We start from the raw sequence: 71872 nt of genomic DNA, 5'->3' as shown, positions 1-71872 counted from the left end.
AGAATTATTTTGAATATTCACCTGTACCATCCATTCAGATCTGGCACAGATGCTGCAGCTAACCATGTTGTTTATGCAGAAGCACTCAGGATGGAAAGGACTTTCACATACAGATTTAGGAACAAATGTGACAAAGCCAAGTCACACATCGGGAGGTTGCTTAACAGCTCTAAACGGGAGGGCTTTCTTGTTCATGGAAAGTGCTGAAAAAAACAAAGTCTTGCTGCAAAGATTTGATGGCCAGAATCAACATGACGAAATGGTCCAGCAGCTCCTGTGCCCGGACCACTAATCCTTACAGCTATTTGCTTACCACTTCTCAAAGAGAAAACATTAAGACTACTAACCTGCTCACTCCTTTGAATGGGTTTAGTCCAGCCACCACCCTGCAGACTTTAGGAGCACTTGCCTAGTGTCTTACTTCAAACCACCAGAGAGGAGAAACAGAGAAAGGCCTAAACACATGAAGACAACAGCTCTGGCTCCACACCCCAAGCCCTCAGGTGTTTTAGGTTTCTCTAGAACCACAGCAGTCTGACAGGTGCAGGTACTGCCTACCCCATACAGGTCCTCACCCCTGCCCACAGCTCCTCAGGGTTCACTTTGCACAGGGCTGATGAAAGGTTGATTTGCTCTTTCTGAGCCTTGCAATAAATCTTGTGCAACTGATTTATAACCGAATGCCGATGCTTCAGTGCCAGTTGGCAGTCAGAGCCTCAGGGGCACCTCTGATGTGTCACAGCAGCAGGAGCAGCAGCAAACCCCCTTTCTAACGTGCTTAGCAACAGTTCATCTCCCTCTGACATTTCAAATGGTTTTTCAGCTTGAGCCTGCAGCCACCCAGGGACCCGGCTACTTCTGCAGCCCCTTCCTCCCCAGGGGATCAGCCAAGCACAAAGCTGGAGGCACAGCCCACCCTACACAATGGGGTGGGTGGTTGCTGGGTGTCCTGAGCTTGTCTGCTCCCCATGAGGGCAATGAAGGTGGTTATGACATCTTTTTACACTACCTTAGTGTTGCTCTTGCCTCATAACATGCTTTTTGCTGTCAGATTTTTGCATTATTCCCTTTTTCTGACATACCCTGAATTCTCCTTTTGCAGAGCTTTCTTCTTCCGTTTTTGCCATAGACCTTGGATTTACCTTGTTACCTTGCTTGCTCTCCTTTCCTGCAAGTTTCTGCACAGTCCAGGGTTCAAGTCATACTTGCAACAAGTTTCTTATCTGAAATACTACTTTCCTTGAGTGGCTGTTGGTCCCATGGTTGTCCCTTTTTGCAACTCCTCAGATGGCTGTTGCTTCAGGTTTTGAGAATGGGCATCAGGCCTCAGGAATCTAGCATCCAACCCCAAAATACCATGACGTGGCATACAGGTACTCTCATAGTAGGACATAATGCACCACCTTCCTGGTTTTCAAACATAGTGAGTGCTGTTATTTTGGTACCACTTTGCAGCCCATTTGTTAATGGCTGTGCATGGCCAGCAGTGCATGGCCACCAGCCTGTAATAAACATTGCTCAGGGCTCACAAGCTCAGGGAGGGGAGCAAAGAGTGGCAAGAAAACTGCAATTTACACACAGTTGCGTACTGTTCCTTAAGTCGTTATCCCGCTGCAAACTCCCTTGGCACTCAGAAAGTGCCTGTGTTTAATCCCTGATCTCATTCAATATGCAAAACACGTCACCTTGAGAGTCTCATAATTTAATCTCCTCTGGATAATTGCTACCGACTAGACTAATGGCTGACAAAGGTCATTGGTTATTCAAGGCAGGATTTCCCCAGGTCTACAGATAACTTTCTACTTGACCTTTACCTTGTCAGCTGCAGCATGTGATTGTTTTTGCCACTGGTAATCACTGCCAGGTGGGTTTGTACATACGTGTGCATCTGTGTAAGCACACACACACACATACCCCTTTCACATACATAAATATGAACTGGAAATGGCCATCTTACTCAAACCACAGATCACCTCCAAAATAATGTTAAGCAAAATTTATACCCCTTCATGGCACTTTGTATATATTTGTATATATTAAATTATCCTGAGACTTTCTGAGTAGTGAAGGGGGTTCATCAACTTTATTCTTGTTCTTTCTCAAGACAATTGATTTTATGTGACCATGATATTTTCTCATGTTTGTCCATCCCTTAATATTGAACCTATCCCTAAGCAGTAAATTAACAGACAAGCAAATTACTATAGATTTAATGAAAGCAGGGAGCCAGTGGGTAAGGAAAGAATTAAATGGAGACAGAGAAGAAAGACAAGATTTTTTCCATGGTGACAGAGAAATACATAAGAAACAAACTCTCCCCAGTTCCATTTCTCACAAGGCTACACTTTCATTACATAGAATATTTAATTATTACACTTTTCTGCTTGTAATTCAGTTGTTATATTTTAGAACCAGGAATCTTACTGACTTAAGCTTGTAAATCTTTTGCGAGACAAGATAATGTTCATAAAATCCTAAATTGCTACAGTCCCATATGTAAGGGCCTTTACTCAGCCCTGAAAATGGGCCAGAGCCAATGAATAGGAGATAAACCAGCTGGTCCTTATGGTATCTCACTGATAGAAAATGCTCAAAACAGGGCAAACTGACTTCACTGATCATTTTTCAACCTTTACAGACTGAGAGACTGCAAAAATTCAGTTCAGAGGGGAAACTTAAGCTCAGGACATCCGTGCTGCTCTGATACTTAAATCCCAACGTCTTCATTTTTTATAATATGGGTGCAATAACATGTAAAGTTCTCCATCAAAGTTTCAGCAACATATAGAAATAGTCTCAGTTTCCAACTATTCATTGCCCATACTGGCAGGAGAAGTTGAGGACTTCTATCGCAAGACCTTGGAGAGACAATAAGAAACTACAGCTTCATAGGCTGGTAAGAAAAATGAATCTTGGCATCATTTTTCAAATGACTGTGTTTTTCCCTGCCCTCAGCAGGAGCTTGCCAAAGGCAGGCTGCAGAGATATGACACCCTCACCTTCCCAGATCCCTAGCCCCCTGTGCTTTCCTCCAGGGCTCACTCCTCCGGCATCCCCTCCTGGTGAGGGGAGCTCCCTGTGCCCCTGTGGCTTCTTCCTCCACTTCCAGAGCACATGGCTGCTGGGACATGCTTTACTCATGGGACCTGATTGACAGACCCAAGCTCTCACACCTGGTCACTCACTTCTCCATGGCCAGGGAAAGATGCTCACAGCATTTCAGCAGCTACAGCGAGGAAGGAGCAAAACCAAAGGGATAACCATGCAGCCGAATGTGTTACAGGAGCAAAATACCGAATAAATCACTCTTTGATCTCGCCAAGGAAATTAGATTAATAATTAAATCACTTTTCTTTGCATGTGGGAGAGGATCCATCCATGCTTATCCATTCTGTGGTGTGTGGGAAAGCAACACTGGTATTTTTGCTCACTGGTCTCTGCTGCTTTGCGACCCCCCAGGCTATGCCCTGTGCATTCCCCGCGCGCCTGAAGCAGTTGAGTGGCTCTGGGGCACGTACCCCTGCATCACCCATGGATCTGTCTTTCTAAGGAGGGAGCACCTGGGCCAGATGAAACAGGAAAAGTGCTTCTGATGTGTAAGAGAATAATTTATAAACAGCATTTCAGTCAGACCTTTTTAATCGTGGAAATGTGTGTAATTAGAAATCTTCTGCCGTGATCAATACATGCATACTGTTAAGGCATAATACAATAGCTTCTTAGTGCTCTGAGTAAATACTGCCTGGTATTTCAAGAGCTGAAGTGGAGAGAAACTCCTTGGCTGCCTCTGGTGAAAGTCTCTTAAGTGTTTTTTATAAAGAGAAGCCAGACTGCATCTGCACCCGTAGGTGTGCAAATGTATGCAGCTCTTAAGGCCATGCTTGTCTTTCCTTTAAACCCTCTGAGATCCGCATTACTACTGCTACTACTGCAAAAAAGCACTGCCATAGTCAAGCCACATACAGAGTAGGAAAAGTCAGATCCATCACATAACTTTAAGCCTGGAATATACTGTTTGTGTTGTTGCTTCAGGTGTACTCCGTAGCTCTACATTGAGCTAGAGCATTGCCATTAGTTTACTAGCTGTTAAAATGAGGACACACAGGGAGAAAATGTTTTCACCTTAATTATGATCCTGATGTTTATTGCAGAACCATTTAGCAACTGTGAAAACCAACTTGCCAAACAATTACTGTTCACAGGCCTGAGGCACTGAGGAGACAGAAGAGCAAAGAATTAGGCCCGGGGGGGTTCTGGAGAAGACAAAACACATCATTTCTGGGTGGTGAAAAGGCCCAGTATTTTTGCTGTCATACTGGCCCATTGCTACATTTTTTCTTGGCCGTGAGAGTTGCTCCATCACACTATCCATGACCTTTAGCCCTATGTAAGGCTCAGTCTGGATGCCCAGTTTTAGACTAAAAAGCTGATTAATAACACCAAGGCTGGGGCTTGACGAACACCTCATTTGCCAGCAGTGCTGTGCCCAGCAGGTCTTACTGTTGGGCTCTTGGTCCCACCGCAACAGCAAGCACACAGCTTAACCCTTGCCTGCAGAAGAGCAGCAATGACAGTAGGACAGGGTTTCTTTCTTTGAAATAGTTATAAAGCCTCCCTAACAGAGGTGGGGAGGGGGCAAAGAGGGTCCATGTGCTGCTATGAGCACAGCTGCTCCTGCATCTCTCCCCAAGGGATGGTGGGAAGCTGTGTCTGTCTGTTCCTGAGGACCACAGAGCTGCACAGCTGGGAACAATGCTGGAGACAATCATGCTTTGCCCTGTGAGAAGGGAGAGGTGCAGCACAGGCAGATTTGTGTCCCTGTGTATGAGTGTGTACAAAGCAACAGTCAGGGAGATACAGATTATGTAAGCTGCCTGTTGAAATAGCTGGAAATAAGAGAAGTTTGTATATCACCTTCTTGTGGCTTGGTGCATGTCTGCTGGACAGCAGTTTAAGAGATGAGAGAACTAAAATAATGACACAAACTGCAGAGTCCTTCAGGAGGTGTGGGGTTTTATTTGGTACCCAACACTGTGCAGCTGGAGGACAACAGGAAAAGAGTTGGTGTGTATACATTCGGTGGCATGTGTGCTGTTGTCAGCTGAAGTAGAGGCATTTGGCATTACAGAATTTTCCACATGTGATGTTTCATTTCAAAAGATAAGCAGTTAAGCAGTGCTTCTGGTACCCATACTCTCTTGGATAAAAACAGGTTATATTTCAATATCATAAAAACCTGAGAGGTGGGGGTAAATTGGAGTTTTGGTCGACATTTTAAGGGAGAAACAAACAATATTAAAGGGTAAAATATGTGGATCATTTCCCTATTTGCTCAGTGTCTGTAAGAAAGCTGACTTGAATATACCCTAGATGTTACTTAAAATCTTTTACTACTGCCTCAGCCTCACTCATGGCCTGATTCAATCTATCGATCCATTATGAACTGTTCCCCTGACATCCACCTATCTCTGCTGGGACCAGGGGAAGAAAGGAAGGTGGGACTTCAGAGAAGGTGTGTAAAGGTAAAATCAAAGGCAAGGTTACCAGGAATGAGATCTTTTGTTTGAAAGTAGATATTGTTGGCGGGGATTGACATCGCAACAACCCTTGGTCTTTCTTCCCTCTGCTTAGATTTTGACCCAAATCCCTTTTGAGTTCTTGATCAGCGCTTTGATAAAATGTGTGGACTTGATAAAAGACTTCTGTTGGTTTTATCCTATTGAACGAATGCTCTAAGATAAGATAAAAGATGCTGTTGCTGAAAAATGGGAATGATTCCTTCTCAACAGTCAACACTGGTAGGTACGAGGTCTTAATTATCGGAGGTACATTAAGAAGCATTTGTGCTTACACAGGCACTATCAAGGGTCTGAGGAGCTTCTATTTAGAGAAAAAGGGTGACTCAAGCAAAAGCATGTGGCAGAAAAGACAAAACTGTTCAGAAATTTGTTTCTCAAGATGAAAAACGGAATTAAATACATCTTCAAATGTTCATTTCAGAACAGGGGAAGGAATTATTTTCTCAGTTTCTTATGATTTCCACAAGAAAATGAGAAGAAATGGTTGTATCTCTATCACTTTTTGAATACTTAAAAACATTTCTCTTCCTGACATTAATGGACAAATAATTCAGCAATAGAGATCAAACAAAAACTCACATTTAAGCCAACTTTCCAGTTAGGCTTGAGCAATTTGATTTTAATTTTTCCAAGAGAATCAGGAAGGACTGAGATCTCTTGGGTATAGCAAAACATGGCTCTTCTCAGAAAGGGCAAGATGAAGGTTCCCATCCACAGCTGTGGGCGGCATAACATGGGGATGAGGGTGGGTCTTTTGAGGGACACAACTCAGAACAATGGCTCAGGTGACTCTAAATTCTGCTGTGTTACTACCTCCAGATGCCCAGTGAGCCTTCAACACAAGCAACGCAAACACAGCCAAAGCAGTTTGTGCTGAGCCTTGCAGGCTGAGGAAGGGTCTGGCAGCAGACCTGTTCTGCCTTCTTTACATGATCAAAGTTTATAGAAAGGAAAATCAAACAGATTCTCCCTCCTTCTCCCATGCTTGGTGATATCTTATCCCCAGCCAAATCAATAGCAAAGCTCCTGCTTCTTTCAGGGCAGGCAAGATTTCACCCATAGAAGTTGTCAGAACTTTAATCAAAGGGAATACCCTGGTGACTCCCAACACATTGCTGTTCACTGATCAGAAGTACAGAAAATCTTGAAAAAGCCCATCCCTTGGGACATTTAATGAAAGTAATCCACCTATTCCACTCTTCTGCCCTGAAAGCCAAAGAAGGCTTTTTTCCCTTCTCATGTCAATACCTGCTAGCTGCAATGTTTCTGTTCTCTGTTAGCAAAAAATCCATTCTGAACTTACAAATTTCCTCTATTTATAGTCCCTAGAAGTCCTTTACTAACTGTGCATTTTGTAAGTAATGCGTCATATGAAGCCTAATTTGCTCAGTATGATGTTTCTTTTCCTTAGTCATATTGAATTAGAAGCAATTATGGCTTTGGTTTAATGTAATACAAAACTATGGTCACGTAATTATCTACCCAATGAGCTGCACTAACACTATTTGAGCTATATCTGCAGTGAGATCCAAGGTTTAGATCTGTCTGTGGCTTCCCAAAATGTAAGTAAGAAAAAGGTGCTATAGTGTCATGAATAAGCAAATTTAAAGGTCACCCAGAGGAGGGAAGCCTACATTTTAGCTTAATTTCCTCTGATGGAGTGATAGCCCATATTCTAGTGCTGGCAAGTTTCTAAAGGCCTAGAAACCTGGCTGAGTACATGGAATTTTAGACAGCCATGCAAACATCTTCTGAAAGCAGAGGGCTCTAAGCACATACTAGTTTTTCTTTATGTCAGAAGTATCACATGAGCAATCTCTCATATTGAGCTCTCTTAAATCTGGGCCAAATTTCCAAAGTGCAAAGACTCACAAACAAATGAAGACAGCTCAATGTTATTGTTTTGAGCCTTTTCTGCAAGTTTTGGTAAGATTTATTTAGGATTTTTTGCTTATTCATTCTGCCATACTCAGATAAGACAGCACATTGCTGCAGGGGAAGGAAGGCGAACAAAAAGAAGATCTCAGCTGACTCCCTAGACAGAAGGGAATTAGTATCACAAATGCTTGTTCTCCTTTTGCACTGATACTAATTTGATACTTGGGTGAACAATGTGGACTGGAGTTTTGCAGGGCTGAAATAACTCACTTCCTCAGTAAGATGTGCCAAACAGCCCAACTACAGAAGTGCAAACAATTCATTTAACAGGGGTTTTCATCATATTGCCACACTGCCTGGCCTCCAAACATGACAAGATGCTACAGTATCATTTAAACTGGGAAAGCATGCCTCTGGTTTATCATCCATGAGATTCACAAAGGTCCCATTATAGCTGCACATTGTATGTGTAGTAATAAAAACCCCCAGCAAATACATAAAATAACACAGTTTAACTTGAAGACCCATTTTGGTCTATCAAATAAACCCGGTGTTTAAAGATAAAATGAAGTACATGCCCATATGAAAAATCATTACAAGCCATAAGGAACAATTTGGGTTCAAAAATCAAATTTTTTAAGACTAAAACCTTGCCAGTGCTGATAGCTGTGTGCATGCAAGAGCAGTGGCATGCCGAAAAGATGTGACAAAGAGAGATTACCCATTCCAGTTCTACTTCCCCACAGCCCCCTGAACAGAAGCAATGTTTATGGTGTGTTAAATTTAACCTAAATCATGTTGTTCCCCAGCTGCAGGAACACGTGTAGTTCCCCAGGACCATGAGTGGAGGAAGGGTCAGAGGAGGCAGGGGCCAAGCAGCACTGCTGCCATGCTGCTGGGGCTGCCCACTGGCCCCACATCTAGAAGCACAGCCCGACTCATGCCTTCCACACAAGTCAAATAAAGGGGGTAGGGGAAGGGAAAAATAGACATGTTTTCATGTTTTCAGGGGAGGAATTTTGTCAAAGGGCAGTTCAGGAGCAGGGTAGCTGAGTGGAGCTCACTGCTTGCTCCTGCTGGAGTGGATGGTTCTGCCTCCTCCTCCCTGCTCTTTTTCACGTAGTATTTCCCCTTTTGCTTCACCTCTAGCTGCAGCCTGGTGCACTTGTGTTCTGTAAGCCACTGCTACCCAGTCAGCCAAAAGAAAGAAAAATATTGGTGGGGTTTTTTTTTCCTCCAGGATTAGTTTTCTGTGGGATAGTGAGATAAATCTGCTCACTGAAGCTTAGATGAAGTCACCCCTGTAGTGAACTACTCCTGGCCAAAGGTCTGGAATAGATCCATTTTCATCCAGCTCCATCCCTTACTATTTAACTGCTGCTGCCTGGGTGACTAGCTTCATTTTCACAACTACTGTGTCACTGAAAGAGATTTGTGCAGTAGATTTGTGACCCTCCTTTATTTCTCTTTCCATTTAAATTACATATTGCTAACTAGGGATGCTACTGCTTTTAAACATGAAGACTAAAGCCATAAGAAAAGCCAGGCTTGCAGGACAGGTATCATTTTACCCCATCAGCTGCCACATCTGGAAATAAAAGGATCCTCAGGTCAGTAATTTGGACTCTTCCTCAGCTGTATCAGCTGGAAAAACAAACCTTGCTCATGGCTAAGGCACCTCAGCTGCACATTGTCCAAGCACTCCTTTGATTTTACAGGCTGCAAAGTATCTAACAATTCCCACAGGGTGAGCTGGCAGGATCACTTCTTATCTTGCAAGAAACAAAGGAGGGAAGGACCTTCTTTTCTAAAGACAGTTAATCAGTATTAATTGCTGGGACTTTATGCAAAGATGCATGGTCAGGGAAGGAGGAGAACAAAGCATGGGCAGCACTCTCGCATCCTGCCTCAAACAGACAGAAACAACTAGAGTTTCCGGCTCCATTTCTCTCCAGGCCAACTGCTACAAAACTGAGTGTTTCAGTGTTACTTTGTGCCAGGGAGGGGATCTGTCAGTGGGCAGCAGCTCCATCTCTTGCTGTATTTGGGCTTTAGGCACCAACCCCAGTGTGCTTTAATGCTCTACACATCTGCAGGATCACCCTTCAGGCAGAAGGGATGAGCCCCAAATGCTGGAACAGCATTTAATTTCCACTGAAGCCTTCACAATAAGATTTTAAATCCTCCCAGCAGGCAGGACACCAGCCTTGGGCAATCCTTTAACAACACTGGCATTTCTGAAGCAGTTTAAACCTTATCCTCTCAGAGCACCTCACAAACAGTGTTTAGTTTAACAGTATACCAAAGACAAAAAAACCCATACTCCCTTTTTGCTGTGGCAGCAAGCAAGAACAAAAGGGTAAGTGCTTTGCTTATGGCTGTGCAGTGACTCCATCACCAGCTGAGAATAAATCATCACCTCCTCTTCAGCTTTATAACCGAATCTCTTGCCTCGACACAGCAAATGTAGGTAACCATCTCCCTCACTTCAGTGAGAGCAAAGCTGCAACTGTGTCAGTTCTTTTCTTCCTTTCCAAGCCAGCAGTGTTTGCTTGCTTGCTGCATTGTTTGGAGTTCTGAGTGAGCCTGTTCTACATCATCTCTGGACATGAAAAAGAGGGTTATTTTAGTGCTCTGTTATCTAAGGTAACTATGCTGTCCATGCAGACTGACAGCATCCCCATCTACTTCTGTTAGTGGTATAGATCTCTGCAATATAACCTCTGTAAAATACACACAATAGCCTAATAAAACACAGGCATACGTGTAAGTAGACACAAAAGACTGTATTTTCAAAGTGCAGGAATCTTTATTTATATCAGTAAAAGCCCCAGACACTGCATTTACAGGACAATGTACATGCATAATTCATACCACTGTATGTAAATGGATGCTTGCATATGTATATACCTGCTTGCATATGCCTTTGCCAATACACTAGAGTAATTGCTTGTCTATAATCACACATGCATCTTCAGATATGAGATTAGAGCATGTCCCCTGGAGTCTCTCTATATATTTCTGTTTCTTCTCCCTGCTGTCTTCGTAATGCCTTATAAGAAGTTCTCATAAATCTCCACCTTTCTGCTGCTTTCTTTCCTCCCATTGCCCTTTTTATAATCAATCTCACCAATCTTTATTATTCTTTCTGGCATTTCTAACACCGTTTTCTGCAGAGTGACCTCAGACTTGGCTATTTTTAAATAAGTGTAGATGTGATTATCACTTAGGTCATGAGCAAATTCTGATCACCTTGTGCTATTCCACAGGGACAAGCCACCCCCACACACTTGGTGCCCACAGCTCCTAGAGAGCCTCCCTTTGCTCAGAGTCCTTGAATTTGACCCTCTTACATGGGTAAGGCTGCAGCTAGAGGCATGAAGATGAACAGGGGCACTGTAGGTCTGTAGGTCAGAGTAACAGCGGCCTTAGGACTTTTGTGATGCCTTCCCTCCATTCATCTCTGGCCAGAAATACAGATATGTTCTTTCACATTCTTTCTGTATACCCTTTAACATTAATTTGTGCTTGCTTTTAAACACTAAAATTCAAAATACGCATGTTTTTCTCAATACTGAAAAAGCTTTTGGTTTGGATAATAATCCATATTCCCATAGAAATGCAGCCAACTACAAGATAGGACTCTGTTTAGCATTTTCACAGCTTGGATTTGAACTTCATTTAAGAGGACAATTTCAAACCTCAAATTGCTGTAAACAACACAAGCTGTGGATCTGGCTGATAAGAGTGCTACACACTGATAGTACCCCAGACTGTAAGAGGGAGTGGGTATGTTACTCACTGCTTCAGAGTATTCACAAGAAGTGAAGGACTCCATATGATGGCTATCACCCCTTTACACTATGTCTGCATATTGCAGACCCAGGGTAAATGTTGCCAGAGAGGCTGTGGATACAATCCTCCTTTGGCAATAGATGATTGAAGGAAGAAATCACCACCTCTCCCCTGCCCCCGGGTTTTGATGTGTCCCTAACTGGAGACAACCTTGTCCTGTGTTCATGAAGCTGTGTAAAACACTGATCCACAGTTGTTCAATCATTACCTCCCTTGCACCATTGAGTCACCTGGAACTGCACACTTTATTCATATCATGTTTTTGTCACATTAGTCAGAGCAGAGTGTTTATTCTGGGTTTGTCTCTCAGTCAGCTTCTGGAGGCGATGTGCCATCCAGCACAAAGCCTGACCGCCAACCCTTTGAGAAAGATGAACTGGCAGCACTGGTGGACAATGCTTCAGTGCTCTGCACCAAGGGACTGCCTGGATTTTGGCCCAGCACGAGGTGTCCTAAGACTAGATTAGCCACCTGATGAAGTCTTGACATAAGCAAGCAGAAGGGTGCCAGGCAGAGAGGACACAGGCTGGGTGATTCCCTCTCTATGTGTGTGCATGTACATGTGAATAAGGGCAGGAAAGTCACTGCAACACCAGAGAGGAAGGCAGAATGATGTTCAGCCTTTAGGTGACTCCTCATCCACCAGCTCTTGGAAGCGGTTGAGTGCTCGTAGCTCCCCTTGACATGGAGTTTAAAGGAAGTTTTTACACAGCATGCTGCGTCCGCAGTGGTGCATGGCTGTGATGCAGGCTGAGGGAATGAAAGCTGAGGAAAACAATGAAATCCTTTGCTCTCCAGTACAGATGCTGAGGAATGTGTCCCATAAACTAAATCCAGATGGACTGAATGATGAGTAAGCACTATCTTTACCTCTTATCTTTCCAGCTTTGTGTTTCACCATCGTGCTAATTGCCCCCTATCTTTGCAACTCCTCTAATGATTACTTGCTCCAAAGGGTTTAGGTGTGATTCAGAAACAGAAAGGTGACTCCTCACATCAGATTGGTCTCTCTAACACACACACACATGCCTTAAAATTCTGGCTACCATATTGCTAACACAGCGTGACATCCTAGATCTGCCCCAGGAATGGGTGCACCCCAAAGCTGCTGCAGCCACTGACATGCCACAGTATGCAGGTGCATGCCCACTACTCTTGCAGGCCAAAATCTGCCTCTGACAACAGTGATTGTGACTTAAATTTAAATTGTTTTTCTCCAGAACTATAGCTGTGTGGATTTGTATTTATATAAAAAAGTGTGACACTTTGAAATGCTATGAAAGTGTAATGCTTTTATGTAGAAATGTTAGACATCTGCACTACATGTATTAAAAAGCAGTATCATGTCAACGCCAAGCAGGTTGCGTGGAAAACCATTAAGTGCCACCATTTCATGTACGGTTTAGTCAAGAGAGGGAAATTGGAAATGTCAGGAGGGACGAGTGATTCGGGCTGCTGGTGCCCAGCAGAGCCCCAGCCGCAGCTGCAATGTAGGTGGGGGGAGGACAGGAGTGTTTGCCACTGATTTATATGTACTAATTTAGTCCCTATGATGACTGTAAAATGAGAAAAAAAGGAGGTATTTGGATTTGGACATCACATTGGCTCCCATAGCACAGCAGGTAGAAATGTTTCAGTGTACCTAATATTTGTGAAATGTTTCGAAGACGTGAACAAGATGCGAAATAGGTTTATTAGCACTGCTCCCTCAGGATGCAATAACTTTTCTGCCTACAGGCTTTGTCACACATACATGGCACTGCTGAGTGGCTGATAGCTGCTATGATAGCACTGTTGTCCTGCACACCCTGCATACCTCTCCAAAGAGATGCTCTCTCTCATGCTTACCTGAGTAGCACGGAACCCCTGCTACAGAAACCTGCATCCACCCAGAGAAGCCCAGCCAGCCCCAGAGGGTGCTCCTGTCTGTGTCTGGATTCAGGGCTTCATTGCTGGAAGTCCCCAAAGACCATGAGACCGGGGAATGTGGCCGGACTGTGCCGTGAGTGGAGGAACACACCACTGTTCCATCAGCAGCAGCTCCATGTCAGCCAGGGCATCCATGCATGAATGCCACAGTGCTGCCAGGAAATTCATGCCTCAGTGGTATATGGGGGTGGTCATGTAGCCGTAACTCTGCTTGGGGATATCAGCATCTATGGTAGCACTAGCAAAATATATATGGACATAACCATGTTTTGGACAATGATATTTTCCAGCTTCTTTATTTGAAAAATGTAACTTAGCTGTATCTTCTCTCTCACACACACATGCACACATGTGCATATACCCTCACATGCACATACAAAGGCAATCTTTCCAGAACAGGGGAGAAAATAGGCCAGGCTATATGAATAATGAAAATGATTGCATTCCCCAGGGCCATACTCTTTTACAGCTGTGATCATGGTGATCCCCTTACGAAAGTGTCACCTCCTGAATTCAGAAATGTCGACACTCTTTCTTTGTAACTGAACTGCAGGTTTGTGTTTAAATCAAATGTTACTCAATTGTAAAAATAGTCGTGTCATTAGGTTGGACTTTCATCCCTGAATCAGGGGGATCCCCATGTCCCCCTGCTGGGAAGATTGCTGACTCTGAATGTTACTGTCTCCTCTTGCTGTCCTGTGATGCAGGAACCTGCTCTGCCAACAAGAGGGGACCAAAGAGGCCAAGAGGCAGACATGCCACACAGCCTCTTTATGGATGGAAAAAAACACGCAGCTGAAGAAATATTTTATAAACCTCCTTCTTCTTTTTCTTATTTCCAGTGGGGAGAATGGGCTGGTGCAGCCACAGTGCTGCTCTGGGTTTAATATAGAGAGAGATCAAAGGCAGATGCTCTGAGCCACAGTGCCTGGGTGTCATGTGGGTCTCTGGGATACTGCCAGGAGGCGGGCAGCCCACAGGAAAGCTCCCGTGGGAGAACAGGGGTGTGCCTTCCTTCCCCACTCCTCCCAGGCACTGTATCAAATGGACCGTCCTTTTCCACTGGTTGCAGTGAGAAGTGGTGGCAGAAAGGGATGTCACACAGGAATTTCATGTTTTGTCTGTGGTAGAGACTTAACCTTGCTTGTTTGCTTGATAAACAGTAAGACTTCATTTATTTCATGCAGTAGGCAGCTCCTAGCCAAGCAGTTGCCTCTACTGGGTGAGACACTGTTCCTTTGAGCTTGGACATCTTTTGTCCTGGGTACTGTGATGGCTTCAAAAGCAGCATACAAATACAGGAGCAGCATCACATAGCATCCTATGCTAACAAATGTGAGTATCTCTCACTTTAGTATTGAACTGTATCCAACCTTGAGAGATCTGACTCCTCCTCCTTAAGAGTTTATGCTGCCAATAATGCTCTTAAGAGGGGAGTGATTCTGGGTCCTGTGCCTCAGCAGTGACACAGTTATGAGTGAGCTAAAATCATATGCTAAATCAATTTAAGTAGATCGATGCTAACTTGTGTGAGCACATGGTTAGGACGTCTCTATATACTGACGTGCTTCCCATAGGGACCTTTGCCAGCACAGGAATATTTTAAATCCTTGGCAGCTTCACTCCCAGAGCTGATTTAGGTTTGAATGCTTTTTTCGAAAGTCATACAGTACATTTGGATAAAACAACCACCCCTCCCCAAGATGAAGGAATTACCCCAGTAAATACATCGACCTGGCAGGGGGGCTTGTTGTCTGAGATGCTTCTGTTGACACAGGGGCGTTGATGTGGGTTCACAGCTCCTCACATCCCTGGCTGCTGCAGCCATCACCCTCAAAGTCTGGAGAGCAGATGTAGTGCTTGCAGGGCCAGACACAACTGAACGTGAATGCTGGGGATGAGACTGATCCTTTATCAGTTTACAGAGACAAAACACGTGCTAAGAGAGCAGGGGGGGCAGTGGCACCTCCCTTAGCCTTCCCTACTTGCTGCAGTAAATACAGATCTGGCCACTGTACTGGCAGTGTGGGAGTAGGTCAAAGCCTCTGCCAGGGACACAGTTTGCAGGTGTAGAGGAGTGTTTGGTTAGCACAGCTGCCATTACAAACGTACCGTGATGGGTGTGATTATGTCTGCAAAAAGAAGCTTGTATTAAAACAGGTATTATAGCAAAATTCTAACTAACAAAGGAGTTACATAATTATGAAGCCCACATTAAACCAGATGAGAATGACTTATTTCAGTTCAGCTTAAACCAGTGCCTACCTGAGTGTGGCCAAATCAAACACGCCTGGCTCAGAGGAGTTGCCACAACATTTTGCACTAGCTTAATTAGTGGATTCAGGTCAAACAGACAGTTAAATTGATGCAAGATGCCAGGTGGGCATGAGAACATTATAATCATATACATGTAAGAAATAGAAGTAAATCTTTTAGCTAGTTAACATGGGGCATGTGATAGGCTATATTACAAAGAATAACAATTATTTAGAGCAGAAGAGAAACATTCCATTGCAAATGGTATTTTAATTTAAAAAATGATGTAGTTCTGAAGAGGAGCTTGTATGATTAAAAACTTGCTTATTTTTTCTCCAATAATATTTGTTAGTCTAATGAAAGTGTACTTTCTCCCTACAACCCACAGTTTGGTTAAATCCTTAAGACATAGCAACTACTACACAGCACACGAGTATAACAGAGTATGTGCAATAATAGTATAAGAGTTAATATTTACCTGGACAAGCTAATTAAATTAAACTGACCTGTAGACAGATATTTCTGATGTAGAAAGAGAGGACCGAAAGGTATCTACAGAAAGATATGACAATTCTCCTCATACAACTCGAAGTGTTGCCTGAAACTAGCTGTAGAAATATTCCTGTCTCCTTCTCCCCCTATAGCTGCCCATCCATGCGTTGTTATCCCATCAGCTCTGCCACCTGATGGCCTCTTCCTACCCTCCTCCAGAACCAGGCAAGCTTTTAAAGAAGGTCCAAACATCCTGAAAAAGGCAGGAAACCCATAGGATTTTCTCAGAGGAAAAAATTCTTCTAGCATTTAATTTTGAAAGGTCATCCTGAAATTCTTTATTTCAGAACATATTTTAAAGTGGTGAAATCCTGCTGTTTAAAGGTGTCATTAATTGCTGGTGATCTGAATTACGGATACCCTAATACACAGATGAGATATTTTACCCTTTCTCTCACTGTACCGGATTTCTATTCCCCTGCAAGTTGCAGGCACTAAAAAAGAGTCATTTTCTTTGTCTCCCAGTTTCTAATGCTGTTTCAGACAAACTCTGTTCCTCTTTTCTGAAGAGAATTAATTATGTGTGAGCTTGCAGCCCAGAAAGCCAACCGTATCCTGGGCTGCATCAAAAGGAGTGTGACCAGCAGGTCGAAGGAGGTGATCCTGCCCCTCTGCTCTGCTCTCGTGAGACCTCACCTGGAGTATTGTGTGCAGTTCTGGTGTCCTCAACATAAATAGGACATGGAACTGTTGGAACAAGTCCATAGCAGGGCCATGAGGATGATCAGGGGACTGGAGCACCTCCCATATGAAGATAGGCTGAGAAAGTTGGGGCTGTTCAGCCTGGAGAAGAGAAGGCTGCAAGGAGACCTCAGAGCAGCCTTCCAGTATCTGAAGGGGGAGGCTATAGGGATGCTGGGGAGGGACTCTTCATTAGGGACTGTAGGGATAGGACAAGGGGTAATGGGTTAAAACTTAAACAGGGGAAGTTTAGATTGGATATAAGGAGGAAGTTCTTTACTGTAAGGGTGGTGAGGCACTGGAATGGGTTGCCCAGGGAGGCTGTGAATGTTCCGTCCTTGGTGGTGTTCAAGGCCAGGTTGGACAGAGCCTTGGGTGACATGGTTTAGTGTGGTGTGTCCCTGCCCATGGCAGGGGGGTTGGAACTTGATGATCTTAAGGTCCTTTCCAACCCTAACTATTTTATGATTCTATGATTGTATAATAACATGTATTTTTTTAGTGAACTATATGTAATTAATCGAAGTTCATACAAAAGAAAAGGTAACTCAGACCACAATGTAAAGTCTAACATTTCCAGCTTCACAAGATGGTGACACTTCCCCTGAAATGCCAGATTTATCTCATGTAATTCATATTTCAGTATCTTCAAACATCTCCCCTGCTTTGGTTAAGCTATTGACATATGTAATGCTTTTCTCCATTTCTGAACTGCAGAAGAACATTCCTGAGTACAGAAGGTGCCAAATTAAAAAGCCCCCTTTAAAAGAACTTCATATTATTGGACCAGTAAAAGTGAATGAATCTGACAGTTTAATTGCTATTTCATAATACTTTGTGCTTACTTTCTGTGTTTTGCATAGATCATGTAAACAGACATCAGGTTAATTTTTGTTGTCTGAACTTTTTGCAGTCACTGCCAGTTCTGGCTCTCTCACCCCAATGGAGTATTTCAGTGTGAGCATTTGCAAGCACAATAAAGCTTGCTAAAACCTAAACAAACAGAATGGGATAAAATTAAGAGAAAAAGAACCCACAAACAGCAAAAACATCAAAAATCCCAAACAAAGAAAAGGAAGGAAATTCACCTCCACAGTTTTGTCCAAAAGCTCATACTGATTCCAAATTTTACGTGGCACTTCCTTACCACATTTGACTACATAAGACACCAAAATGAGTAAGAAAGCGCCCAGAAACTAATGGTCACTCAAGAAAAAATATGCAGAGCAATATTTATGTTGTGCGTTCGGAGCTTAATTTTTCATTTTGGCTTCTGTAACAACTGGATCAGAGTTTACAAAAAGTTTTTTTCTCTGAAAAACGGGTGGTATTATAGAATCAGAGCTCTTCCAGACACTAATCAAATCCTTGCATTGAAAACTAACTGTGTATTTGGTAACCCCACATTATCTCATGCCTCTACTGTCTCCAGAGGTCCTATCCTGCAACATTGAAAATACTAAAGAAAAAATATTGATGATGTTTATAGTGACCAGGGAGAATAAATATCAGAAGCCCAACAATTTAAGAGGATTAGGATTGCTTTTGCAGAGATCTTACTGAACAATGCCTTTTATTCACATTACATATTTGTATCAGAGCATTATCATTTGCTGGAAGTCTTCTTGGCTGCATATTTTTATCTATTGGAATGCTCCAAAGTATTTCCTCTCTGGATAGATACCACAGGACATTACACTGGGACATTACGCTGTAACCAAGTGTGTCCCGTGAAAAAAAGGGTACTTTTAGCTGTTCATTCTTTCTTTGTTTTACTCAGATATTGCATCGGGTTTCAATAACCAATGACTAAATTATTAATCTGCTTCATGTGCTCAAGTGCAGAGCCGTGGATTCTCCTATTGAGTCTAAATGTGCTGGAAAACTGGTGCAAACTGAGTAAACATTTGCTGAATCCACCCTGTTTTCCATCTTATGTAACCTAGTGGCTGAAGAACCATAGAGTCATTTAGGTTGGAAAAGACCTGAAGATCACTGAATCTAACAATGGGATTCATCCCATGACGGGATTTAAAAATAAACATTTACATTAACCCATCCATTAGCTTGTCTCACCCTACCAACTTCTCTAGCTATACAGTTGTTAGGCAGAAGAGCAGAGCGTGCCTAACAGGTTCTTGGAATATTTGCTTTCAAACAGAAAATGCTGTGGTAAAAAAAAAAATAATAATAATTTCAGAAAAACTTTATTCTTTCAAAAATCTGCTCCTTAACCCGTTTGTTTCTGGTCAAGGACAGACAAAGGTTTCTGTTAGAGGATACCTGGAAAACTGTCAAGGGAGACATTGTAAAACAATGTCTGGACCTGGAACACGATGGCATTGAAAGTAAAATCAGCAAAGAGAAAATAATTTTCACTTCACAATTTGACGTGACCTTGTGTATCGTGTTAGCAACACGATGTTCCCTCAGTTTGGATAAGAACGTTGTGTGTGATTCTCAAGGAAACACTTTGAGCAGAGGCTGCGCTCATTAGTCTCTGTATTTATGGGTCTGTCAACTCTTCCACTGTAAACACTGATGCTGAGGATCAGATCTCTGCTGAGAAATGCTGCTGCAGAACAGAACGTCACCGAGAAGCACCACAGGCAGGGCTGGAAGGCAGTACTCTTTCTCTCTTTCCTAAAACTGAGCCAGTTCAGCTTTTTCTAAGATTGTACAAAGTTCAACAGAAAGGGAAAGCATAGCAAATTCAGGTACTCAAAAATACCTCAGTGATTTTGAGTTGCTATGATCAAAGTCAATTTAAAGTAAATTTAACAATGCGTTGCTGCAAGGCATGGACATTTTTTGTAAAAAGTGTCTGAAATGGTTTCATTGGGGCTGAGGCTCAGACACGTCTTTGTGTATGTGCTTAAGAAGAATCCGTGAAGTGTAAGAGCTGGGTGATTTTGGGAAGACTGGGATTAAGTGGAACAGTATCTCTGGAATATCCCAATTAAGACCAATTGCTGTTAGCTAACTGGTGAGAAATGCGAGCCAGAGTCCCTTCCACAGCCATTTTACTGGCAGCAAACCCAGTGAAACTACCCCAAACTTCCTTTGTCTGGACAGCATTCCTCTACTGTGCTCCAGTCAACCAACCCCACCAACACTGGGGTCTTGCCATTCCCCTGGCCATTCTGAGGTAAATTTTCTTTTTTCCTAATGCAGATGGTCTCAGAGATCAACTTCACATCACAGTCCCCCCAGCTGAGGGGGAGCAGCAAACCATATAGTGGGGAGGAGAAGCTGGCAGAAGAGACCAGGGGAAGGGGGAGAGTCAATGCTGTGCATGGGAGCAGTGCTGCACAAGTGTAGCTTCGAAGCACAGCCCAAGAGCAGTAAACCTTTCATCAACCTTTCCCTAAAGGTCTCTAAAGCAGGCTCCAGGGCAGACCTCTGGCCTCACACGGGAGCGGATGGGGTGTGCACAGGCATCAGGGGCTGCGAGGGATTATTTCAGGAAGCTGAAATGTTTCCATCTCTGGAGGTCTCTGAGAACAGGACAGATGAGCAGCAGGCAAGAATAGCTCAATTACAGCTGATCCTCCCTTGGGCCAAAGACGCAAAATTGATGATTTTATATGATTTTTTCCACTCCTATGATTCTGTGGTTTAAGCAGGGCCATGGTCCAACTGGGGCCATAGATCATATCCTCATTAAGTAACACTGTATGTATAGGTTAACCATCATATGCATCTCTTAGTCCATAGTTTACATTTACTCTTTCATGCAGTATTATCCTACATTGACAAAGTTACCAGATAGATAACTGAACTTCTCTTGTATCAGAAAAAATCTGTTCCTGTAAAAGCCAGGGGCACTGTTTCTCCCCATAAACGTTCCCAAAGCTAAAAAATGAACCCCCCTAGCCTTACAAGGACAACACAAAACAATAAACACATTCCTATGAGAAAAAAGTCATAGAACCATTTGGGTTGGAAGGGACCTTTAAAGATCATCTAGACCAACCCCTGCTGCAATGAGAATACTTTAATATTGAAAGTCCCACTGATACTGTATTTAGTTCTATGCTGGAGAGTGAGAACACAAGGGAGAGGAATCCTTTTGCCAGCACCACCCCACTCGCAGGGAATTTCTGCCTCTGCACGACCACCCTTTCCTGGAAAAAATATTCTTAGAGCTGATGGATGGGAAGCCCACAGAAACTATGCAAAGGCAATTAACTCCTGCAGCATTTCTAACCCTAAGAAGGGAAGAGACCTCTTGCCTGTGCCTTTAGGGGAATCTGCAGAAATATGGCTCTCAGTAGCCTTATGTTGCCTCTTGGACTGAGGCACACACTCCATTTGTTTGAAAGGGATCAGATAATCATGTGAAAACCCCCTTGGGACAGAGGAGTAATCTGACTAATCTATCTGTTTGATACTGCAGTGTGGATGTCTAGACAGAAAAAAAAATACTGATCGTCTATCTTACACTAGCATCTCACATTCCTTTTGGGGTATGGAAGGTAGTCACATTATTATATGCTTTGGATAAGTGGCCAATGGATTTGAAATTAATGTGCAAAGTAGTAAAATCAGATTTAGTGCTCACTGAAATAGAGATTAAAATGACAAAAACATAGCATCAGATGGAGGGTGGTTAAAACCCTAAGAAGATGTTATCACTTTTTCCATTGCCAGGTTTATTTCCTGACACCACAAAAACACAGTCTGGGGTAGTTTCCAGTATATTTATTGTTTCTGGAAATCAGATTTAAAATATGCAGTAAGGGAGATAAAAAATAAAAGCAACACTTTATTCCTCAAGAAATCTGTCAGCCACTACATAACAGTGCTTAGCAAAAACAGAAGCTATGAAATAAAAAGTGATTTCATAAGCACTCATCAAGAAATCTTTTCTCCTCTAATAATCTGATATTGAGCAGTATCAGTGTCACACTGCTGAGCTAAATAGACTTTAGTTCCGCCTGTCAGGACAGTACCTCTGCTCTCGTCACTTCTGACCTCTGAGTCACAAGTTGACAGAGAGGTTGGCTTAACCTATAATTTTCATCACACCAGTTGATCCCTGTCTGTAGCTCGCTGGGTGGCACGAGGTTGCACAGGGGCTCACCGACATCATTTGCAGGGCTCAGCCCATGCAAACCAGTGAGAAGTCCCAGTTTGTCGTTTGAAAGATGTACGAAAAGCAAAAACCCGTGCAAAGCATAACTTACCGCCTCTGACTTTCGAGTGTGCCTGGCACTTCAGACTTGAGAAGAGTAACACGCTTTTAAAAAGCTGCTGTTCTCAAAAACTTACTTATTTCAGTATGTGTTGGATAACTTTAACACTGAGAAGAGACCACTGATGAATAAATGAGGCACTAAGTTTCCAGCCTCTGGCTAGAAGGACAAATTGGACCCAGTAAGGTCCCTTCTCCACTGGCACCAGCACGGGCAGCTATGCCCAACCACGGAACAGCCATTGGAGACCCTCTGCTCCACCAGTGGGCTTGCATGCTACACGGTAAAGAGCTGGTGCTGAGAAATGCCTGCCAGGCAGAGACCACATCTTCAGTATAAACTCAGAGTCCTCTGGGAACACTCCTGTCCGCCGGCTTTTCTGGGAGCAGGTTTAGGTCAGTACCTTTGACAGTAAAATTCCACTTGAGTTTTGTTATCACTTAGTGACCATGTTAGTAGCTTGTACTCTTACTGAAACAGTTCGCAGGTTGTCAGGTACAGTGGCCAAAGGGATTAACTGAGCTTCTGCACTACACCACTTAAATACGAGTACAGGTCTTAAAATCAGGAGAATAACGCAAAACAACTTGTTTAAAGCTTTGCCAGAGGGTTCATATTTTGCTGGAAAGATTTTTTTATGCCACTGTCACAGGACAAGTCTCAGACTTGCACTGACAAATACAGCAGTAATTTACAACTTCTAATTCAACAAGAAATAAGCTACAGGGTACCACCCATGCTGGTACAAAGCCTTGCTTTCCTTAGAGGGATGCTGCCATGCCTGGAGCATCAGCACTTCTCTGCAGAAGTATTGCTCTGAGACATCTCTGGTCCTTAAGTCACCCTCCTCTGCAGTGTTAAATGCAACTTATCTATGAACCATTTGAATGCCAAAGCTGCCTCAGCCTCCCAGCCTAGGCTTTTGCCAGTACCTGCTTCCCCTGGGGGCCACAGAAACACGGCCAATTCCCTTCTCTACAACCTGACTGAGGCACTTGCTTCTGAGTCTGTGTTTTGAGAAACCTTGACTTCTTCTAGGATGAACCCTGCATGCTCCAATTCAAATTGCTAGTCTCTGGATGGACATCTTGAAGTTTTTAATTGCATTTTTGGGAGATCAAGTATCTTCACCTTGTCCGGTCTTGTAGCAGAGTCAGGCCAGACATCACCTCCATACTCTCCCCACCAGCCCACATGAGCACACACTGAGCAAGGAGTCAGCCCACCAGCCTGATGAAGGGCTGTGGGTTGCCACAGGCAAGGCAACAGCTTCTGATTTCAGCTGGAAAGTGCTCATTGATATGACAACATCAGCATGTGTTAATCCTCCTGTGACTATTTTGCATTCATTTTTTAAACCAAACACTATGTTCCTGAAAAAAATCTACTCCCTTTTCCTCATTCCCTTATCCTTATTGCTGCTTCTGAGCTCCCACTGATTTCTGTTTCCTCCCTCTTACCTGCCCTTTGCTTCCTCTGTCTTTGGAGTCCTTAACCATCATCCCTATGTCTCTGCTGATTTCTGCCACCCCTGACTTCTTTGCCCCTCTTTCCTCCTTGCTTCCCCTTTAGCTTCCCCTTCCTAATTTCCCATAGATACAGGACATATGGGAAGTCAAGTGTCCAAATGGAAAACTCTGGTTAACATTAACCTTCAGCACTTTGTAGTCACCTGCTGATTAGTACAGTCTCCTTCCTTTTCTGGTACCATGCATCTTCCCCAAACATCTTCCTCAGCAAACCCTCCTACTTTGCCAGTCTGCTTTAAATTAAAGACTTCTAATAAATTTGTCTTCTTTTTGCTTTCACACTGCGTTTCCACAGCACTGTGTTACTTAGAGCTATACTGGAAAAAACCCCTCTGGCCGTTCTGCATTCCAGCATCCAATTACTAATTCTGGTGGAGCTAGACATTTCTGTAAACACGGCTGGACTATGGATGTTGTGATTTGTTCAGGCTCCCTTATGGCCCCTGACATGCTGCCCATCCTATGTGCCTTGGTCTCATCACATCAGGATTTTCAGACTTTCTTACTTTTTATTTGAGGGAACTGGAGTTTTAAAAGACAAGGGGGGGATACAGTAATATTATTTTTATCCTTTGCCTGCTCCTCTGTCTTTCCTGCTGCCCAGCTTCCATGCAGCTGTTGAACATTAAAGAAAAACATGTCTCCCACTGAGCAAGTTCCCTACAAATGTGAACTGAGCTTCAGGCAAGAGGAAATGTGAGTCCTGAGGTCACTCCTGAAACTAAGCCCTCGCCTGGCTGCACATAATTCTGCTGTTGTGTTCTAAGGGTGATTTAGAAACAAATATTATATATTGCCCACAAATGGCATAAAAAGAAATGAATGCTGATGATCATGGGATCATCATCTGACCTTTCAAATCTCGCTGTTTTTCTGGTATTTTCAGTAATGCTTTTTGAGTCTCAGATCCAAGCAGAGAGGGGGAGGATGTGGGATTATGGAGAGAAGATGACCCCCTGGTGCCGATCAGAGTTAATACTGGGAGGCCCCTGTGCACTCCATGTTGCTGGTTGGAGAAGACCGAACTTTGCTTTCCGCTTAAAGATGCTGGAGCTACACCCCCCCTGTTCACTGGGGAGTAGTATTTCTGTCAGATATGAAAGCGGCTTCTAATCTGCTCTGACCTTGGTGAGAAATTCAAGTCCAAATGTAGTAACATAGAAGCTGACAGGTCAGCCTGAAGAATCTGAAGTGGGGGAGGCTTCCTTCCCTTCTTTCTTTCGGTCTTTCCCTCTTTCACTTGAAATCTTATCAAAGATCACTTCAAGTGCAGAGGCAGCCTGGCCGGCCATAGAAATGACACCGGATAATTATCCCTGCTGTTACAATGGAGGCACAGAGAGCTGGACCTACTGACTACATGCTAGTATTGTTATATATTCTTTAGGGTGGACACCCATCATTTTACCTTTTCATGTGTTAAAACTGCAACAGTTGATCTAAATTTTACATCTGTACGTGATGCTTTATAGAAAGACTTCTGTCTCCATCCCAGAGACTCTCTATTTTTTGTTTTCCAAGACTAACAGACAGACCCACACAAAAGTTGTAGATAGTCCTCACTATTGCTGAAGGTTTCCTCCTTGTCAGGTGTGTTAGTGTCCTCTTTTACAATGAGCAAGACAAAACCTGGATTATAGACATGATCTATGCTCACTATGCTTCTTGCTTCCTTCCCACATCAGTAATCTTTCTTATGTGCCTTGACAACAAAAAGGCTAAAATGCTTTGAGTTCAAGTCCCAGTTTGGGAATTATTTAGAAGTCTGAAAGATGGTGGTTATCTTTCTGGCTATCTTTCTTCTGCTTATTTTTCTGGAAGTGATCTTATTTTTGATCATGGTGACAGAAGGTTAAAAGCTTCTGGTTGAAAGTTTGGATGCTGCTTTGTACTTTGTCAGTCAAAGTACGACCAGCCTAAAATTTCTATTGATTGCTCACAGCAAAAATGATAAATTATGAATGGTCTATTTACTGTTTGTATTACTGCAGATACAGGCACATCAAGTCATAGACAGACTCCCCCTTTATTCAGTATTAGATTGTGCAGAACAAAAGCATTTTCCTTGCATCTGAGAATTCACAATTTCATTACAAAGCAGCAGAAACAGCAGATCCAGCAGCTTCCCCCAGTTCAGGGGCCACAAGCACCAATCAGGAAAGGGAGGAGGCATTGCCTGTCTGGGGACCACTGACAGCTTTGCAGTCCTAGGCACATGGGCTCACCAGCAAAACTCAGCCACTGATGGGGACACAGGACCCTTCTGTGCCAGAGCTCCTACTGCCCAGCCTGAAACCATGCAGATAGAGAGTCAGGGCAAAGGGGTAACTCTCGTAGGTAAAACCTGATGTGTCTGCAATAGATGTAATGGGCTGATGGAAGGATACAGGGAAATAAGGAAATAATGTTGCTGAGTAATCAGTAGTCGTAGGTCAGCCACATCACTACCTAACTGCTGTCCCATTTTCTGTAGATGGCATGTCAAAGGCATGATTTAATGATGGTTTTGAAGGACATTGCCTCCAGGCATCAGGAGCAGCGTAAGGCACAGAACAGAGGCTACTGTTTGAAAATCTCAAAAGAAAATGAAGGAGGTGGGTAGCTGTGATCATCGTTAACACTGAGAGACAGATTGTAAATAAGGTGGGGTGAGATGAGGAAGCCAAAGACAAGTAAATCTTCCTTGATGGAGAGCCAGAGGAATGCTACAAAGAGACAGGTCAAGGTAACTGACTAGGGAAATTATCTGTGCAGCATCATTCTGTGTGGGCACCAGCAGAGCGGGCTGGTGCTTGCTGAGGCCAGAGGAAGCATGTGACAGTACCAAGACATGATCCTGGTGGTGTATGTGTTTCCTTTCCAGAAAATATTTTTCCATTTCCTACCTGCAGCTATAGAGGTTTCCCAGGTTGATAGACCCTTGCTTGGGGAGTGCATCGCAGGAGGAAGGAATAGATGGACTTTACAGCTTCTACACTGCACACTGCAAATGTCTCCTGGCTTGACCAAGAGGCCCAAAACATGATGAGAAACTGCCTGGGGGGGGGGGAGGGAGAGGGGCAAGTATTCCTGCAGGAGAGGAGAGGTGCACAGAGCAGTTTCACAATCTGCTTCCTACTTACAGGACTAGGCTCCTGAGAAGGAATGGGACTGTCTGGGTGGTGGGCAGAGTTGGGTGCCTGCTGGAGCAGCAGCAGCTGTCTCCCTTCAGGGGGTGTATGGTGTGTATGTGGCACCAAGCCTTTGGGAGGGGAGATAAGGATACACAGGCTTGGCAGACACTGGCTGGGGTGACTGGCAAAGGTGGGCATCCTTGAGCGACTCCCAGACTTGTGAAGGAAGGTGTTTTCCTCACCTACTGATGGGCATGTATGGAGCAGGCTCTGGCAATAGTCAAGAAGGAATAAGAACTCACTTGATCAAAGCCCCGAGCAACTTCATCTAAGGTTGAAGCTCACCCTGGTTTGAGGCAGAACTTCACTAGATGACCTCCGGAGGTGCCCTCCAACCCAAATGATTCTGAGTCCACTCTAGATGTAAATTTAATTTCAGACTGGTGTTTTAGCACCTGCTGCCTCCAAACCCTCCACTCGTGGTGACAGCAGGAGTGCCAAGGCATTTCTAAACAGCCAGCAGGCTTGGTCCCAAGCTAGGGATTTCCTTCTGAAGACAAAAGAGCCTCACTCACCTGCTGCTGGGACACCTTCTGTGCCTCTTTATCTCTGTACCCTGGGCATTCCTCCCTTGATGAGGAATTTCCTCAGAGCACTGCCTGAAAAGCTTTTCGGGGAGATGCATTTATCTGTACAGCAGATAACACACTGCAGCTGAGGTCACATTCTTCCATCTTTTCCACTGTCACTAAGCTTGCTTGTAAGCTGGTGTCCACACTGGTGACCTGCTGTCCTTGCACCTGCACACTACATTATTTATTCTCCTACCATAGTGTGTGACTATCAGACAAATAATGTGAAACTAAACTTCAGCCTGGGTGTAGCTCTCCCCTCCTTAGCCGGAAAGCAGACTACTCAGCATTACAGGAGAATGATGAAACAAAGTCTTTTGAATTTCTTCCTTCTCTGAAAACTCATATAACATACTTATATGCTCCTGTGAAGAACTGCCCGTGGGCAGGTGATGACAGTATGACTACTGAAGCTCAAAGTATTTGTCTAACACCCCCTGCAAAGAGCAGGGTAAGTGAGGAACTGGTGAGGAGAGAAACTGTACTAAGGCTGGGTCTGCCCCTCCTGAAATGGCTTCTGGATGTCCTACAGTAGTCTCTGGGTCCTGCAGTAGCACAGTGCAGCTACATACTGTACAACACACTTGCCATTCAAAATGTATAACCTTTACTGAAATAATTGCCAAATTCAAGACTGAGATTCAATTTCTGCTACTAACATTCTTTTTCAAATTGCACAGACGTGTCTTTATCTATGAATAGGTATTTTCTGATCCAGATCCCCTCTGTGATATCAGATTCAGAGGTTCTGGTTGTTTGATGGATGTGATTTTTCTTAGGTATGTTAGCTCCTGGGAAGTAAAGAAAGGGTCTTCTCCCAGCTAAATTTGCAAAATGTATTCCCTTCTTGTTGTTTCTTCCTATGGCCTTATCAATCCTCTTGCAACCAAACTATTTTTACACAGTTATTTTGGTCATTTTCTTCTTTATACACTCGTCACTTTTTTGTTAGGCTGATACACATTGGCTCTTTAGGCATATGCATTTATTTCTAGCAGTGCCCTGGGATTTCCTATCACAACAGGAGAAAAGAGGGGGAGAAAAAGCTGAAGATAGTTGGTAAATACAGCTGAGGTGAAGTCAGAGCAGATCTAAGGTATGTTCTCAAGAGCTTCCCATTTCAAGAACACTTATATGATATGTTTCCACTTAGCTTTTATGCCAAAAATATCCCAGTGCGGCTCCACTGCTGATAAAGGCAGCAGGAGTGTTTGTGTAAACAGGGCTCCAGGCAGCTGCCAGTGCTCCCATCACGCACGAACCTGTGAACAGCCGACCTGGATCAGATACAGGGAGCCCCCGGCACGCAAGCTGGGCAGGCAGTGCCCCCCCAGATGCTGGGGAAAAGCCCTTCCATCCCCACCTTGCTGCTGGCTCCCCGGCCACCGTGCTGCTCCTCAGGCAGCAGCAATGCACACCCGTCATCACTTGCAGGGACCAAAAGAGACAAGGCTGCAAGGAGTGGATGGGGAAAGTCGTGAATGGAGCAGAGGACAGCAGGAAAATAGTTCACCAACACAGGCTGAGACATGGTTCTTTGTAAAGAAGGCATCTCTTCTTTACAAATGCGTCAGCACCGCTTACATCAATTATAAATGCTTTTGGAAAAGTAGCAGTTTTTGTAAGTAAGTATATTAAGCTCTGTCCACTGGCTCTGTGGTTTTGTATCTCATTATGAACATTACCTAGATCTCAGCAGTCATATGTTAGCTGCAATGTTAAAAGACTGTCCTGGCATTTGGAAGGTCTATGTTTGGACCTCTTAGTAGGAGTTTCCTCAAAGATGTTCCAATGGTCTAGACAGCATATGAGTAGTGCTTTTAAATTATGTTTTCAGCTTCTTTGATTTCAACCTGAAAAGTGTGCATGCATGCTTGTGTTGATAGCTTGAATATTCTTGCCTCAGCACCAACACTTGGTGACTTTGGAAGAGGATCATCTGAAGCATACGTGACTCCACTTAACTGGAAAAGCTGTCAAGAGAAACAGACCTCATGCCTGAAAAACACTTTGATATAGCAAAAGGCAGTTGCAGTGTTCAGGGCAAAGGTCTGGACAATAACTGCTGTAGCACACAGGCAGAAGGTAGAGAAACAAGGGCCGACATATGCCAGAGTATGGCCTGTCATTCATCGTGATTCCTTCTGTACAGCCAACATGCAGAGCACCGTGAAGGGATAAAAAGGAATTGACTAGTCTCTGGGCGAGAGTGAAGACGTTGAATATCTGCAGGAAAATGCTATATTTACTCCAAGAAAGACAATAAAAGCAAACAAATAAGTAAATGGAAAAGGAAAGGAGACAGAAGCTATGCCCACATGAGAGATTAGAGAGGGCTGGAACACTGTCCTATGGCTGCAGAGATGGTTCAGAATGGGAAGAAGCTGGGTGTGTACGTACAAGCCATGCTGCACTGCTCGACCTTAAAACCGGAAAGCAGACCCCATCACATTTCATTTCACCGTACAGATGTAGCCAAAGGGCTCCAGCAGAAATAAAGGTATCTGCATTCAGAAAATGACCGGCGGATGGGTGTTGAGAGGGGTCTCACTCAGCTATGGTGTTTGCAGCAGCTGTGCTCTGAGACTTCTGGGCACAGAGCCATGTGGTGCCAGGCACCAGCAAAAGGGCTGAGGAGCAAGTTTAGGCAGGAGGCTGTGTTCTCGCTGCTCGCGAACAAAGCATTTTGTGGTCAACGAGCAGTGAAAAGAGAAATTACACAGCACAGACCTTGAATTATGTCATATTTCACTTCATGAGAAACTCGTTGGCAAATCCCTTATCTCTCCTTCCCTCGCATGTGCTGTTCCCAGCTGCTCCATGTGCTGTGGGGCCCCATGGCTGGCCCTCCCTCTCCAAAACCTAGGAGATCCCTGTGCTGTGCCCAAGGTCCATGGCTGAAGGGGAACCTAAGATAGCCCTGCAGGAGCTGGGCTGGCCTCAGCGCTCACCGGTGCCTGGAAGGGAGCAGCTGAAGGCAGGGACAAAGGTAGATTTGTTGGCAGAATGGAGGTGCTGCCAGCTCTTCATCCACTAGAGACATGGGAATACGAGCATCAAAGGATGAGTCAGGAAAGGCTGTGTAAGGGCTTCTCACTCCCCTGTCGTGGGTGCTGGCTGATGTGTGATACAGCAGCATGAGGTGGCTGTGGGGATGTTCTTATACACAGTTAGACACTATTGGAAACTTAGACCTGTGGCTCTTCTCTCTGGAGAAGAGCCTCAAATGCTCTGTCTCTGCTGCCTCAAAGGCTGTCTGAAGGCCAGAGTGTATTAGATACTGCTCCTGCATTGAGGGCTCTGCCCTTCGGTGTGCAGCTCCCCAGCAGCTTTGGCCTAAGTTTAATCACCACTTTTGCTGGGTCTTGTTTCTACCTCCCTGAACCAGGTGACAGCACAATTGATTTTCACTCCCTTTTGTTGCTCTCCCATAAAAGAGATGCCCCAATACTAACTTCCTGGAGATGAGGAACAATAATGAAATACTGAGAGAACGGTTGGGGAGGTAAGTGGTTTTAGGACAGTGTGCTCCCACTGTGACACACACATATATAGAAGAAGAAAGGTTGATCTGAAAATGAGTGGGACTAAGCACAAAGGGGGACATGTTGGCTCCACCTGTGTGATCCATGACATTAGCTTTGCGGTGCTGAATACCAGCAACCCTGGTAGATTCTCGTATTAGCTCAGGGGGGTTGGTGCAGGGGCTTTTTCAGTCACTGATGTGATATGTCTTGATTTTTGTAGCTAAAAAAACCTGATCACTGTGAAGAAATCAGGCAATTTGTAGAATGGATTTTTAAGAATCTGGTTTTGGTGAGTGAGGACTGGTTTAAATGTTCTAAAGGCTCTGTTGTAGGTGATACGAACTTTCTGGATCATACCTGATTTTAACCATGAAGCCCATGGAGGATGGATAGATTTATGTGTTTAGGAAAAAAGATTTTATGTTTATGGTAGAGAACAGTGAATAGATTGGTTTGCTACTCTTTCAGAATATTGTGGCTGGTTTATTTTAATGTATGTGCTATTTCCCCTCTGATAGTTTTGGAAAGTACTGGGTAAAAGCATGTCTATGTTGTACACATTGGTTCTTCTTCTGTGACAGGGGAAAAGAACCTTTGTGTATTCTGGGCTAGGAGAGAAACCACCATGTTCTTTGCCTTGTTTGCTTATGCCATGTAATCTGGCATGAAATGATAGACGGGAACCTGTCCTGCATGACAGGAAAAAAAAAAGGAAAAAAAAGATAAAAGAATGATTTTGCTTTCTTTTCCTCCAAAGTTGCCCAAGACATAGGACCCTGCTCTTGTGTGTCGGATGAATGCGGACGTCCCTCTCGCAGTCAGGCCCAGCATGGCCGAGGTCCGCACTCCCATGGCGCGGGAGGCCAGTCGCTCCGGAGCCGAACCCCGTGGTCAGGAGCCGGCAGCAGCCCCGCGGGGTGCCGGGCAGCTCGGGCGGGCGGGGCGGGAAGCCCCTGGGCCGGAGCCCCCGGAGGGTGCTGTCGGGCGCGGGCTCGTCCCGGTCCTGGTCCCGGCGAGGGCGGGGAGGGGGCTGAAACGCTGAGTCAGCGCGGCAGTGTAGCCGCTGAGGGACAGGGACGGGGCCGGGACCATGCGGTGCCCCCACCCCGGCGGCACCTCCCGGCGGTCCCGAGAGGGGAGCGGCCCCGGGCGGCGGTGGCGGGCAGGGCGCTGCCCCCCTTGGCCGCTCCTTATCAGCCCGATTTGATGCTGCAAGGCGTGTCCGGGGCTCTGCTCATGTGATGGAGCAAGAGGCAGACGGGCGGGGGGACCAGGGGAGGAGGTGATTTTCCTTGCTGGCTCTCGCTCGCTCTCTTCCTTTTTTTTTTTTTTTTTTCCTCTCCCCTTTTTCTCTCTCCCCTCCTCTCGCTCCCTAAAGGAGTTTGCGGAGAGCCGGGCTCCTTCATTCCCGGCTGCGCTGCCGCCGCCCTCCGCCAGCCCCCGCCCGCGGCTTCGTACGGCCGCGGGGCAGCGCCATGGGAGCCGGCAGCTCCGCCGAGCCGCCCGCCCCGCAGGACGGGGCCGGGGCCGCCGCCGAGCCCCCCCGCACCCCTCCGGAGCCGCTGCCGGCAGAAGAAGCGGCGGCGCCCCAGGCTCCAGCGGAGCCCGCCAAGGTAAGGCAAGGGCCGAGGGGAGTGGGGGGGAAAACGCGGGGCGGCGGCTCCCGCCGCACCCCCGGCCCGGGGAAACTTTCCCGCCGCGGTGTCGGGCACCTGCCGCGGCCGCCGGGCACTCTCCGTGCCGTGCACAGGGCTGGGGCTGCGCCACGGCCAGCGCCGCAGTCATAAAACTCCCGCCAGCGGCGGCGGTGGCAGCAGCGGGGCGAGGGGAGAGCGCGACCGCGGGGCGCCGCCGCTTTTGTGTATGGCCCGGGGGGGGGGTGGTGGTGGTGGTGGTGGAGGAGGAAGGGCCGCACCCACCCTCGGCGGGGTCTGCGCCAACAAAGCTCCGGACTGCGGTCCTGCAGCCACCGCCGCGGTACCCAGCGCTCCCGCCGCTCTCCGCAGCCTCCCCCCCCCGTCTCTGCCCTCCCGGGGATGCAGGTGGGAGGCGCGGCGGGGCGCGGCCAGCCCGCCGCTTTGCTGTGTCTTCAGCGGGGCGCCAGCATCGCTGTGCCTCCCCCAACGCCCGCCTATCCCCCCCTATTCCTTGGGTCACCGGAGGCGCAGACCTCGCTGCAGGCAGGCGGGCGGGCGGGGAAGGGGCGGCGGTCGCCGCGGCGTGGCTATGCACGGCTTCGCGGTCCCTGGTGTCGTACCGCATAGGGGGGAAAGGGGGAGTGACTCGCCAACTCTCAGCCAGTGGGGAGCGAAGGAGCTCTAGGTATGTGTTATTTTTAATAAGGACGTTGAAGAATTGAAAGAAATTTTTTTAAAACATGTCTGGTGTTTAAAAATAGATTATGAATGAACCCATTTATCCCTCTGGAATAGGCGCCTTTAGGGGATTCTGGGACTGAAAGGGAGGTTATGTGCATCTGCGCTTTCACATAGTGTTGCTTCGGGGTTAGGCGTTAGTTTCGTTGGTGAGGAGGGAAGTAACACCACGTTCCACCGAGATCCCCTTCTTCAGGCACCTCGGAGTTCGGGCCCTCCGAGCTGGGTTACTCCAAAGTTTCTGTAGCTGGCGCGTGGGTGCTTTGGAGCTTGGGAACGGGTGATGACTTTGTTTCTTTGACCTTGTGGTTCAGATTTAACTTTCAAGTTGAATTTCCCATAGTTCCTGGCTGTCGCTCAGACCTCCGTGTGCTTGTTTTGACAGATTTGAAAGCCACATGGAGAACGAACTTTAAATTAACCGAGGTTTAGTCTGTTTTTCTTTCTAAGTGTTAGGGGCTGGTGTTGGTGAACAAAATATTTAGCAGTTGCACTGAACGATTCTGTAATTCAGGTGCTGAATTTAAGACATGAGTGAGTTATGGAGGGCCAGCATTTGGTTGCTGCATTTGTTTAAAAATGAAGATAATGTGACTTTGACCATGGGACATAACTTTAGTAGCCATATTTATCCAGTTATAGGAACAGGGACCCCCCAGTAAATGATAATACCATTGATGCTGTTGTCACGTGCAGATTGTTATTGTTAATACAGTGGTTTACATCTTTGACACTTTAGGAAAAATGCTTTCTAATAGATTTTTACCTTGTTATTTAAGTGGAACTACTTAAAGGTGGGGAAGTTCTTTATAATTTCACTGCTGTAAGAAGTTGTATTACTACTGTCCTTCTGAAACAGCTATTTTTGCCCTCCATTACATTAAATAAAAAGCAAAATAAGTTTTAATGAAGTTTGATCATACTTTTTTTTTTGTATCTCATTCAGTCAGTTCTTACTACAGTAGGGTAATTTCATGCAGATCTGTGACACAATTTTTCATCGTTATTCCTTCCAGCCCTTTGAATTTGAAAACTACCAGATCCTGCACTGCCCCTGGAGAAATCTGTCAAAGAGCTAATTTGTTTGCAGATGATACAGTGAGGACATTTGAAAGATGGTTTTCTTTCTTGCACTTTCCAAACTAAAACACTTCTCTCACACCACTCTTTTAGAAGAAAAGCTTGGAAAACTGACTTTAATGGGATCCAACTTGATTGAGCTTTGGGAGGTCAATCACAAATGAATTGTCTAGGCAACTAGTCTAATACACGTTATAACATCTCCCAGCAGCTGTGCTTTTTTGTCACTTGAAGTTCCTCCAAATATTTAACCAAGTTTATCTCATGGGATAGTTGTATTTTGTACATGATGAAAAGCATCTTTGCCTTTTCTTCTAGAAAGGGACAACATTATAATCGTTAATCTGTTTTGTTATTCACATGTGACTCTGGCTAGATAGCAGCTTTTGGGGTGACCTGGTTACTGGAGGGGGAAATGTGTATTTTGGTGTATCTCACTCCCATAGCTCAGGAGATGTGAGACCTCATAAAGCACTTAGTCTACAGCGTGTGAGATATTTAGGAGTCTTCTGGTGTTGTCTCACGAGCACTGCAGGTTAATGCATGCTCAGCAGGTTGGGACCTCAGCTGTTCACCGCATCCTTTCACAAGTTGCTGGTGACTTGCACATAAAGCAGCTTCAGAGTTTCCAGCCCTGTATGTTATGGGACATGGAACTGGTGGGATTTTTTTGCTGTAGCAGACAAGGCTTAAACTCTGGCAGTGGAGGAGCTGCTCCTTATCTCGCATAGCCACCCTCTGCAGGAAGCCCCTCTGCAGGGGAGCGTTACAGATCCTGGAGGTACTAATCCATTCTCATGCCTGAACTGAATGCATCGGATTTGTGAATCAACACCCAGAGTCCTGTTGAAATCATGGGACAGGGTGTGGCTCACAGAGGCTGATCTATCTGCTGCAGTTACCTTCTTGTTGTCTGAGCAGCAATACTCTTTTCCCTCTACTTTTCTTCCTCCCCTGGCTTTCTTCTCTGTCTGGCCCCAGATGATACAGGCCCACCTCACACTGTGTCTGTTCATTGCCTTGCCTTTCCATAAGAAGATTAAACTCACTGTGCATTCTGGAAACAGCAGAGTTTTAAATTTTTATTTTCTTTTTTATTCCCTGATGTGTTAGTGAATTCATTTGACTCCTTGTGATGCCCAGGTGACAACCAGAGCCAGGACAAGGCAAGTAGCTGCTACGGCAGAGGAGGGGAAATGGAAAACCTCTATGTTGGTGGCAGTGAGCTGGTAGACCCTGTCTGCTTGTGAAACCTCCCTGACACACTGCCCTGAGCAGTAGAGACCTGAATCTTGGCCCGAGAAGGATTTAAAAGCTTTGAGGTGTCTAGTGGAATGGGTCCTGTGCTCTTGCCTCTTTCCTGTGGCACCTGCATCATCCCCTTTGGTGCTTCCAGCACTGGGCAAGCTTGTTCAAGGAGCTAGAAGGCTGTTCAGCCTCATTGGTGAGGTCATTATTTGCTGATTCAGCAAGATGCATTGGCTTCTGGAACTTGGACAGCAGAAGCAGCAACTGCAGGGGAGCACTCAGGCCTTTTTGACTGGGACTGGGCAGAGTGACACTTATGTTGTTGGCAGCACATGGCTGGATTGGTTTGCGCACCTCCATCTTGTGAGCTTCCTCTCTGTTCATAGCAGTGACACGCCTCTTGCCCGACTTCCCATTTGGATGCTGAGCATCAGGGAGAGCTGGAAAGAGATTTCAGTGCGCCGCTTGCCGCAGTGGTGCCCTCCAAGGTCCCACGGGGAGGAAAGCAGCTATGAGCCACGTGGGTGACATGGGGAGAGCTGCGTCATCCAACCAACGTCTCAGCTAAAGCAGTTACAATCACCCCCTCCCCCTGCTTTTATTTTGTTTAGGAGCTCAAGGTACCAGTTTTAATACAGGTTTTTTCTTGCGGCCCTGCTGAGGGGGTGTTGGAACAGCTACCTGAAACAGTGTAGGGGAAATCCTAAAGAGAGGATCTGGAAAAATACGAGTGCGCTAATAGGCTGTTCTTGCAGCAAAACCTAGCTTTGGCAGAGATAATATTTTATGGGAATTGATGGCTGTAAAAGGTCACGTGGTGAATTCCTGGCTTGCTCGCATGCGAGAGCCCCCACTTGAGCAATGAGTCGTTCAAACAGTGTTTTCGGGATGGTTCCCATTTCTGAGTAGTAACTTGATTACGCTACCTGCGTTGTAATGAGAGCAAGTGTCTGCTAGACAGTAAATATTTGGAACTGTCCCTTCTAAAGAGGTTACCAGCTGAGATGTCAGGGTGTCTTATTGTCTGAGCGCCTGATAAATAACAGCTGGGACAGACTTACATCTGCTGTTTAAACAACTGCGTTCCGTTGAGGGAGCTGCGTCAGCCTGAAAATACTGCATTAGCAATGGTAAAACTAAGTTTAATCAAGTATCAGAGGAAAGTCCTCAGACTGCGTCTCTAAGAGGCCCACTTTGAGGCACTTGATCTGAACGACAAGGCTGCAGGGTTCCCCTGGTGCAGCGGGGTCTGATTGCCTTTAAGTGCTTTTCTTTTGCATGGGAAGGAAGAGGCTGATGTAGTTTGGTGGTAAGGTTTGGAGGCTTGCCCGTGCCTGTGGGGTGACTGGGGAGAAAGCATAAAAATGTTGAATTGGAAAAATGCACAATGGAAATTGGTGTCATGGGTCCACCAAAAGCGTGAAATAACCCCCTAATCATGTAGGAGATAAGAGGGAAGAGGGAGTGTATGGGCACTTTGAAAGCCAAGGCAATTAGCTTGTGTTTGATGTGGTGGAGGCTAAAGAGATGCAAAGAGGAGTGTCTGATCTTTGAAAGGCCTTCTGGTTGGAAATGCAAGCCCTGGTTGTAGTTACTAAAAGGAGAGTAACTTGCTTTGAGCTCAGCCCTTGTTCTGACCCATCCTTAGCATCTACTGGTGAGTTGCACCCCTGTGAATGTTTAGGCAAGGTTGTGTGTGAGGGCTGCTATGCAGGAAGAGCTGAAAGGTGAGAGACTCGAAGGAGCTCAGGTTGGTTTAGGCTTAAAGTGTGGACCAGAGTGACAGATTGGGAGTAATGCTTCCTTTGCAGGTTGCAGAAAGAGATCACAAAGATGATTTGGGAACAAAACCTGTTGGTTTTGGTTTAGCCACATGGATTTTGAGGGTAGTCATCCATGGGGGGGTGTCATAACAAAGGCTGAGAGTTAGGACAGAAGAGGATAGATCTGAGGGAATGAAAAGTAACGAGAAGGCTCTCGGCTTTGTCTGCAGGAAATGTTAACCAGAAAGAAGGTACTGGAATTAAGTTTGTTATGTGCCTTAGAGAGTAAGGGGCCTTATGTTTTCTCCACCTGGAATTTGCGTTGTCCCATGAACCGCTAATGCCTTAGCTAATGCAAAACAAGACAAACCGCTGTGAACAAAGCGCTGGAATGACCTAAATTCAGATTTTTTTTCTCCTGAATGTTGTTGTTTGAAGCTCTTTTTAATGAAGCAGTGTGTGATAAGAGCAGACCCCCGGAGCAGACCAACAGTGTTGCAAGCTTTCCCAGAGTTTCAAAATCAAACTTCAAGAAAAATATTAGAGACCATTATGTTAGTTTGCTCAGTTGTTCAGACAGCTGGATCTGGCTATTTTAGTAATCTAATATAGAATCAGTGTAGCAGGATTAACAGAATGAGGCAAAATGAACGCGGGTGCATTTGGGCCTGGTGTGAGGAATCCCTGGAATGATTTGGGTCTGGTACAAGGAATGTTGGGAATGGTGGTGGTTGCTGGTAGGGGAAGAAGCTGGGTGCTGCTGGCCCCTTCAGAACAGTGCATGAATTAGGCATGCACTAATGTACAGTGAGACATCAGGGACCTGCTGTTCATCCATATATCTCATGTACATCTTCGTGTTTTCTTCATGCATTTTACATTTTGTATGCATTTAATGCGGTCCAACAGCTGGACCCACTGCTATATGCAAAATGGAGCAGAAGCTGCTGTTGGTTAGAGTGATGTGAGCAGCAAGCCCTGTGCTTTCTAGTGTCATTAGCTGTGTGTCTACCCTTTGCTTCCACCTTTGTGGTGGATATGAGGAGAATCTTTCAAAAATACATGCATAATATATAGTAGTGGCATGACTGAAGCCAAAGTGTTGCTTCACTGATGGCCCTTTGTTTTGGGAAGCAAGAAACTGAAGGATCAGTGAACTGGGTAGCCAGTTCTCTTCAGTTGCTCCTGCATTTATGTGACAACACATCCATAAATTAATTAATAATCAGAGGAGAGTGGTGAATGTGAGCTGCAGAAACCTGATAAATGCTGATAAACCTGCCAGTATTTGTAATTGGTAGTAATGGCTCATTACCTGCAGATAAATACACAGAGCTGAATAAAGACTTTCCCAATACCATTAATTTTGTCTCTCAGGTTTTCACCCATTTCTCTAAACTTTGAGTTTATATTTGTCTAAGCCTTACAACTATTCTCAATGGAATTAAGAGCACAGCTCACTAAATTAGACATAATTGGACTGAACTGGGGTTTAGGTCCCTTCAGAGAAATGAAGCAGTTAATGTGAGTGAAAATGGAAATTAGTTTCTTTTGAGGACTAATGCAGTGGGACAGACTGCACTGGCCCTCCTAAAGAGCCTGAGCAACTTTCCTCAGCACAGAAAACGTTGTTTTTAGACTGATGATGCTGTTGTGTCTCCCTTCACATTGCAACCTCCTCCCCCCAAAGATGCATATTTTCTTCTCCTTTGCATGCATTTTAATTTGCAAAATAATACTATTTTTTAAATTAGTTTTGTTTATTCAATTATTTAAAGCAGGACACTTGATTTGAAAATCTAAATTTGCCAAGAATCACATCAAACTCTTTCCCAGGAGACTGATGCAAAAAAGTTCCTGCTCCCTGGCAGAGTAATGTTACGCTGCATGTCTGGTCAAATTTGAGAATATGAGGGGTTTAATGTATTTACATTTTTACTAAGTTGTCACTGATCCTGCCTTCAAAATTGAATTTATGTACAGGGTGAACAGGGATTATAATTATGCTAACTGCTAGTAAAAAGTGCTTATAGTCTTACATTTAATAATGTTTTTACATTTAATTTTGCTCTTCATACTGGGAACTGTCACAGCATTTTGCCAGACCCAGTGACTTCTGAATTTTGGTTATGGATCTTCGGGGTGATATATAGTTGCTGTTTTCCTGAATGCATCATGACTGTGAAATAAATTTGGAGATGGAGGAATATTTAGTTTTGCCATAGTTAATATTTTGTCATAAAACTCAGAGCTCAATTTAAAAAGGAGACAAGTTGTACTTCATTGGGGTCTCCAGTCCCTTTGCACGCTAGCTCCTTGCAGAGTCTGCAGATGGTAGACTTTATGTGTCTATACACATATATGCATACATTGGGCTTTAAAATGGTTTGCTGACTGGGGGAGGTTTGGAAAGAAAGTCAAGGAAATCTTTGAATGAAGTGAGGAGTGCTAAGATATTCAGTGCTATTGCCTTTCTTGTGACTTCAAAGAATTGTTGGTGCTAATTCTGAGGGTGTCATTTCGAAATAGCCATCTGTGGATTATCTCCAGATCACCAAGTGCCCTTAGAGCCGCTAAAGTTAAGGTTGTTCCTGTGTTTGCGGGACTAGCAGTTGTCTTACAAGAATGAATGAGTAATAAATTTATCATTAAGATAATAAATGAAAATGAATTTATCATTAAAAAAAGAGTCTTTTAATAAATGCGTATTGCAGAATCTCAAAGCCCTGTAAGAATTAGATTGTTACTTTCTGTCTATTTGTTGCAAGTCTTCAATCAGTTGCTACCACTCAGTTAATGCTGTACGCAACTGCAAAAGAGCTTCCCAGAGTTTACATGCCTTTGTTCAGTGGTGTGGCATTTTTATTCCTCCTGAGTTCCTGTGTTTTAGATTTATGAGAAGGATGATGTGAAACGCGGGAATGTAATCTGAGTGTTGAGCCATTCTGTATTTCTTCTATTTAATATCTGGTCTCAGCATGTGAAAACTCTGAAGCCAAATTATTCCATCTGTGGTATTGGCAGTAGAGCAGAATGGGATCCTTTTTCGTGAGGTGGATTATGTGGCTGTGAAAGGCAGCTTTGAGGAGTGCAGCAATGCCAGGTGGAAACAATTTGGCTTAATTAAGGGCTTCTGAACTGAGAACTGGGAACCCGAACACACACTTTGTTGCCTATGGAAGCAGGGGTACGGCACTTCTCTTGGATCCTGCCCAGTGCGTAGAAAGGGGATGATAAGAGGAATGTTGTTTGTATACTGATTTGAAATGCTGTTGCAGCAGGCTAGTTCCTAATGAAAATAAACACATGGATCTCCCCATTCAGATGCTTATTTTAGTGGGTTTTGGAAGAGAATTGTCAGGAATGTGGCATCTTTCTGATCCCAGTTTGGCACTGCAAGCATTTGGATGTTACATGACAGTGAAAGATGGGATTATCTGTGGTTCCTTCACATAATTAACAGGGCTTCAGTGGCAGTATTTTGGGAGTACAACTGAGTAATAAGACAATGATGTGTAATTAAGGTTTGCTGTTCTACCAGAGGAACTTGAAACCTATGCTTCAGGAATAGAGATGTAAGTCATGGTTAATTAGTTGAAATGGCTTCTGTTGGATTGAAATGGATTATGTTGGAAGGCAATACACTTGGTTGGAAAGCTAGTTAATTAAATAATTAAAGGGTAAAGAAGCATATTTTGATGAACGCAACACATTTCATACCTTATAAAGAAAAATACGCTTCTGAAAGGAGCTTCCTTGTTTTATGGCAAGCCAATACAAATTCTGAAAATAATTAAAATCTATCAAATGTGGAAGCTGAAAAAGAGAGTTTTTTCTTCACATATATTAGCAAATCCAGAGAAAATATTTCAAACATTACAGTGCAGAGTCACAAAGAATTGCAAAGCTTTTCCCCCCATGATAATATTCTCTGCCTAATAACTGAGCCCCCAAAAATCTAGTTTTAATCCCAGTTTCATTAAATTTCTTCATGGGATTTATATATACATATATTTTCTGCTTCCTGTCCTGAATAGTTCAGTTTTTTTGTAATTGCATTGTTTGTGATGATCAGGTAAGCACATAAGCAGGGGAGCAATACCTATGGCTGTAACACAGGCAGGATTCATGCATATATCAGAGCAATTATGCCAGACATATTGAAGAATGGAAAATATCTCTCCATCAGCTAGACTCATGTTATCCTGAAGTTTTCCTTCATGGTAGAAAACAATTTCTGTACAAGGTTGTAGGCCGTTGTCTGTAAGACTTGGTTCTTCCAGATATTTCACATGGAAGAACAGTAAATAGTCCCAGATTGTCTTTTATTTTTTCTTTTCCTCACATAAGAACTTTGATTTATTAAGGTTAATGATTTTGAAAAGGAGGAATGCTGCACAGAAGTATTTCTTTCCCAAAATGCTTGCATGTATATATGCAAAATAAGAATGAAAGAACAATATGCTGTGTGGGGGAAAACCTTGCCTGATACTGATGTTCTTTTTATTTTTTGTTTTATTTTTCCTCTCTCTTTCCTTTCCCCTTCTTTCTTTCTCCTTCCCTGCCATGCTTCAACCTTGGATGTGCAGGTTTTAGATGCAAGTTCACCAGTACCTGTTGTTAATGAAGACAGTTTGGAGCATGATGCCCCACAGCAGCCAGGAGCTATTACAGCACCTCAGGAGCTGGATGGGCAGCAGGCAGAGGTGGCTCCAGCCCTTGAAGGACCATCCGGAGAGCAAGCAGAGGCTGCTGGAACAAATGGTAAGTGAAAACCTGTGTTTAATGCACCGACTGAGAGGCCTGGATGCTAAATGGAGTGAGAAGTTGAAATGGGGCTCAACTAGCCGACTCCTAGTGATCAGATATTACTCAAGTGAATCTCTTGGTTGCTCAAGTGCTTCTTCCAGGGTACTGTTTTGCTGAGACATGTTTTCCCTGTAGCAGACTTTGAATATCAAATGGGTTGTGGATTGCAGCTGTCAGTCTCAGTGGCAGGTGATGCTACCCCTGCAAGGATGGTTCTCTGCTCTCAGTGTACCCTTCAGGGGCTCTGCTTGCCTGCTGCCCATCGCTCAACCAGTCACCTGAAAGCTTCCACTTCTTGCGTTAAGAGTTTTCACTGCACAGCCTTGTCTCTTCCTTCATAGGGCAGAAATCTATTTATGTTCATTCATTAGTGATACTGATGATGATAAACTGTTTTGAACTCAGGAGGTGACAAGCTGCTGATCCATTGGCTCTACCTTGATTAAAATTCCCTTTCCTATTCCTTATAATAAGGTTCTCATTTCAACCACAAAACCTTTCTCACTTGAGGCACCCCTGTCTGCTCTGTCCTAGGCATCTCTTTCTCACCTTGCTGCACAATCCGAGATGTGCTGCTCTTTCTCCTGTGCTGCCCATCCCTCCTGCCCTCATCAGCGTCTTGTGGCTGCCCCTTTCCCTCTGCTCCCATTCACAGCAGCATGGCAAGAGATCTGCTTCCATGATCCTGCTGCATGCTGACCTTTTTGGCAGGGGTGGCAAAGAGGGAGGGATAGTTTTCAGTCAGAGCAGGCAACTAATACTGGTGTGAGAGGGTGGGATGGGGAAGGAGTAGGAGGGAGCACATTCAGTGTCAGCCTGTAGAGCAGCTCAAGGCGTTTGTGTAGCCTTTGGTGTACTTTGGGGTTTGGATTCTAATAAAGGCAATTCTTTGCCACATCTTCAGAATAATTGCCATAGCTCTATTATCCCAATAGAAGGTTGCCATGTTTTATGCTGAGAGTTTGTGCTTTCTTCTTTTAACCATATTGGTAGAGGTTTTGGGCGTGTGGGAAGCAACATGTTTTATCTCTTACTCATGATAAACACTGATTCTCTTGAAAATGTCACTCTTAAGTGGACAGGGATGGAGAGAGGATACTCATTAACAGTCATGAAGGAAATGAAAATACGTGATGATTTGAAGTAGTGTCAGAAGATTTCATGTTGCTATTCAACTTCTGGATCATGTAACAGTGAATGCCTTTAAAAGGGCATGAGTGTCAAGTTGAAGATTATAGTTCTTGTTGAATAATTCTTGGTTGTAGCTTTAGTTGTACAGAAATTGTGTTCCTAGGACATGTAATGAAGAAGAGGTGAGAAGCTCCCTTTAATGCAGGCATGCAGTTACATGAGACAAAATGCATGATGTGTTGAAAAAGACCTGTAAGATCATCAAGTACACAGCGTTAGGAGTTTGAGTAAATTGCCTGAAAATTCTTCACTTTCTTTGGTAATATTTTTCCATGTGGTCATGTGATATTGCTGTTTTAATTGGGATTTACTTCACTGCTGTCAGTGGAACCAAGCCTGCATGGTAACATAATTTCTGTGAAACAAAAAATACTTCCACGGGTTTGCTCACAAAGTAAAAAAGCCTGTTAATGGAGACGATGCAGCATTTATTTTCTGGTAACAAAGCTTAAAATGACATCATCCATAGACACAAATAAAATCTGTCTGGTAAAGCATTGGAAAGATAGTTCTTCAAGTAAAGACTACATTAAGGTATTCCTAACTTTATATCCACCCCTCTGGACCTTAGAGTCTGGTGCAGATGAGTAAAGGTAGGGAAAAGGTATTTCTTAAATACTCTATGCAAAGAAATCTCTGCACATAGAGGAGTATTTTAGCTCTAGATTTCTTCTCATTTCCCCACTCATTCTTCATCTTGTTTTTGAACTCTATAAAATCAGAAATAAAGAATAGAGAATTCCACATCATGGCACCAAGCACTAAGGTAATTACCTGCAGTCAAGGAATGTTTATGATTGAAGGGGTTTTCTGTTGGCTGGTTTGTTCTTGTCATTGTTTGAATCTCACATTCACAGAGCCATTCGAGAGATGATCCAGACTCGTCAAAGCTGCCACTGACAGATTAAATTAACTGGGAAGTGGGGTAAATCAACTGGGAAGTTGGTGCTGGCAATCGGAGCCACAGCCAAAGGCTGGGAACGGTTGTTCCAGGCAGCTGTGTTTCATCAGAACTGTGGAGATATCCAACGTACCCCACAGAAATACAATAGGAAGTCACCTGTATCAGCTACTGATCCTTTGTGTTTTATTTAATCGTATTGCCTCCATTTTACTAGCACTAAGAGCTGCTAGTTATGTTACTATACAAGTATCCAGAGTAATACCTTTCTGCAACCCTGGACAGCAGAATTTGAGACAATTTCTAATGTAATTATGGCTGTAGAGAAAAAATAAAGAAACACCCAAATGAACCGCCCCCCCCAAAAAAAAAAAACACCAAAAAACAAGAACAAAAACCCAACAGCACCAAAACCCCCAACTTCCTAACTGACTGTTAATCAGCAAAGGAGCAAATGTATTGGTATGGAGAAACTGTTGTGTTTCATATGTCTTCTGTTTATGAGGGGTAAACTACTTTGGGCTTTAAGCTATGGTCTCCTGAGGTTTGGTCTGGATACTTTGTGGTATCAAGGAGGTGTTGCAGAAATGGGAACCCAAGCAGTCTGATGCTTAGAAAGTGGCAATTTCTTACTGTGGAGCTGGCATCCTCTCTCTGGGGCAAAACCACCCAAACGAGGGGTACTTGAAATTTTCAAGTTGGGGACTTTGGGGTGTAATGATATGGGTGGAAAAGCTGCCCAGCGGAAAAGGACCTGGGGGTGCTGGTTGATGGAGCTGAACATGGGCCAGCTTGTCTCCAGGCAGCCAAGAAGGCCAAGAGCATCATGACCTGTATCAGAAATAGTGTGGCCAGCAGGGCCAGGGCAGTGATCATCCCTTGTACTTGGGACTGGTGAGGCTGCATGTTGATTACTGTTTTCAGCTCTGTGCCTCTCACTACAAGACAGACACTGAGGTGCTGGAGCAGGTGCAGAAAAGGGCAACACAGCTGGTGAAGGGTCTGGAGCACAAGTGTGATGAGGAAGGGCTGAGGGAACTGGGGTTGTTTAGTCTGGAGAAAGGGAGGCTCAGGGGGACCTTACTGCTCTCTGCAACTGCCTGAAAGGAGGTTGTAGTGAGGTGGGTGTTGGCCTCTTCTCCCAGGTTAACAAGTGATAGGACAAGAAGTAACAGCCTCAAGTTGCGCCAGGGGAGGTTTAGATTGGATATTAGGAAAAATGTCTTCACTGAAAGGGTTGTCAAGCATTGGAACCGGCTGCCCTGGGAAGCGATTGAGTCACCATCCCTGGAGGTACTTGAAAGATGTGTAGATGTGACACTTAGGGACACGGTTTAGCGGTGGACTCGGCAGTGCTCAGTTAAAGGTTCGACTTGATGATCTTAAAGCTCTTTTCCAACCTAAACGATTCTGTGGTTCTATGTAATGATACTGCACGCCAGCAGCGCCCCCTCTGCGGGGCGAGGGGCGTGCTCGGACCAAGCACTGCCCCCCCGGGGCGAGGCGATGGGCGGTGCGGGGGGTTTCGGCCCGGCGTGCTCGGCAGTGCGCCGTCGGGTCCCCACTCTGCGCCGCGTTCCGCCGCGCCGGGGGGACCTCAGAGCGAGAGGAGGGAGCGTCTCATGGTCAGAGCAGCTCCGGCAGTGCTGGGACCGTGGCGATGACGGGTAAGGTGGTGTGGCACTGCTGGGGTGCAAACACGTTCGTTTGGGTTTATTTTCTCCGTGTGTGAAAGGTCTGGCTTAAATACTTTTATCCCAGGGAGAACCGTTTTCAGGCTCAAGGGTTGCTGAAATTTAAAAATGTCATATCTCCCCAGTCAGGATGTCTAATGCTAACTAGGGTTTTTTTTTCTGCAGTCCCAGAATATGACATAGAATTAAGAAACAGTAAGAAAAATGACGGCATTGATGAGGTTATGCTAGTCAAGCAATAAGGTAGTGCAGTGTCTTGAGAGCCAAACTTGGCAAAAATGAAGGAAATGTAGAAGTTAGTATCATTTGTATCCTGTAAAAATACCTATGTTGAAACGAAGCTGTTTTAATTTGAATGGATGAAAATCCAGAGGAGACCACACCGTGGCGGGGTGGGGGTGTCCGTGTGCATGTACATGCATGTGTGGTGGCAGGGTCTCAGCCTGGGGCAGGAAAAACTCAACTGCTATGTTCACTGAGCTCTGGACATCTTATTAGACAAAGTGTGTGTGATCCACTGAAGTGCGAGAGCTCGCACCATAAACTTTCTGAAAACATCAGTGTTTGGCAGAGCAAAGAATTAAAGGGGAAAAAAGATTTTCTTTTTTTTCTGGTTTAGCACAAACTTGTGTCATTTTCTGGGAAAGAAAAGTGGCATTACAAAATGTAAATAAATAAATCTTGCTCTTTTTTCCTTTAATGCATTTGAATTTCTCTCAGATTGGTGATACATATTTTAAGCAATCTAGGAAATTTTTTTTATTTCACTGTATTAGTAAGTATTTACTTGCTAATATCATGTTAGCTGGAGCTAGCGAATGAATTCAGTGCATAGCGATGTTTTTTTCATGCAAAATACTTTAGCTTGACAATATGTACTGACAATAAAGCCTGTAGAGGTCTGGCCCCGTTTGGAGCTGACCCTGGAGACGACTGTACGTGATTTGAATCAGTTAGTACGGGAGGAGATATCCTACTGCTGTTTACAATAGGGTTTTCATTAAACTCGATGTTTAATGAGCTTATCACATGCTGAGTCTTTTTCCTCGAGGGTTCTCTATTTTTTTTATTTCCTTTTATTGTTAGTAATTAAAGGTTAAACTGTTTTTCAAAAGCAATCTCTTTATAGGGTTGCACAGTTTGATCGTTTGAGGTTTTCCTTATTTAATAATTCTTGTGGAAACTTGGGATTTTCGCTACAGCACAGCTGCTTCTATAGTATGTTAGCAAGAACTGCATCTAGCTTGTAGTACAAATTATTGCTTCTTTGAAGGGACAGAGTACCCCTCATTGCTGGTATGCGGGAGTGTCTTAAGCTATCGTATGTCTAATTCATGCAGATGCAGCTGTATCTCCTTTGTGATGAGTTGGTCCGTGATGTTTATGTTACTCTTTATGCAGTCATTTTGATAAAGAAAATTTTCAATCTGTTTTTCATTGTACATTTTTATTAATCATTAGGGGTCCTTAAAAATGCTCCAGCATTTACGGATCTGTATTGCTTATCCCTGTATTCCTCGTTCCTAGCAGAGCGGATTTCTTTCTTTTTTTTTCTTTTCCCCTGCTCAAATCCCCTAGTGCTAGTGTTGCATCGATCTTACGCTTGGTGAGTACATTTTAAAGTGGGACCAAGTCACTGAATGTGAGACACGGACAGCATGGGTAACTATGAAATTTCATGAATATTTGTAGCATGCTGGTTTGGATCCCAGGCAGAACAGATGGACTAGTTGAGAGCAGTTTATTATTATGAGTTCATTTAATGAAGAATCCATAACTACAGTAACTGTATGCCCAAGCCATAGCTAATGATCATTCCAGTTTAAAAACAAGCAAAACTACTTTAAAATAACTTGAATGTTTTGGTTTTATTTTTATTTTTAATTTCATTTTTTTTTTTAAACATTCAAATGAAAAAAGTATTTTAAAGTCTCGAATGAATGAAATGTAGCAATTCCCGTGCTGGAATTTGAGCAGTTGGTGTCTAGGTTGGAGCAGACAAGCAAAGCTAAAGCAAAATCTTCTTAACAAAAAAATGTTTCTGAGGAACCTTACAGCGTCACAGCGGAAATGATTGTGCTTTCTTGTGAGTTATTTCATGTACGATGTCTTTTTCTGGGGACGTTGCTTTTGCTTTCTGAAGTTCAAAGCCATAAAAAAATCACGGCTATTTTGCACCATTTTCCTTCTTTCCGTTTTAAAAAACGGACATACAAAAATATGTGAGATTTTTAAAATTAACCCTGCAGTTGCCACGCAGGTACCAGAGAACTGAAAACTGAACTTGGTGGTATTTTTTTCTAAACCTTTGAAAGAACAGCGTGGTTAGAAAGCTCATGAATTGTGTGTATAAATACAGTATGCAAAAGTCCCTGATAATCCTTCCTCATTATTTAATTATTCAGAAAGAATTTCCCCCCATGATTAACATGGCAAGTCAGTCTTTAGAAATCGTTGAGCGAACAGAATAGGGAAGGAAGTAGCATGTGCTTTCCATGAAAGAAGTTTCTGTACATTGGAAACAAATATTGTGAATAAAGGAAGGAAGAATTGGTGAAATTTATTGTCAAGAAACAGCAGTGTCACAGAATTTAATCCTTGTAGTTAAGACAAAGTTGGAAGGGTAACACCTGGACATGTCTCTGTGTTATTTTGTTACTGCAATGTGAGTGGTGTGTGTGATTTATCAAACCCAACATACTGCAACTTGTTAAAAGAATCGGGACTTGTAGCACAGTGTCCAGTTTTTACATTCTGCAATGAATACCTGAAAGCACAGCTTGCCTTTTTTTTTTTTTTTTTTTAATTGCTAAAATATTCAATTCCTCTAATAATTCCAAGTTATCTACTGTATACTAAATAAGTCTGTTCAGGACAGGTTTTTCATAGCTGTTGTCATTTCAGTCTGTGGGGGTTTGTTTTTGTTCTAATTAGTGCTTCTTCATCCTAATTAGTTTTTACCTTTTCTTGGCTTTGTCTTTGAATGTTTCTAATAATAATCAGAAGAATTGTGCAGTTAAGGACAAACTGCTTTTAACAAAAACTTGGTATATCATGAACACTTGGTTCAAATTACCTGTTTTAACTGCATTCTGTTTCCGTGCCATGTGAGTTGTAGAGCAGTAGGTATCTTGTACAAGTCATATTCATAGCAAATACAGATACGGATGAGAAATGATTGTAAAACACCCCTTCAGCCCTGGCATTCGTTTACACTCATGCAAACCTACTGATAGTATTGTGTATGTGACTGAAAGCACAATTTGGCTCTAAATACTTAAAACACTGAATAAATGAAAACAGCACAAAGTCCTCTGGAGCCTTTCAGTGGCCAGAGGAGTTTGGAAGGCGGGTGCTGGGTGTGTGAGACATCCATCTGAGAGATTGAGAATGTAGGGAATTCATGGAAAAAATCCAGCGACGTGCTGCAAATCCTTAGGGGGAAAAGTCAACCAGCTCCAGATGTTGACATGGTTGACTGTGAGCACATGAAGTGCTGTGGATTTAACTCTTGCAGTCAGAGTGCTTTTTTGTTTTTTAAACTGTGGTGGCTATCAGGAGAAAAAGACATTTTCACTTCTAGAGACAGATGAGATGATGGAGCAGTTAAATTGCACTGCCAACAGTATCTATCAGCCTCCTAAAAGCACAGTGTTATTTATTAATTCCATTTTTAATGGGATGAGACAGGAATTCAGTCATTTTGAAAATACTAATTTTTCTAATATCCGATCAGTATACTTCCAATAAAATAGAAATAATTTCCTACCATGGGCTAAGCTACCTATGAAATTGTGTGATTAAGCACTTCTGATTTGTAAGGCTGTCAATTGCCTATGTTTCTTCAGAATAAAACAAACCACTTGCAGGTATTAAAACACAGGGAGCACCTTGATTCAATTAAAAATGTTTAAGAGCTGAACTGGTACATAAGCAGTTAAAATAGAATTTCAGTGTTAGTTCTTACCACAGTGGATTTACATAGCAAAGTGGATCAATTTTATTATATCACCTTTGATTTTTATCGCTGCCTCTGGATATGTTTTTATTGTATTGTTTTCCTTGACTAGCACATAGCTGGTGAATTGCAGCTATGCTCGTAACAGACCTAGAGAAATCGGTTTGTGTTTTACTGGATTTATTTTTGTTTATTTTTCTTTTTGTCTTAAAGATGCTTTCAAATGCAGTGAATTAATTCAGAAAGTGTTAGTTGTCTTGCCAAAATACCTGTGGTACTGACACTCTACAGTACTCTGAACAACAATACCTTGTGTAAATAACTTCTAAACCTTTTGAAGTGGAGTTACTTGTGGTTTTACTTTGCATTCAGAAGTGCACTAACAACGTTTGGGCACCAAGAATGCCATTAATAAAAATGTCACTAAAGAATCCGACTGTCAAATATAAATTTCAGTGTGTACAGTTGACTTCATGGGTCTCCTGTTTCTATTGTGCTCCACTGAATATGAAAATGCTGTTCAGAGTGTATCTTGTGAAAGCACCGCGGGCTGGTCACACACCAGTTGCAGCCTCCTGGCAGCTGGCAGGGTGCAGGCAAATCTCCTGAATGGCATATCTCTCTTCAAATGCTGAGGAAGGGCACCAGAAATTCAGTTTAAAAGACTCTTCAAGGGATTTAAATGTGAAAGAAGTAGACAAAGAAGAGACTGGGAGCAACAGGAGCAGGTCATTTAACAGCTGACATCCAAGCTCTGTGTTACCTTGGGGATGAAATGCCTTCTGGACAGGTTAAATGCTTTTTGTTTGGAACATAAGGGGTGGTGCTTGGACTAAGTCTACAGGTATATGCACTGTGTGCTATTGGGGGAACAGTGGATGTGTGATGTGTGTAGCATAGTTGCAGCTCTTCAGACTGGTACTAGAAGTACGTGTTCAGTCACTCAACATTTCTGTTAGTTTTTCCTTTTGAAGTTTATTCAATGAAGTATTGCCAGGTAGCATGTTTGGTGGACTCACAAGGAAGACCTAATTACTGTCAGCCTGATCTAACAGTTTTGAAAGCTTATCACTGTGCCTCCATACTGTGTTCTCCATTGTTATGATTGCATTTGCTCTCTTAATACATACCCATACCTGCAGATTCTCTAATAGCTATTCAGCTCTTTTCACCTGCAAAGCATTTTACAGAGACATAATCTTAAGGTGTTATGAACACATAAATAGAAGAAGCAAAAATCCTGTGAATGCTTATCATGAACATGAAAGGGTGCCTTTAAGCACTTTGGAAATGGAATACCTTGTTCATTTATATTCTGTTTTATTCCACTTTTATAATAATCCTGTTTACCTGTAAAACCTTGAAACTTCCCCTAAACAATTTTTTGTTCTAGGAATAAATAGAAAAGAGAGGTGCAGATGTTTTATGATTGGTTTGAGCATTAAGATTTTCAAAATGGTAGGCATGCATTCCTGGGGCATGTTTGCAAGAGGAAGGGGACCCTCCTAGAAAGCTGTGTCTCTAGCTGCCTGCCAGTTGCCTGAACTGAGTCATGAGTGCCTTTTGACCTCTCCTTCACTCCTGCTGCCTCCCTGCTTCTGGTCTTTCTCACTTAGACCCAGCATTTCCCACTGGTTCTCAGCCCCATTTTTTCATTCTACCTTTCTCTAAGTTGTGTCAGATGGAGCTAGAGATTTCCATGTGGCTAAAGCCAAACCACATTGGCATTAATGAAGGACTTAGGAATAACAGAAGGGAGACTATAGACCTTGTTTGCACCAGGGATAAGAGGCCTGGCTTATGAACAAATTTTTATTTACTAAATGATCAGTGTTTAATTTCCTATGTGGTTCAGTGAGGAAAATTACTTTTGGTATAGACAAACTGAAGAATATATTAAGTACCAGTTACTAAATAACTGTAAGAGATGTGGTATCATAGATTGCTTAGGGTTGGCAGGGACTTCAAACATCCTCTGGTTCCAACCCCCCTACCATGGGCAGGGACACCTTTCACTAGACCAGGTTGCTCAAAGACCTGTCCAACCTGGCCTAAACCACTGCCAGGGATGGGGCAGTCACAGCTCCAACCTGGGAAATGCCTGACTTTGATGCCCATTACTGGATTTGTTAAAGAGTTGTAAGGTTTGCCCGACCCTGACTGGGGTAAGTTAGGCTGAGGAATATTGACAATTCCCAGCAAGTGTGGCAGGAAGTATAAAGGACTTGGCAAAGAAAAATAAAACCTGGAAAGGGAAAAGTGATGTTAGGGGCAGCCTTGATGGCCACCCAGAAAGATGTTAATAAGCAAACTGAAAAAGAAACTGATGAATCTTTACTAGGATTAAGAGCTTACAAAGTGATTTGGAAATTGAACGCTGGGTATGGTGACAGGCTGAAGAAGCATTGGCTGATGAGAAAAGAATTACAGGAAACCTGTGAAATAGGTTGCAGGACGTTTTCCAGAGCGAGAGAGAATTAAGATTAGAAATAGCCCACTGATGAGGAGGAGATCAAGACAGCAGAGCTGGGTTTTCTAGCCTCACTGTGGAGGCTGAACTCCTCAATTGGGAAGTCCTCTCTTATTAGCCCTGGAAACAGCTGAAGAAGCTAGGACTGATTTGCTTTCCAACTGTAAATGTAGGTGTATAAGAAGACACAATGGGAATGAAAATGGGGATTCATTAATTACATTTCCTTTTGGCTCTTTTAAACATTGGTTACCTTTCTAGAAGATGTGGGAACCCAAATGCCAGCTCTAAATTCTGAGACAGCACAGCAGAGTGGGATTGTACCTGACAAAAGACAAGTACAAGTTTCTGGTGTGTCTGGAGACTCTAAACCCCAGCCCACAGCTCGAATAGAATGTTGATTACCTGTTGATTCCACTCCAACAGATTGTCATGCTACTGGGCACATTCCCTTCCAATATCTTGGGGATAGATCTATTTAAAGGAAAAGCTTGGATGATTCAAAGGGAAACAAATGGCGATTCGGACTTCCTGTGACCTCCATATGTCTTTCACATTTCACTCCCAAAACTTCCCCATCCAAGACTGTAAATGTAAAACCATGCCCCTTACCACTGGGTGCAAGAGAGGGGATCACCCCAGTCATTCAGGAGTTAAAAGAGACAGGGATTGTCATCCAGACCCACTCATAATTCTCTGCTATGCTAGTTCATAAATCAAATGGAAAATGGCAACTGACAGTTGACTGCCGCTGCCTGAATGCAAACACCAGTCCCTTCACTGGTGCTGTACTCAATATGGCAGAATTGATACCTATGATACAGGAACAGTGTCATTCAGTATGAGCTATCATAGATGTAAAAGCTATGTTTTTTACGGTGCCTATCCAAGAAAATGACCAAGAAGAATTTACCTTTACTGGGGAAGCTGATCAAACAGCTACCGTTTTCAAGCCCTACAACCTCGTAATTGGTTTAAGGGATGGATTCCCAATTCACAGCTGTCATCTATGCTGTGGTCGCTGGGACTCACAGGGTGGTCCCTGGAATTGCCATTATAATTGGTTTTGTATTTTTAATGATAGGAATTGGAATTGTAAGATGCATGAGTTCTTGCACACTTTCCTGGTTTTCCTCTCTCTTTCCTCCTCTGTGCGTTATGTGAGGATCACCACCAAAAATGAGGGAGATGTTCCTCCATCTTCTATTGTTGTTTGAGCCACAGGGTTTCAATCTCCAGAGAGCCTGTGGTTTCTCCCGCGAACAACACAGAGTATTGTAAGATCACATCCCTGCACACCTGCTGAGCAGGACAGGACAAAGCTGTGATGAGTATTCTGTTAAATTACAGAGTTTGTTGGAAATTACAAGGATTTTATTTCTGGACCTCAGAGTAAATGACCGCTACTAGTACAAAAGCTGTTCCTTGGCTTTATCCTTGTGTAGTCTCAGCATACAACTTACATAATGTTTAATTTATAAGAGTCCAAAAAATTAATAAAATAAACACATGGGTTTTTCTTTGATAACTGTCTTAAAATGAAAATGAGTTTAATGTGTTATTGCTGCTTCTAGCTGTGCTTACAATCTTATTTCCCTTCCCCACACTGCCACTGCCTTAAGCGCTCTCAGAGTTATTTTTCCTTGTGGAGTGTTCAGGTGTTTGCAAGAGGTATATTACCAATGGAGTAATAATCCTGTCTTCTTAAGAAAAATACCCATTTCTTCTTACTCCGCTCCCTTGCAAGTGACTAGGTTTGAATATCTATTTTAAGATGTGCAGGGAGTTAGGGTGTTATCAGAGGTCAAACTTTTAAGTGAATTAGGAGTTTATAATTGAAGTAAACAATTTTAAACTGTTAGATAAAGGGGAAAACAAAAAGCTTTCCTTATGTCGACTGTGAAACAACAACCAGTATGCTGCTGATAGTGACTGTAAATGTTATTTGCCCTCTATAGAGCCAGTAGACTTGTAGATTTAGTTTTGCTTATTATTTAGTTATGTGTCAGCCTTACCTAGTCTGCATTGTCTATGCACTTATGAAAATGTCGTTCTTTCCAACGGGGACATGGGGAAGCAGGAGGGAGCCTCTAGGCTGGAAGGGATCTCTGGAGACCAAGTGGTCCAGCCCCTGAGCAAAGCAGGACCAACTGCAGAGTTGGATCCAGCTTAAAGGTGGATCAAATCACTTTGGAGAATTTCTATAAAGGCTGTAAGGGTGATGTGATGTATGGGAGAATTCCAAGATTCATGATCTTTAAAACAAGTACATTGTAATGTAACTGGTTTTGGGGTTACAGGTTCTCAGAAAAACAGATTTCCCATAGGCTTTTTCACATCTTACCATTCTTTTGGGACAGATCTGTAAAATAGCTTTCATTTTTCTTGTCATAATTTTAGTTCAACAAGGGGTTTTTGTTTCATTGTTTGTTTGTTTCCTCTTTTCCCTCAGAGGTATCTCTCTGCATGGAAAGGAGAAATAATAGAATAGAAAACCAACAAAAAACAACCAAAACAAAACCACCAAACTGCAAAAGAAGGAAAGAGAATGGGAGAATATGAGTTTGAAAGGTGCATTTGCAAATAAAGTTTGAAAAGACCCATCCGATGATAGGAGGAAAAAATGGAATTACTGTTACCTTACAATAAAAACTAGTCAAAAAAATTATCACATAGAAGAGGCACACAGATAATAGAACAGTATGTTTAAAAAAGTTTGATAAAAAATAAAATTCTATAAAGGTATAACATTAAATGAGAAGGAAACTGAATGAGGTTTTCTTTGTTCTTTTTTAAACAGTTGGACAAAAAGAACATTCCAGTGTAACTTCAAAGGAAGACGCTGAAACTATGGAGACAAGTCCATCTGACTCAAGCACCAGGGATGGTGTAGATGCTGAGAAAGAGGATGCTCATGCAGTTAAACAGTTGCCATCTTCAGAAGAAGATGCAGAAGACCACGCATCTGAGCCACAGTCTTACGATCTGGGTTTTAAAAAGGTTTTTAAGTTTGTTGGGTTCAGATTCACAGTGAAGAAGGAAAAGACTGGAAAATCGGAACCAGTTCAACTGCTCACTGTGAAAAAGGAAACACAAGCCCCTGAAGGAGCTGATGATCAGAAAGAAGTCAGCTCAGAAGAAACAGTGATGCCTGAGGATGCGCTCTCTGCAGAAAACACCACCAAAGACACACTGAAAAATGACAAAACAGAAGATGAATCTCCTAAAACACCAGAAGCAAATGAGATTTGTTCTCAGTCAGCTGCCTTAGCCACCGATACTGCATCACCACTAAGAAAACTTTTTACTCAGGGATGGACTGGATTTAGAAAAAAGAAGAGTTTTAGGAAGCCTAAAGATGATGAACTACAGTCTCCTACAAAAGAAGAGGAGCAAGAAAAAGAGGGGGCAACATTAACAACTGAAACCACTGAAAAGGAGGAGAACTCTGAGCTGAAGAAGCAAGATGAAGAGAAGAATGTGACAGCAGTGACCATTGAAGCACATGAGAAAGAGCAAACTGAAGGTGAAAAGCAGGAGTTAGAAAAAACTATGGCAGCCACAGGAGTCGAAGCAAGTAAGAAAGAAGAGCTAACTAAGCTTGATGAGCAAGGTCAAAAAGAGGATGTAGCAGCAGCATCTGTTAAAGAAAGTGTGAAGGAGAAAAAAGCTGAAGAAGATCAGGAAAGGAAACTGGTGGAAACCTCAGATCTTGGTGAAAAAGAAGAAAAAACTGAAGAAGGAGAGAAAGAAAGTGCGATGACAGAGAAACCACAAGAAATGGCATCAGTGGTACCTGTTGTCACTGACACTGTGAACGGAGAATTGAAAATATCCTCAAAAGTGCTACCTGTGGGAGAAAAACTGGAGCCAGTGGAGAAGTGTGAAATAGATGGCAGAACTGAAATATCCTCAGAAGAGAAACTTGAAGAAGGATCTTTGGCAATTGAAATTTCTAGTGAACAGCTTAAAAAAACTGAAGGAAGAGAAGGAAATATACCTGCCTTGCTGGGGAAAGAAACACATGATGAAAAAACAGAGGAAGCAGAATTGAAAACATCACCCACAGCAGAAGTCATCACAAAAGGAGACGCTCAAGACAGAACCACAGAGAAGAAAGAAATCAAAGAACATGAGACAAAACTGACTCCAGATGCTCCTGGATTAAAGTCCTTTTCTATTTCTGAACATTCAATTGACACAGAGGATGATCAACAGTCAATCAAACCCACTGATGAAGGCCTACAGGGAAAAACTGGCATAGTTACGACTGATAGCATCAAATCAGATGAAGTAACTCCTGAAGAGGCAGCTGGAAAGAAGCTTCCAGAAGGTATCACAAATGAAGCCGATTTGCTGTCTTTTCAAGAAAAAAATAAACTACAAGGCAGCCCTTTAAAGAAACTCTTTACGGGTACCGGATTAAAAAAACTGTCCGGAAAGAAGCATAAAGGCAAAAGAGAAGACCCTAAGTTAGGGGAACAGGGTGAACCCATTCAACACTTATCAGATTCCCCAGATAGCCCAGAGGAACAAAAAGGGGAGAGTTCTGCCTCTTCTCCTGAGGAGATGAATGAAATTCCTTCTTTGGAAAAACCTGTAGATGAAATGCAGGTAACTGAAAATGAGGATGCTGCAATTTCAGATGTGGAGCGAAAAAGAGAAAGTGTTACACCCTGGGCATCGTTCAAAAAGATGGTGACTCCCAAGAAACGTGTCAGAAGACCTTCTGAAAGTGATAAAGAAGAAGAAACTGATAAGACAAAGAGCATTGCAGCATCTGCAACTGAAAACACTGTTGATGAAAGTCAAGGAGAAATAAAAGAAAATGGGGTGGACCAGAAGCCAGAAAAAACCACAGAAGAGCCCAAAAGAAAGGTTGACACTTCTGTGTCCTGGGAAGCTTTTATATGTGTAGGTTCTTCAAAGAAAAGAGCGAGGAAATCGTCATCATCTGATGAAGAAACTGAACATAAGCTTGGTCAAGAAAGCCAAAAAGTGGAAGAGTCTGGACAGAGCAAAGAAACAGCAGCAGATGCAGTTCTTACTAGTTCTCAGGAGAGTGATCAAGGACAAGGGAATTCTTCCCCAGAACAAGCTGGTAGCCCATCTGAAGGTGAAGGCATTTCAACATGGGAGTCATTTAAAAGGTTAGTCACTCCAAGAAGGAGATCCAAAACTAGAATGGAAGAGAAAACCGAAGACTCTGTTGTGGGATCTAGCCTGGAGCATTCAACATCGGATGGTGAGCCTGGAAAAGATGAATCGTGGGTACCATTTAGAAAACTGATGCCTGGGCGTAGGAAGAAAAAGTCAGATGGAAAGCCAGAACCAACTCGTCTTAAACAAGCAAAAGAGGACATGGCAGAAACGACTGAAGAAGATTCAGATATTCCAGCTGTTGTTCCTTTATCTGAATATGAAGCAGCAGAGCAGGAGAAAATGGAAGCCCAAAAAGCAAAAGATGCTGAAGCAATGAGAGAACAAGCATCAAAGGAAGAAAGAGCAGAAAAATTAGAGGAGACCCTACGAATTGAGCAAGCACATGAAGGATTGGTACATGCAGTTACTGTTACTGTTGTGGAAGGGGAAAGGGCAGTTACCAGTATTGAAGAAAGGTCGCCATCTTGGATATCTGCTGCCCTGACAGAGTGCATTGAGCAGGCAGAAGAAGAGGAAGAAACTGAGAAAATACTTGAATCAGATGTTATTGTGGAAAAAGCAGTTATAGCTGCTAAGATAGTCCCTGAGGCAAGAAAGGATATAAGTGATGACACCACAGCAAGTGAGATAGAGCTAACCTCAGAAGCAGTGACAGCTCTGGAGGAGACAGCAGAAGCTTTTTGCACTGAAGAAACAATGGAAATGTCCCTTGCTGAGGAGACAACTGAGATGGTTTCTGCTGTTTCACAGTTGTTAGAAACCCCAGATACTACAGAGGAAGTTACACCTGTACAAGAAGTAGAGGCCACTGAACAAAATTTGAAAGAACTGGACAAACAGACACAAAAAGTTCTTCATGAAGTTGCTGAAAGAGTAAAGTCAGCAGATGTAGCACAGCTGGTTAGTGAAAGAACCGTGACAGCCGCAGTGCAAGGAATTGAGCCAGAAGTGAAAGATGATGCTAAAGATGGCAGTGTTGTAGGCCAGGAAGCTCTTTTGCTTGAACAGTCCTTGGGAAAAGGAGAACATGAGGAGGATGGCCTCCAGCCTCAAGGAAGTGCAGGGAGCATTCAGAGCCAAAATGAAGTTGAAGAGAGTGTTCTACATGAAGGTTCAGAGAGAAGTGAAATATCTGGTGCAGTGAAGGAAGGCACAGAAGGGTATGAAAATGTAGATGTAGTGAGAGATGAAAGTCAGTGGCGGGCATGTGAAGAAGCAGACCATGAAGAAATATCTGAAGTAGAGAGGACAATAGAGGAACCTTCATCAGATGACAGAGAGTTTCACAGCATCAAAGTAGTCACTCCCCAGGAAGAGCCAATTGCAAAGCAGGAGCCTTCAGAACAAGAGAAACTGCCCATAACAGAGTTGACAGTAGACCAGACAAGAGATGAATATATTCCCGAAGTACAGACTGCAGTAAGTATTACATGTAACACAAAGGCTGATTTGTAAAAGAAAACAATCAGCAAGTGTTAGGTATTATGCCTAATTTAGAACCAGGTTTTGGCAGTGTTAGTGTCACAGACCTTCCCTGTGTGGCCTAGGCAACTGAAGTTCATTTCCAGTGGGACACACAGATGTCCAGAGTCTTGTGTGCAGTGAGGTGGATGTGATTCCTACAGAAATAGTGGGAGACTGTGTGCGTGAATCTGAAGGTGTAAAAAAAATTGCCATTAAGGTTCCTGCACAGCACAGCATGACTGAAGATGCATGAAGGCTTAAGACATGTATGTGATCCATATGGTTACCATACATAGTGTATGTTATTTTCAGTTGTAGGCAGAGGTACAGTTGTAGCTGAGGTACTTCTGCAAAGGGAGGAAATTAAATGACAGCACTACCTCCAGCTTTAAATGAACAGAAGTTACTGTGGCTGTTGTGTTCCTACCTTCTTCCTTACCTCCCCGCCATCTTTCTGGCTTAGTCTTGGTTTCAAGTGCTGTCAGCTGTCCTTTGCTTTAGGCTGCCCTTTGTTTAATGAGCTGTGCGTCCTGAGAAACTGGGATCTTGGTGGCCCCCTAATCTCAGTGTCATCACCTCATGCTCTTCCCGTAGCCTTCCTCCTTTTGGCCATTGCTTGTGCTTTTTCACCCAGAACATTCGTGGTACCCTTTTTCATAAGACTGTTGCAATTCTCCACAGGTGCAGGACAAGACAGATGATGAAATTGCTTCTTTGAAGTTTAAAGCTGAAGAGCCTGTGCAGCTTGAAGGACAGGACAAAACCCTTACTGTGGAACCAGAGTGCACAGGAGCAATTGTCACTGTGGTCCCTGTTAAGCCTGAAAGACAAGATGAAATTCCTGACTTAGGCTCAGAAGACCAAGCTTGTACTGAAGGAGTGCCTAGCAGGGAGCTTGCTCAGAGAGAGGAAGAGAAAGATGGTACTGTGCTCCTTGGTGTAAAAAGCACAGAAGTCACTGTTACTGAAGTTCCACTGCAGAATGAGGTAAAAACCTTTGCCCTTGCTTCAGAAGCAGCTGCAGATGCTGAGCCAAGTGTGACAGATGGGGCTGTCAGGCACATCACAGCAAAAGATTCTGTGCCCGTCTTAGAGCAGCAATGCAGAGAAAAAATGACTGAAACCCCTTCCCCGAGTGATGAAACTAAGGGTGGCAAAACGGAAGATGCTATGCTCAAAACTGAAACACACTCGGAGAGCGATACCACTGTCACTGAGGCTCCCACACAGATTGAAGCAGACACTGCATCTACTTTAGCATCAACATGCCCAGATATCACTGAAAATGGAAGCACTGCCCTCACTGACATAAGTCCTAAGAAATGTGAAACTCCAAGCAGCTTTGCTGGAGAAGGGACTTTGGAAAAAGAAAAAGAATTTTCAAACTCTCAAGATTTTGGTAAAAATGATGATGAAAATGAGCAGTTGGTGGAAAGAACCGAAGAAGTACTGGAATCTGGAAAACCGGAAACTCTGAGAGCCGATGCAACTTCAGCTCCTGTAGAGCAAGAGGTTTTAACTGTGCAGGACAAAGGCTCTGACTCAGCCTTCCTACAAGCTGAAGACACGGAGGCTCTGAAAGCGCCTGTGCGTGTAGCAGCTGCAGTAGTTGAAGAGCATGTCAGGGCAGAAAACCGAACACCCACAGATATGCCAGCCGAAACTGTACAGCCCTTGGCAACCACATCAGAGCAAATGGCTTCTGAAGAGGTCCAAATTAACACTGTTGACTATTCAGGCTGGGGGACTGCAGATCTTGGTAATACAGAAGCACCTGAGCCTCAAGTAAGTCCTGCTTTCATGAATGGAACATCAGAGGAGCAAGAAAGGCCCAAGAGTACAAGGCAACCTGAACAAAATGGTATTCTAAGTGACAGTCTGTCTCTTGCCCACACAGAATTTGAGCAGGAGGTTGTCCAGTCTGTGACTATAGAGTCCCAGAGTACAAAAATTGTACTCAATGCCATCCAGACAGCTGTTCACAAACTTGAAGAAGAAGAAGAGTCAGCTGCCTTTGACTCAGAGCAGCACATGAAGTCCACAGGGAAAAGCCCATTAGATACAAATATATCTGAACTTCTGGAAGATATGCAGGTGGATCGTCAACTTCCAGTAAAAGAGGGAGAGATATGCAGTAAAGAGCAAGAGCTCCAGCAATCGGGAATAGTGAAAACTGCTACCTTAACAGACTCTGCAGAAATTCATGCAACTGTAGAAAAAACAAAAGACATGCTGTTAACTTCCGAGATGCTGAAAGATGGACAAAGTCAGAATTCTTTATCATTTGTAACTAGGCTTGAAGATGTTTCAAGGGAAAGTGTGAGACTTCAGAAATCAACACTAGAACAAAGTACTTCAGAAGATTCAACCAAAGATCTCCTAGACATACACCTACCAAAATTAAGGGAAAAAGAGGCTGGACAGATTATGGAAATCCCAGACCAACATAGAAGTCAGCAAACATGCAGAGAAAGTGAGGAAGACCATCATCACTCACCAGTGGAAGATGGAAGAAGACAGGCATGGGAAGATGGTAGTTGCCAGGAAGGAACATCCTGTGATAGTCCACAAAGTCAGAACTCAGTGGCTGCTGATGCCTTGAATGTAAGTAGTATTTTTTAGACAGCAATTTCTTTATTTTTCCAAGATTGTTTTGGGGGGTATCTAAAAAAGCCTGCTTGTGTGTCTTTTTCATTGTGGTAAAAGGCAGCTGCTCCCCAGTGTAATCAACAGGCCACAGATCTTGTATTTCTTTTTCTTTTCCTTCCCATTTTACTGCATCTCTCTGGCTACTCAACACTTTGTTTCTTTTCTGTACAGCTACCCACATCTTAATGGCCTTTGTTGTGGCCTGTAGTTTGGGGTGATATTTCTGGGAGGTTGAAAATGTGGTTTCAGTTTTCCTACATACACACTCATGTATGGCACGTGTTTAATGTGTGGGATTTAAACCACAAACAAGCTTCCTCTCTTATCCACACTCTTTTTAAGATCTAAAGGATGTGAGTATTGCCTTCATGGTAAACCTGGAGTGCCTCATGTACCAGAGCTCTTTGCACTTCAGTAAAACCTGAATCAGAAATGAAAGGTGCATTCTCTTCTGAGGTTATTTACTGCACTTGCTTCAGTAAGTCATGAGACCTTTATCTCTTATCTTTGAGAACTGCTTGGAAAAATAAGATTTTCTTGGGAGAGTAAGTTGTCATTAATAAAGCATTTTTTACTGTCATTTTTCTTTCAGATGTGCTAAACATCCATGTGGCATTTGGAGAGATGAGAACAGTCCTAGAGAACAACTGACAATCCTGTGACAAAACCAGGAGCTTTATTCACTACCCTTATTCTTGGATGTTAACATCTGCTCTTTTGAAGACCTCACCTTCTTTGTCATTTCTATTAAAACAACAATGCCTTTTATGTTGGCTATATCTGCATACGTGTTCCATTCAAAGGTCATTCGCCTCTACCCAAAATACACCATCTAGACCAGAGATGCACAACTGAGTGAATGGACAGACCACTAAAATTTGTGCCACAGCTGTTACTGTCCCCTCACTTAACGTGTGTCCTGTCTGTCCCATCTCCTTGAATCCCTTCACTCATCCCTGAATCCCCCTTCTTTCTTTCTGCAGTCTCCCTTGCCCCCCACATGTTCCGTAGCTGCCTTGATTTGACCAATGAGTGGCTGTAGATGCTGCTTGACTTGTGTGTGAGGGGAAAGAGGAGGGCTGACTGATGAGAACACATGAGACTTCTGGCCAAGTAGCAGATGTGTCTATCAAACAGCAGGAACTGGATCACGCACAAATTCTTGAGCAAGATGTTCAAGATTGCTGCCTTTCAGGCCCATTCAGGTATCTCTATCCATCCTTCAGCTGTATTTGTGCAGGCCTGATTCAGTCAGAAATTACTTCTACAGTGTAGCTTGAAAGGAGATTGAGAATACCCTTCTTCTGTTGTTCCAGACTTCAGGTCTCAGGACTGGACTGTAATGTGTTGAGTATTTATATGTATGTCTTAAACCCAATTCTGATTTTAATGTAGAGCTATGATACTTCTGTATTATTTAGGCATACCCTTAAATGAATTTTGTAGAGTAGCCTGGAGAGGAAATTGATACCATTGGAATGGAAATTGATAACACATTGTTTCCTATTTATTGTTCCAGGTTCTTCCCCTTGTAAAATCTCTCAAAAACTTGGCTGTCTTGCTTTGAATATTTATATGTATATCCTAAACCCAGTTCTGATTTTAATGTAGAACTATGATATTTCTAAAGAGAAAAGGAGAGCCCTGACCTGTGTCAGATCCACCGATCACTTCTACTTACAGTCCTCTCTTGTTTCTGAGAAATCTCCTGACTGACCATTTCCCTGTCAATTTGCTCATGTATCACAACCCTCAAATTGCAGCCCTCTCATTCCAGGGTCTGCTCATTTCTGGTCACTGCCTCGTCCAACCCTAAGCTTTTCTCTACACTTAAACCATCTAACATCCTTCCTTCTTTCTTGCCCAAGCCTTGCCTGAACCTCTTTCCCACCACAGCATTTCTTGAGATCCTTCATGCTCCTGTCAATTCCCTGTCTTCATTGAGGGGAGAGTAGGAAAGAGGGTAAGGACTTTGTGATGAATTCTGCCTTGGATTGCAGAAAAGCTCATGAGACCGTAGGTGTGCTGAGATCTTAAAAACCTTCATGTAAGTTGGATTGGACTGACAACAGCTGGAGACCAGAATGAACAGGAAAATGTAAAGATGTAAAGAAGCCCCAAGACCAAGAGTTGTGGGAAGTCTGTCCCCGACAGGAGCTGGTCCTCTCTTTTGTTTACATTAAAATCAAACATGGGGTACAAGTCAGTACTTTCAGCTCTGATTTCTAAAGTGAAGGTTACAAACCGCACTTTGTGAAACCAATGCCCATCAATTTGAACAATAGCTCACTATCCTACCTGTATAGTAATTTATTTTAAAATCAACTTTTAGTGTACAAATGCTCTTGTTACGGCAGGTGCTTGCCTCTCCTCAGGCTGCACATACAGCAAGCAATGTGACTGATTGCACTGGTGTGATTGCACCATCTGGTGCTGCCCTGTGTGGAAGCATCAAAAATTTTTCCTTACCTCAGAGCAAATTATATAAATATTTAAAGCCAAACAATGTGGTTTCAAACAATCCAGTCTATCTCTGTCCATCATTAGTGGCAGCTTTCCCCTTTAGCTTTGGGCAATTCCAACACCCTCGGTTGGTTTCCACAGGTTGAAGTTGGCTTGCAAGTTAATCATGCTCTTAACAACACCTCACAAGTGCAAACTTGGCTGAATTTGTACAAATTGTATACCTATGTACGTTAAGCCATATTGCAGTAACTGCAGCAAGTAAAACAAAATAACAGTAGCATGACCTGTGTAATCCTGATTCTTATGTTTGTAGCTCCAAAGCTGTTAATAATATGTAAAGTTAATTCCTGTCTGAACCTCATTTAAATAAAGCTAGTGTTACCACAATGTAAATTGTCTGTTGGTAGTAATTGGATAGGTGAGTGCTTTAACTTGCCTGTTTTCTCTATTAATCCAGGGCCTAGGTAAGCAATGCAACAAACTTAACTATAAAACACATACAAAAACTGCTTCTTATAACTGACAACTAAATAAATACTGCATTTGAAAATACACTAGTGGTGCAGGGAGCATGCCTCCACATAAAGATACTACCTTGTTCCAGCATATTGCTTTGGCCTCTGAAACTCTCATTTGAGACTGTGACTTCTGGCTTGTGCTTAAAAGCTTGAAGCTTTCTCTAATCCAATGTATTGGGTTACCAAATTTGATTTTGTGTTTTTAAGGTAGATTTTCATTGATAAAATAAAACTACAAATTTGTTCTAATGTGTATATGTGGTGTTTTTTCAGCTTGCTTACTGTAAATTATTTTCTGATGGTTGCTTCACCTTCAGAGTTAGATTTGCTCCTGACACTTCATTCATTGTTGACTGATGTTCAACTTTTGATGTGAATTAAAGGAACTGATTACAGAATTAAACTGCTTGCAGATTTCTATGAAATATGCATAGTTCACAAGAAGTAATAAGAGTAAGGTACTTCAGAAGTCTGTTAAGAAAAAAAACACCTTTAAATTCAAGACAGATAACAGTATTCAGTGAGACAGAATGAAAAATTAGTAAATCATATGCCTTGCTAGTACAACTGAAGTGTATAAAAAGAACCAGCAAAGCAAGAACATACATGTCACAAAAAATTCATCTTAGAGTAGTAGATTAAGTACCTTAGGCCCGTAACTGGTATCTTCTAGGCTCCCCGACTTTGGCTTAGCCAGCATATACTCCTCATGGCACCAAAACTCCAAAGGTGCTTGTGATTTATGTTTACAGACCTTGAACTGAAAATTTTCCAGCCATCTATATTCTGTGGCTAAGGATGTTTAGCAGCATTTGTACCTCTATAGACTTTCATAGATTTGCACCTGAACTCACAAAGCAACATGTATCTGCAACCACCTGCACTGGTCACAGCAAACGAAGGGATGTTGAAACACTGCAGGATGCCTTGTCCCTCACTTTTATATTGCGTCAAGGGACTCATGCTGCAGGCAATTTACCTCACTGTCCAACTCTGGCATCTGTAGGTACAGATCCAAGCAGCATCTCCCATCAGACTTTGTGGCACACGATCTCTGCCAGTCTTCTGCAAGGCTTATGCATTTATACTGTCCTGTTGCTGGTTAACATGAAGTCCCTAAATGGGCATCAAAGTAGGAATTGGCGGCCAAGCCTCTCGCATCCCAGGAAGGTTTGTGTGCCATTTTCTCTTCTGTAAGGCTTATTGGCAATAGCTCAAGTATCCTGCCTATTCATTCAAGCTATAGAAGTGGGTCTGGCTTTCCCATTCAGATCCAGAGCACATGGGAGGCAGCTGCGCTTGTTGAGGAACCTGCACAGCTCGGATACAGCAAGTGCCTAGGGATAGGCAGGCAGTTTGCCAAAAGCACAGAGGATTCCTGAGATGGTCATATCTGGGTGCTGGACATTTGTCATTCACACTGCCACATGGGAGGGGAGCAAGCCTGAGGAGGCTGATGACCCTGCAAGGAAGGATGTGGTTTGGAATTAGGAGCAATGTGGATCAAATGGCCAGTGGGATTTACAGCAGAGTTTGGAGATCTGTTTTGGGGAAGATGGATGAAATGTGGTGAATGAGGGGTGACTGAACATTTTAAGATGCTGCTAAGATGGAAGCCTAGCCACCACAATACTAATACCTAATTTAGGGCTCATGCCATTTCTAGTTGGACATTAAATTTAGTCTTTACAAAAGTAAGAATGAAGATACGGGATAAGGGTGTAGTAAAGTCCTGTATCTGTTCTGCTCCAACATCCTCTTGGGAAAATAATGTTCACCCTTCAAAATAGTAAGAACAGTTTTTAAAAATGTCTCCTGAAAATGACATCCATTCCCAGGCTTGAAAAACTCACACATCTCAGTCCTTAGTGCAAGGACTGGTAATAAAATGGAAGTAGAGAAGGAGAAGTCCAGTATGCCATGGAGCTGCTTCCTAGGCACGGTCTCTGAAAAGTCCTGTGGCAGCTTGACTCTGTCTGCATGACCTACACTACAGATACGTCTCTGTCCCTGTGATAAAGGCACCAGCCTATAAAGAAAAAATAGCATCATGCCTTTTTGTCTAAGCAGCTAGACAAGACAGAATTGTAAAAAAAATTGCAAGGCATTTACAAGCCAGCTGCTCTCCTGGAAGGCAGGCATCCCAAGAAACCTTCGGGAAGGAGCCTGACAGCGATCCCTGCCTCCTCCCCAGTGCAACTGCCCCCGTCACCATTTTCTGCGGCCCCTTGGTTTTGCAGTGCTGTGGCCTTCTGTCTCCAGCTTGAGCTATCAGTCTCCGTGGTTGGTAAGCAGGTTCTTGTGAACTTTTAAACTCACTTCTAGGATATTATCAGCACAAAGTCCCAGGGTCAGCAAGACATGGTCAGCAGTGTCTGTCATTTCTCATAGAAACAACTGTACGAAGCAGAAAACCTGACACACAACCACCTGTACTAACACTTTTCAGTGAGGCTCACAAACTCCAGGACAGAGAGGTGATGCTCAGCCAATATCTGAGAACAGCTACCTGGATAGTGTATGCCCAGGACTCCAGGGTACCCAGACCCAATGCACCCCAGGGTCCCAAGCTACCTCTGCCCCATACAGCGTTAGATACAAATATGAGTTCACACACTCATGCATCTGGCTCCAGCCACCAGCACTAGGATCACCTCTTCTGCATGCCAAGACCCCCTGGCAAGACATCAAGGCAGGAAGGCAAACATGGGAGGAGGCTGACCACGGGATTTCAAATTCACTTGCTTTTGTAGTTTAAGAGGTGGCTGAAAAAAGTGAAGGTTTCAAGGCTGTCTCACTAAAGTGAAGGGGATGGAAGGTTATATACAGCTCTGAGGGGGAAATGTCGGCCAACCTGTTTGAGATGCTGACTGAAAAGGCAGTCTTCCCACAGTCCCTAGCAGCAACGTGGGTGTTTGTTTAGAGAAAACTTTTCTTAGCCCAAATACATTTGTTGTGGTTTGGTTGTTTTGTTTGTTTGTTTGTTTAACTCCCAGATGGTGTTTTCACTATCATTTCATGTGAGCAATTAAGAACGACAAACATGACCTGCCGATTATTTTAGTGCTGACACAAACTCTTCTAAACTAGAATATTTGCTGAACAATCTTCAAAATAGCATTACTCTCTTTGGTATAAGTCTTCCTGCTGGGAAAATGCTTTTATTGGATGTTTGCATAATCTGTCTTGATCCTGCAATTGGGTTCAGGCTTATACATCCTCTCTCCTCCACACAGTAGAGCCAATTAATGTCTCACAGATGCAGGGGAGAAACCCGCATCACTAAGAATTGTGTGGCAAAGGCTGGGCACATTGCTTGCAGTTCTTCATACAAAAGTATATTTAATTAAAAAAAAACACAAACCAACAGACAAATCCTTTTAGCCAGCACTGATAACAATTGGTAGAAGTAGGCTCATGTTCATTATGGCAGCATACTGACTATGTCGAAATTGCTATTTTGTTTTCTTTCACTCATAACCAATAGTTGTTCATGGAAAGAACAGATGCAATACTTCTTTCTGTAATCACTTCTTGATGTGCCTCAAGGCTCTGGATATCCTGTTATTTATTACTTATTTATTTTTTCAATAAAAGAGACATCACATCTTGGCTTTGCTTTCTTATTAAGAGCGTGGGTCACTGAGGAGCATCTAACCTTACAATCTAAGCAGCAGAGATGATTTTGCTTAAAACTTCAAAACCTCCTATTTTTCGTTGTGGCTTAATGTACAGGAGGGCAGTGGTGATGTGCTAAGGCAAACCAACCTGTTACGCTGCTGTATCATAATATAAAAACCACGAACCTTGGCACATCACTGAAAAATAATGTAATCATGCTTGAATTTTGAGTTGTAAACTACGCAAAGTATTGATTTACTGCCCCCACTGACTGGAAGGTACAGCTAGCAGGGAAGTGGCAGTGAGTGGCACTGACAACATGCAGGGAAGCGGAAGAGCACAGCTGGAGAAGGACTGTAGGAGCAGAGACAAACATTCGTGCAGTGATGTAAGATTTCTGTTACTGGGAACAAAACTGTTTGTTATGACCAACTCGGCTCTAGAAGAAAACCTGAGAGGCTCCACAATCTGTTGCAAAACCAGAAAAAGGTTGAAATGAGTTATAAAAAAAGAGGGCACTTTTAATTGAACGTTAATTTGTGGCCTGTTTGCAGCAACACAAGAAAGTAAAATAGGTCATCCAGAGCAGCTGGGGGAAGCAGGATGGTAGGCAACAAGCAAGAGCTTCCTGGGTGGTGAAGATCCCACTCTGCACAGATGGGTGAGAAACGGAAAGGGAAAGGTGGGATCTTGATTCTTTATTCTCTACCTTTTTTCCTGTAGCCAGGAAATACACTCTACTGGCTATGGAGCTTCCATTCTATGTACTGGCTTTTTATACTCTCTGTCCTCAAGCCAACTGCATTTTAACCAGATACGCTTTTCCAGAACTTGGCCCTATGACCATGGGCTGCTCCTCCAGGCAGAAATGTTCTGAACCACTCACTGCTATGTGCAAACCCTCATAATTGAAAAACCCACACCCACCTCCCCAAAACCCTACACAAAACAAAATGAGGAAACCACAACAAAAACAAACAAAACAAAGCACCAAAGTGGAGTTCCCTCTATACGTAGTATGGAAAAAAACATCTTGGTAACAAAGTCTGTCAATAAATGCTTAACTGCAGCAGATAAATGCTTTCTGTCTGCAGTGGCATCTCTATGATGGAGTCCTTTTCAAAGAATATATTCATACATACATATGAAAACTTGAAGTAAGAATATCTCCAATTTAAAGGTAAGTTCATATCTTTAAAGTAACACTTAGCAATGAACCAAAGATGCTGTGAGGCTAGTGCTTTCCCCTTCTGCTGAGGGAAAGGGAGAATAGCTTTTAAAATTTGCTGAAAGCAAGAAATACAAAAGTATCTATTAGTACATAATTAGTACAACTAATTATGATGTGTGAAGTGTAAAGTTGAGTGCTCAGTTTTCCCCCTAATTACCTATTTAACTAAGTAATAGAAAGGAAGACACCAAAACCATCTAACTGGCTCCTACTCTAGATACAGGACACAGATCAAAGTTTAGAAGGTTATGTTTGAATTTTAAATGAGCTAGACTGAAATATTAATGATTCTTTAGCTCAGAAGAGCTTAAAATAGACTGACAAAAAAGTGCTGAAGTTAGCCTGTCTTAATATTCCATGGAAAAATCTACACTTCTTTCTGATTCTGCTGTGAGCTGAAAATATAACTAAACTATGGAAGCAGAGTGTCTATAAAGGGAGAAGATACCCTGTTTTTTTTTAAGCAGATAAAATTAAACAGAGGGAGCATATTGCTGATGCTTGGAGAATCAATGTTTCTTACCCCTCTTGTAAGGTGGTGCTCCAGGCTGGATGAGCATTTGTATACTCTGAGTATATGTGTGCATCCATGTATGCTCTCACTGGTGAGACATGCTCAGGCTCTGTCTCCTCTCTGGACCTGGGGACAGGGAACTGCAGCAGCCACACTGAAGCCTAGAGTTACTTCCCCTTGGCCTTTCACTTCCCTGCTGCAGCTGGAACACAGTGTGCAGGGAAATGATGGTGTTTCTGCCCTGCTGAAATTTCTCTGCCACCTGCTTGTCAGATCATGGGTCTCTCAGGGTTACCGACAACAGAGTGTGGGGGACACAAAACACCCCATTGAGGCTCATTTTCCCTTCCTGTCCTGTTTGCCTCACTCAGCACTGGGGGACCTGTCATGTCTGGGTATTCTAGGAGCTGCTCACTGAAGATGCTGGTCTTTTGTGCTTCAACACTTTCTCCTGACTCCAGCATCTCTTCCTGCAGGAACTGGATGCTCAGATCCAGAGAAAGGTTTCTGTTTCACCACAGAGGCAAAATTTCAAGAACAGTGATGTATCCTGGAGTTCAGGAAACTATCTTGCTCTCTCTCCCACCTTTCAGAACATCTATTCCCACATGCATTCGTATGTATTAATGTATGTATGTATCTACATATCTATATGCCTATCATTACCTCAAGGTGCTTACAGTGGAAAAGACAGATAGTCATCCAAAGCCCTCCCACAGGTCTTTCCATAGCAGTGTCCTCGCCAAGTTGCTGAACAAGGGCAGGGCAGTGGCAGTGAAAGTGTCATCTTCTGCCTTCTGAATTTTTGAATGGTGCCAGTGCACCAGCCTACTCCTGGCCAGCCCTGCATGGCGGGTGTGATGATATAAGAAGCTTTTTCTCATCACTGAAGATGTGAAAAGGTCCCCCCTTGTGCACCTGCTGCTGCAAGCCTCAGGACTTTGTGCTTTCGGATCTCTGCATCCCACCGTGGAAAGGGTTCTGCTCCCCAGGGCAGGCCTGCTGCTAAACAAAGTGCTTTCTGTCCTCTTTGGCTTCCCAGTGCAGTCTCCCCGTATAGCCATGTTGTCACAGAAATAAACACTCCTCGGGGTGCACAGTGCTGTCCCCTGAGAAGGGTGGCTGGACAGCCAGCCAGGACTCCCGGGTAATTGTGCTGGTGTGACTGCACCATCTAGTGCTGTCTGTTGCAAACTCACAGCTCGCCTTCCAGATAAAAGGAGCTACAGCTCGTTGGTTTCTCACCCGTCTACGTGGATTGCACCCCAAATGCATTTAGGACCAGACTCCCTGTTTCATAACATCCCAAAAGCTGGAGACATGATTGGCATGGCAAAGTCAGCAACTTCCAGCTGTTATCTTCGCATATAGGTGAGTGTCGTGGTTTAACCCCAGTCAGACAGCTTGTGCAATCACCCCCCCCCCCCCCCCCCCAATTTCTTGCCCTCCCCCTACTCCTGGAGGGACGGAGAGGAGAATCAGAAAGAATGCAACTCCCGTGGGTTGAGATAAGAACAGTTTAGTAACTAAGGTATAACACAAACCACTGCTGCTACCACCAATAATAGTAATGATAAAGGAAATAACAAGGGAAGAGAATAAAACACCTCAGCACTGGGCGACTGATAACTCGCCCCCCCCAGCCCGACCAAGCACTCACTAATACCTCCTCCAACCCTGCAGTCCACCCAGCCCTTCCGGCTAACTCCCCAGTTACATCCTGGGCATGACATGCTGTGGTATGGAATACCTCTTTGGTCAGTTTGGGTCAGGTGTCCTGTCTCTGCTTCCTCCCGGCTTCCCCTCCTCCCTGGCAGAGCATGAGGCTCACGAAGTCCTTGGCCAAACCAAAACATCATTGTTTTTTCAGCTCCGTTCCCAGTCCTAAAGTCAAAACACAGCACTGCACCAGCTACCAAAGAGAAAAACGACTGCCACTGTTAAACCCAGGACAGTGAGCTTCCATTCAGCTTGAACAGCCGTTAAAGAGGAAAAAGTATGACCCAGCATTAGCTTGCATCGGTGATG

At 43.5% G+C, this 71872-nt stretch overlaps 1 protein-coding gene across 3 annotated transcripts; it reads left to right on the top strand.

Annotated features, from left to right (window-relative positions):
* Positions 1 to 32082: 32082 nt before the first annotated feature.
* AKAP12 (A-kinase anchoring protein 12) lies at positions 32083 to 64353 on the top strand. Of its 3 annotated transcripts, none has more exons than XM_061378691.1 (5): positions 32083 to 32342; positions 41785 to 41959; positions 55031 to 58800; positions 59527 to 61449; positions 62087 to 64353. In XM_061378691.1, the coding sequence occupies exons 1-5, from the start codon at positions 32205 to 32207 to the stop codon at positions 62093 to 62095; spliced, it is 6015 nt and encodes a 2004-aa protein (XP_061234675.1). In that variant the 5' UTR covers positions 32083 to 32204; the 3' UTR covers positions 62096 to 64353. The 3 variants fall into 3 exon arrangements, with proteins under 3 accessions (XP_061234675.1, XP_061234674.1, XP_061234676.1); XM_061378690.1 differs by having other exon boundaries at positions 55019 to 58800; XM_061378692.1 differs by lacking the exons at positions 32083 to 32342; positions 41785 to 41959 and adding an exon at positions 45655 to 45763 and having other exon boundaries at positions 55019 to 58800.
* Positions 64354 to 71872: the final 7519 nt, after the last annotated feature.

This window comes from Neopsephotus bourkii, unplaced genomic scaffold (assembly GCF_033783945.1).
Source record: "Neopsephotus bourkii isolate Nb327-2 ecotype Australia unplaced genomic scaffold, CSIRO-AGI_Nbou_v1 NB_1767, whole genome shotgun sequence".
NCBI classification, from domain to species: Eukaryota; Metazoa; Chordata; class Aves; order Psittaciformes; family Psittacidae; genus Neopsephotus; species Neopsephotus bourkii.
The sequence above is the reverse complement of the archived record's forward strand: the minus strand, read 5'-3'. Positions and strand labels throughout refer to the sequence as shown.

Coding starts and splice junctions, on each gene's coding strand:
- AKAP12 (XM_061378690.1), top strand. CDS start 32,205: ATGGGAGCCGGCAGCTCCGCCGAGCCGCCCGCCCCGCAGGACGGGGCC. Junction 41,960..55,018: donor AGAGGCTGCTGGAACAAATG/GTAAGTGAAAAC, acceptor TTTTTTAAACAG/TTGGACAAAAAGAACATTCC. Junction 58,801..59,526: donor TTCCCGAAGTACAGACTGCA/GTAAGTATTACA, acceptor AATTCTCCACAG/GTGCAGGACAAGACAGATGA.